The 67,649-nt window shown below is 42.2% G+C and overlaps 1 protein-coding gene across 4 annotated transcripts; it reads right to left on the bottom strand.

Annotated features, from left to right (window-relative positions):
* Positions 1-16,891: 16,891 nt before the first annotated feature.
* Positions 16,892-56,880, bottom strand: SLC30A10 (solute carrier family 30 member 10). 4 transcript variants are annotated; one of them, XM_070767956.1, is made up of 4 exons: positions 56,430-56,880; positions 33,513-33,590; positions 25,067-25,306; positions 16,892-22,700 (listed from the first exon to the last, which is right to left on the bottom strand). In XM_070767956.1, exons 1-4 carry the CDS (start codon positions 56,878-56,880, stop codon positions 22,201-22,203), a joined length of 1,269 nt encoding a protein of 422 aa, XP_070624057.1. In that variant the 3' UTR covers positions 16,892-22,200. The 4 variants fall into 4 exon arrangements, with proteins under 4 accessions (XP_070624057.1, XP_070624056.1, XP_070624059.1 ...); XM_070767955.1 differs by lacking the exon at positions 56,430-56,880 and adding an exon at positions 34,169-35,994; XM_070767958.1 differs by lacking the exon at positions 56,430-56,880 and adding an exon at positions 34,169-34,308 and having other exon boundaries at positions 33,513-33,628.
* Between the last annotated feature and the right edge of the window lie 10,769 nt (positions 56,881-67,649).

Raw genomic sequence — 67,649 nt, forward strand, 5'->3', positions numbered from 1 at the left:
TCTGGAGTCCAGAAGTCTAAAATCAGTATCACTGGGCCAAAAGTGAGGTGTCAGAAGCCAGCCCCTGCTGGAGGCTCCAGGGGAGAATCTGAGCCTTGCCTCTTTCCAGCTTCCGGAGCCGGCCAGCATCCCTTGGCTGCAGGTGCCTCCCTCCAGTCTGTGCCTCTGTAGTCACAGTACCTCCTCCTCTTCTACATGTAAAATCTCTTTCTGCCTGTGCCTCCTTCTTTTAAAAAACCTTTTATTTTGCATTGGGGTATAACTGACTAACAATGTTGTAATAGTTTCAGGTGCACAGCCGAGCGACTCAATCATACATATACATGTACCCATTCTCCCCTAAACCCCACTCCCATCCAACCTGCCATGTAACATTCAGCAGAGTTCCTTATGCTGTACAGTAGGCCCTTGTTGGTTATCCATTTTAAATTCAGAAGTGTGTACATGTCCATCTCAAACTCCCTAACTTTTCCCTAACTTCTCTCCCTAACTTTCTCCCCATCTTTTCCCCCTTGCAACCCTAAGTTCTTTCTCTAAGTCTATGAGTCTGGGATTCATTAAGTATATGTTTACTGAGAAAACAATTACAAATACTGAATCACTAGGGGAAAAAACTTAGTTATACTGTAAACTGACCAAATGGAGGAAAGAAGACTGTCTGGTCAAAGATTCCACCAAAGTTACTTTCACCTTTACTCTTTCTTTGGCTTCCTCAAAATTATATTAGTTTGAACTTTGTATCTTATTCAAAGAAGTTTCAAAATATATTGAAGCTGAAGCCCGATTACTAGATTATACAGTTAAATTGAGAGTCATGACTAATGCAATTCTCTGAAGATTTCACAACTAGTGGAGTCCTGGGTAATAGAACTTCTTACTATCATAATTTGCTACAAATTAATTTAACATATCCATATAAGCAGACCCAGCAGAAATCGGTCTTAGCTTAAGACCTAGTTCAATAATTTCTTCTTTTTTTTAACAATGCACCAAATGTTTCTCTCAGCAGTTCATATGCAAGGAAATAATTTCTTTTTAAAAGTGTTTTCTAAGTTTACTACTGACTGTCTATAACTCAGCCATGTTCTCTGACTCAGTTCATAAGGTCCTAAGTTTTGTTTGGCTTTTTAAAAATCACAGATCCTTTGAGGACCTGACTGATAAAAGCTACAGATTCTCTCTGCAGAAAGTTTATACATGAACATATGTACAAAACTTGGCAAGGACCCCAAGAAAGCTCGCCTGTGGACCTCTTAAGAAGCCCGTGCACCAAAATTCATGAAATTTCATTTTCAGTTATTATAATAACTGAAATTATTATGGCTATTTTCAAAATGCTTAGCAAATCAATCTTTTTCCTTAAAATGCAACTATCCTTGTGTTAGTCACAGAGGTTTAATCATTTGTGAAGAATATAATGGCCCTATCTTTACCAAATGCCGTTGTAATCACTTGGGTAAATAGTCTGGAGCCATTTGTATTATTCTTTACAGGATACTGGGTTCAAAGTTGTAAAATCTGGAAATATTTTACCACAAGAATGCTGCTGTAGGCATTTCCCATTCTGAACCTCAGTTGTATCTTGCAGGTCAAGATCTTCGTTTTATGATGATACGTGTAGTGAACAAATCGATTCTGAGGCTACCCACATGTAGACTCAGACCTGGAATGGACCTAGAGAGGTCACCTTCATCTCCCACTCTTTTCTCTTCTGATGGAGATACAACCCCTCATGCATCAGCCCAGCTCCAATCAAGAACATACTCTCTTCCTGGCCATAGTTACCCTGCACTCTCTGCCTTTTCCACTGGGGAACCTGGCATCAGTGAAATTCACCAGACTGACCCTGTGTTGGCCACTGGTGGGGAACAGACAAAAGGGCCCTTTTCTTAAACCACTTGGGGATCATAAATGTCAAGTTGCCAATTATGAATGATAAGCAAAGTGGAAGACATGGAAGATATCAATGTATCTTTTCAAACACTTACCATGCATTAATAGCTATTAGTTTATTGAATTTCTCATGTTCACTGATCTTGATGTTTTATGGATTAAAAAAAAACTGAGATTTATGAAGAGGGAAGGGAATTAATATGTGTTAAAACCTATGGGGACCTAGCATATAGTAAGCACATGGAGTTCTGCTCAATGTTATGTGGCAGCCTGGATGGGAGGGGAGTTTGGGGGAGAATGGATACATGTGTATGTACGGCTGAGCCCCTTCACTGTTCACCTGAAACTATCAAAATATTGTTAATCAGCTATACCCCAATACAAAACAAAGTTTTTTCTTAAAAAAATTATGATACAGAGATTATTTTATATTTTTTCCAATGCTTTAATAGAGGTTAAGTGATGTGTCTAGAAAAACACACAATTGATCAATAATAATCCAGCACCTGTGGGTTCTCTGAGGCCAAAGCCCACGTGCTTTTCATTACATGGAAGCTTTTGAGTTTCAGTCATTCAAAACCACGCTCATGACTTCTGCTAAAATCGTGTGCCGTGTACTCTTTTACTTTCTTAGAGGCAGCCTGGTTTCATGATTAGAACACAGTCTTGAAATCAGCCTTCCTAAGTTCTGATCCTGGTGCTGCCTCTTACTTGTTTTACAACTTTGGACAATTGACTTGACCCCTGCCTCTTTCCTCATGGTTATAATAGCACCTACTTCAAAAGACTGTTTTGAAGATTAAATGACTTAATATATGTTAAAGCATTATACTACGTGGTCAAAGTCAACTCATATTACTTCAGAATTGTCTTTAAATCACGCATTTGCTACTTAACAAAATGTATTTAAAAGGAGAGTTTTTATAACATGATTGTGAACCTACAAGTTTTATGTGATAGTTATAATTCAAGAAACACTCCAACCAATACACAATATTAAAATAAAAGGTGTTTGTTCATGGATCGCCTAAAATAATTTCCTAGATCCTGTTTTGGGAATACGGTTCCACACCAGGTTGTTTGCTAACCATGAAGACCATACAAGAAGTTGAGTTTTTAAAGCTTGAAGTCAATTGCAGAGAAAGGTTTAAGCTTCCTAGATGTAGGGGAAATAAGATTAAAAAATAAAACCAAAATATAGAAGTGGAATGTAATAGAGCAGATGCCAAAACCATCTAGCAAAAGAAAGAAAAAACAGTTTTTGCATGACTTCTATTTCCATGGATCAGCTATCTCCCGTGGGGAAGATATCCTGAAAGAACACAGGTGGCCTTCAGAACAGACCTTAGGCCAATCTTCTGATACTCAAGTTACAAAGAAGTCCTGTGTGAGGGAACTGTGGGGGGACAGGAGCCCAGAAAGAATTCAGTGCAAGAACATAAGGGAAAGGATGTAAGATAAAAAGCCTTTGGACAAAGAAAACAAGAGGGAGCTGAAGGGAAATAGAGTTAGCCAAGAATAGACTTGCAATAACTCGTCGTGTGCCACAGATGTACAAGCAGAGGACACCAAAGCAAAGTAGCAAGACATATTCAAGATGCTCAAGAATAAGACGAAAAATTCAAACATGAACCATGAGACCCCAAGATAGACACACTGGAGGGACCCTGGAGATCATTTACCCAACCTCATTTCACAGAGAGAGGAAAGAAGGTCCAGGGGAAAGACTTAACCAAACTCTGAAGCCCAGCCCAGGGTCCTGTCTCCAAGTTCATATCCAACATCCAAAATGTGACACCAAAATAGAACCCATTCTTTAATTAAAGGGTAAAAGAGAATTCACTTAAATGACAAAAAAACAAAAAACAAAAACCCAAGGCATGACTCTTAAAGATACATTTGCTATTCTTCAACTTTCTGTATCTCCAAATGGAATTTACAATAAACTCCCTTGAGAACAGGCTAGGCAAAGGTTGAAAGGATAGAATTAAAAGAAAATAAATACAAATTCAAAAATAAAAACATAAATATGGCAAGAAGGAAGAAAGGGAGGCAGGGAAAGGAAGGAGGGAGGAAGGGCATAGAACTACATGGTGAGAGATGAATTTTAAAGTGTATTTCTGTAGAAACCTAACAATCCACATCCCAAAATACTTTAAACATCCAGACAGAATAAATCCAGAGCCTCTGGTACCTGTTAAAAATCAGTTAAAAACATAAAAAGTGAAGAAAGTGCTTAGGGTTCCTTCAGTTCAGTTCAGTTCAGTCGCTCAGTCATGTCCAACTCTTTGTGACCCCATGAATCGCAGCATGCCAGGCCTCCCTGTCCATCACCAACTCCCGGAGTTCACTCAACCTCATATCCATCGAGTCAGTGATGCCATCCAGCCATCTCATCCTCTGTCATCCCCTTCTCCTCCTGCCCCCAATCCCTCCCAGCATCAGAGTCTTTTCCAATGAGTCAACTCTTTGCATGAGGTGGCCAAAGTATTGGAGTTTCAGCTTTAGCATCAGTCCTTCCAAAGAAATCCCAGGGCTCATCTCCTTTAGAATGGACTGGTTGGATCTCCTTATGATGCAAAAGTTCTACTATTCCCCAAAATCTGGTTTGCTGTGAAATTTTATATAAGAACTTTACTATTTAAGTCCATTTTCCCACCTATAAAAAGGATAGAATTCCAGCATACCATCTTAGATCAGAATCTTAGGATGGGATGAGGATTTATATAGAGTATTCAGCCTCAAGTATTAATGAGACTCTGAAAACCCTTGACATAGACAGGCTTTTCCCTGACTTTTACAAAATATTTTTGCTCCCTTTCGATATGAATCCTCGAGAAATAATTTTGGGCAGAAAGAGCAACCTATAGCAGCAGTCCCCAACATTTTTGGCACCAAGAATTGGTTTTTTATTGAAAAATTTTTAAATATTTTTTATAGAAGTTGAAATTAAAAAAAATTAAGAAGGAATGCCCTAATAAATATTTTGTGTGTTAGTTGCTCAGTTGTGTCCGACTCTTTGCAACCACATGGACTGCAGCCCACTAGGCCCCTCTGCCTGGAAATCTCCAGGCAAGAATACTGGAGTGGGTAGCTTTTCCCTTCTCCAGGGGATCTTCCTGATCCAGAGATCGAATACAGGTTTCCTTCATTGCAAGCAGATTCTTTACTGTCTGAGCCACCAAGGAAGCCCAATAATTTTATATCCATAAAAATAAACCTATGAAGAAAATATCAAACATAGACAGTAGTCATCCTATTATAGTTGTAAATAAGTAATAAAGATGTATTATTTCATGATATCATTTGCTTGCTAGAAAATATTCATGAGCTCCATTTTGGAAACAATCTTTTAGATTCATTTTGAGGTTTTGTTTTTCGTGTTTCTTAAACAGATAAACCTCATACTGCTAGACAATTTTTCCTGAGCCAAATATTCAGTGCCTTTCCAATGTTAAGTTCTGTAATTGTTAACTCTTGGCTTTCAGGGCCCATCCATTTTCCCCAGGCTTTCGGAAAGTGCAAGACTTCAAAGCAACATTTCAGTGCAAACATAGGAAGCTTTGGTTCACCTGTGGGGCCTGGGTTTTTTTGAGTAAATATTTCGCAAACCCCTCTCCCAACATCCAGCCTTCTATGACCTCAGCAATTCTGGTCGTTCCAGGACCCCTGGAATGTTCCACAACCCCTGCCCTCACTTGGTCCTGGCTGTTCTCAGATACACAAGTGCGCACACAATCTCAAGGCCAAGGTTAATTTCCTTCATTTGCTTTTATCTAAAAACGTCCTTGCAAAGAGCTCCAATTCTTGCTGTGTCAACTTTTTCTTTTCTCTCCTTCTAAGACCCAGCTCCCTCTTTTTCCAAATTACCCCCACAGAAGTTGGCGTGCAATTAGCTTGCCCTAAAATCCAAATTGTTGCAGATGTTGAAAAGGAATACATTATGTTAGAATTTAATGAAATAAGATTTGTAGTTAAGGACAGATTAATCTAACATACCTAGAGGTGTTTATAATGAAAAACACCACAGACAAAGAAGCAAAACCACAACTAAACTGCAAGGCATGACTTGCTTTCCAGAAGCCTGGATAAGATCACCATGAGATGTTGGTTAACGTCCTAAGGAATAAATGCTCAGTCAGTCAGTCGTGTCCAATTCTTTGCAATCCTATGGAGTATAGCCCACCAGGTTCCTCTGTCCATGGATTTTCCAGGCAACAACACTGGAGTGGGTTGCCATTTCCTACTCCTGGAAGGAATAATTAGTGCATTTAAAAACATTTAAAAGTCCAGAGTTTTTGCTTTCCCAGCAGTTCCCAATGCAAGCCCTCTTTTATGACAAGGCAATTATGAATTCTAATGAACAACTGTTAGATAAGACAGCTAACTAAAAGACACCCCCACATTCAATGTCAATAATCAGGGCTCTACAGTAGTCATTCACTCTGATCTACTGCATTTCACTCTGTTTTCCAGCAAATGTTTGTCTCCAGAATTTCCCCAGTTGCCTTTTCTCCTTCTATGCTGTGATGTCTCAAGTCCAATATGCTGAAGAGAATTCAGTAACGGATACTACAAAGGAATTATTAGTGGATACATATGATATCAGGCCATATCATGCAGACTTGATCTTTGAGGAGACAGGTTTGGGTATACTGGCTGGGAGATGTCTTTAGAGGAAGAACTGCCCTCCATCATATTTAAGCCAAGAAGCTGCAATTACACCCAAGTTGGACAATCCATCCCTGAGCTAAATGCTGCAGTGGATTACAAAATAGGAGACGGGACAGGGCAGTGAGAAGGGCCAAGGAGAACTTGGTTTTAATCCCAGCTCCATAAAACTGAACTGAGCAAATCATTTAAACTCTCTGAGCTTTATTTTCCTCACTGCAAAAGAGAGAACTGACTTCGCAGGCATTTGTGGAGATTGCAGGCATGCTCAGTCTTTCTGACTCTTTGTGACCCCACGGACTGTAGCCTCACCAGGCTCCTCTGTCCAAGGGATTTCCCAGGCAAGAATACTGGAGTGGGATGCTATTTTCTTATTCCAGGGAATTTTCCCGACCCAGGAATCAAATCCACATCTCTTGCGTTTCCTGCACTGGCAGGTGATTCTTTACCCTTGCGCCACCATTAGACGAGATCATATACACACGTCAGGGATTCCCAGGTGGCGCTAGTGGTCAAGAGCCTGCCTGCCAATGCCAGTGCAGAAGACGTGAAGATGTGGGTTTGATCACTGGGTCCGGAAGAGTCCCTGGAGAAGGAAATGGCAGCCCACTCCAGTATTCTTGCCTGAGAAATCCTATGGACAGAGGAGCCTGGCGGGCTAGAGTTCATAGGGTCACAAAGAGTCAGACACAACTGAAGCGACTTAGCACACATACAAGTCAAGTGCCTGGCACATGGAGGGGCTGAGTCAATCTTATCATTAATTTGAAGATGCGTTCTATGTTGTCAAGGAACAACTGTTTATTCGAAGATATAAGACATATAATCAAATATCAGTCAAATGAATCAAACACCTATAAAATAAATACTATTTTTTAATAATTTTTTCTGATATTATATAAGTATCATATGTTCATCAGAAAAAAATAAGAGGAGGCAAAAAGAAGAAACACTTTTAATGGCATAAAGTCCAAACACATAATACTGATAAAACAGTATTTAGAATTAATGTTTTAAATCTATAAATGTATATATTTATAGAAAATTAATATATTTATATAAAATTTATAAATTTTAAATCTATAAAGATTTAGATGATTTTCTAAAGGAAGTAAAATTCATCATTAGGGAGAGTGTATATTTAAGTTGATGTAGTCATACAGTGGAAAACTATATACCTAATTAATAAAAATAGACTGGAACTTTATGTCTTAAATGGGAAAATAGCAGAATATATTGTTAGTTTTAAAAAGCAAATTGATGATAAATGGGATAAAGAGCATGGAATTAACAAATGCACACTACCATATGTAAAATAAACAATAATAATTAACTGTGGAGCACAGGAAACTATATTCAATATCTTGTAATAAATGATAATGTAAAAGAATAACAAAAGAATATAGATATATACCTATATATGCATGTGTGTGTATAACCAAGTCACTTTGTGGTACACCTAAAACTAACACACTATTGTAAATCATTATACTTCAACTTTTTAAATGAATAACAAGCAGGTTAAAAAAAAAATAGTTTGAAATAGTTATTTTATTAGGCATGCTTTCCTCTGAAGTTTGGGATTATTTCAAACACTTTATACATATTTTCACTATTTTGTTTTATGGCAATTTAGTAATTTAAACAATAGCTCTAAGAAAGGCAAAAAGACCATATAAAGGGAGCTGAGGAAGAAGAAGAAACACAGATATCAAGAACCCCCAAATAACATGGAAACAACCTAAATGTCTATCAACAGAGGAATGGATAAAGGAGGTGTGGTTCATAAACACAATGGAGTATTACTCAGCCATGAGAAACAATGAAACAAGGCCATTTGCAGCAACATTGATGAACCTAGAGATTGTCCTATTGAGTGAAGTGGTTAGAAAAAGACCAGTATCATGTAATATCACTCACATGTGGAATCTAAAAAAACAATACAAATGAACTTACGAAACAGAAACAGAGTCATAGATGTAGAAAACAATATACAGTTACCAGGGGATAAGAGGGGAGGAGTAAATTGGGAGACTGGGATTGACACATACACTGTCAATGTGTGACTCAGCTGGTAAAGAGCCCGCCTGCCAATGCAGGAGACGCAAGAGACATAGACTCAATCCTTGGGTCAGGGAGATTCCTTGGAGAAAAAAACGGCAACCTGCTCCAGTATTCTTGCCTGAAAAACTTCATGGACAGAGGAGCCAAGCGAGCTACAGTCCATGGGGATGCAAAGAGTCGGACACAACTGAGCACACACACACACACATACACACAAAATAGATAACTAATAAGGACCTGCTGTATTGCACAAGGAACTCTACTCAATACTCTGTAATAACCTATATGGGAAAAGAATCTAAAAGAGAGTGGATATATGTCTACGTATAACTAATTCACTTTGCATACAGCAGAAACTAATACAACACTGTAAATCAACTATTGGACAACAAATTAAATTAAAAAAAGAACCCCCAGATAACAAAGGACACTATCTTAGGATGTGAGCATTGAGGCTCAAAATATCTGTTTCAAACTTGATGGCCTGAAACACGTGGGTGAGAAAGTGCAAGTTCAGGACACTGTAAGGAGGAGATAGGAGGCCGACACCATTGACTCTTGGAAACCACAGATATCTCACCCAGCTCATTCTTTGCCTTGAAGCACTGAGCACTGAAGTAACTTGTAAACTGTATATCAGAACCTCATTTGAATGTTGGTGTCAAAGGATAAAGAAAATATCTGCTTGATGGGGTGAAAGGTGAACCACACTTCATCATTTACATCCTTTCATTCATTCACGTATTGAGGATTGACAGATAGATATCTGGGCATTTTGATAATAGTCTGGCCACTCACAAGCCATGGGACCTCCCATGTTAGGACACACACATGAGCCAGACTCTCTCTAGGCCCGATTATTTGATACCATGGGCTTGTTAACAGTGGAAGTGGTGGTGGCAGTGACATGAGAGTATTTCCTAGCAGTAAACACAAAGGAAGAAATACCCTTAAGCATCTGGCAAGTCTTCTGATCATGATTTTTAAAGAAAGAATCTTTTTTATAGTAGGTCCCTGTTGATTAACTATTTTAAATATAACAATGTGTACATGTCAATCCCAACCTTCCAATTTATCCCTTCCCCTCACCATTTGCCAGTAGTAATCAGACGTTCATTTCTAAGTCTGTGAGTCTGTTTGTTTTGCAAATAAGTTCATTTGTATCATTTTTTTAAACTCTGCATATAAGCAATATCATATGATATTTGTCTTTGGTTTACTTCACTTACTATGATAATCTCTAGGTGCATTCACATTGCCGCAAATGGCATTATTTCATTCTTTTCAATGATTGTGTAATATTCCATTGTGTGTGTGTACATATATATATATATATATACATATACAACATCTTCTTTATCCATTTTTCTGTTGATGGACATTTAGGTTGCTTCCATGTCCTGGCTATTGTAAATAGTGCTGTAATGAGCACTGGGATGCATGTATCCTTTTGAACCATGTTTTCTCTGGATGTATGCCCAAGAGTGGGATTGCTGGATCATATGGTAGCTCTATTTTTAGTTTTCTGAGAAACCTCTGTACTATTCTCCTTAGTGGCTGTACCAGTTTACATTCCCACCAACAGGGTAGGAGGATTTTTTAATAGTCCTGTGATGCAAGGAAATAAAATGATACAAAAGGAGAAAGTGCATTTGATTCACATCCTAAAATGAGGCGGTCATGGAGGCAGACATATGCATAGAGGGGCTCAATAAAAACAACTAACATTTTAAAATGTTAGCCCAGTTCTTTGCTGGGTGCAGGTGGTAAAGTATCCACCCCACAACACAAGACATCAGGGTTCGATCCCTGGGTTGGGAAGGAAGTGGCAACCCACTCGAGTATTCTTGCCTGGAGAATCCCACAGACAGAGGAGCCTGGCGGGCTACAGTCCATGGGATCACAAAGGGATCACTTTTTGCCAGGATCACGCAGGATCTCATTTAAGTTTCACAACTCCCATAGGAGTAGGTATCACACCTCACCAAAAAGTATGGAGGATACTGACGCTCCAAGAGGTGAAGTAACTTGCCCAGGGTCATACAGCGTCTCAGGGACCTGTTAACCAGGATTTAAAGGCTCACACCTGCTTCATTAAAATGCACCAACAAATATACCAAGTACTGAAAACACAAAAAAGAGACAAGCAGGTCCCCTAACCTCTGGAACTGACACAGCTCGGCCCTGGTGTTGCTAGGCTTGGCCGGGCCCTCACAGCTAAGCAGGAGTGTCCTGCTGAATATCATTTCTCAGGATAGCAGCACCAGACAAGAGGCCGCTCCGCACTCCTGTCTGGGTGCGTGCTCAGATGCCGTCGTGTCTGACTCTTTGCAACCCCATGGACTGTAGCCCACCAGGCTCCTCTGTCCATGGGATTCTCCAGGCAAGAATACTGGAGTGGATTGCCATTGCCTTCTCCTGGATCTGAAAGATCCAGGATCAAACCCTGGTCTCCTGCATTGGCAGGCAAATTCTTTGCATTCTTGTTGAAGCTCAGATAAAAACAAGAACACTCTGCTAGCCATAGAAATACCATTCTTCCCCCTGCCCAGGATTATGAGTGGCTACTGTTCTTTACCAATGAAACCTGAAGCCTGACTTCATTCCTCCCATTTTACAGACAGAATATATTGACACCCAGTGATAGAATGATCCCTTTTGCTGGCAGCAAAGCCCCAATTCCTTGAATCCTTCCCCAGATCACCTAACAACCCAGGTGCTGGAACAAATCCTTGTGAACACGCTCTTGCTAAGACGCCTCACTGTTTCCCCGTGGTGGAAGTTCTCCCCCCTGCACTGAGCATTAAAACCCATTTGTCTTACGATTTATCCCGAGGTGTGTCTATGGCTGAAAGGCAGTGACGGACCTGGAGTGGGAGTCCTCACTGCCTTTGAATGGAACCTGGACCCAGGACCCTCCCTAGTGTTCCTGCTGAAGATGCCGCCTTGTTTGGGAGGTGAGGTCCTGTGGAATCGGGCCCTGGTATTCCACTGAAGCCCTTCAGCATTGGGTCAGTTTCGCTTTCTTAGGAATAATGTGCCTTGGGATTTTTCAGTCATATAATCAAGTCTATATGGTTCTCTGGTGAAATAGTGGAATCTGGCCTCTGCCCTCGAGACATTTAAGATCTAACTGGGTGCAGACACCCAAGGTCAGTCTACACTATACATTTTGACATTTCCACTATGAACAGTGAGTTAAAATAGAACTAAATCTTGAAACCTTACTTATTAAAGTTGGTAGTTTAAAGGAGGCCTAGCATTCCTAAGAGCATTTACAGATCCGGGCCCTGTGCCAGGCACTCCACAGGGACCACCATCTCCTTTAATCCTCCCAACAATCTCATGAGGCAGGAATTATGACTTTCTCCACTTCTACAGTGCATGAGTGTGCATGTTCAGTCATGTCCGACTCTTTGCAACCGCATGGACTGTAGACCTCCAGGCTTCTCTTTCCATGGGATTTCCCAGGCAAGAATACTGGAGTGGGTTGCCATGCCCTCCTCCAGGGGATCTTCCTGAGCCAGGAATCACACCTGAGTCTCCTGCGTCTCCTGCTTTGGCAGTCAGACTCTTTACCAATGCACCACCCGGGAAGCCCCATAGAGAAGGGGGTGACTGAGGATGAGATGGTGAGATTGCATCACTGACTCAGTGGACGTGAATTTGAGCAAACTTTGGAAGATAGTGGAGGACAGAGGAGCCTGTCTTGCTGCAGTCCCTCGGGTCACAAAGAGTTGGATATGACTTAGCAACTGAACAACAACAACCGCTTTTACAGATGGTAAAAATGAGGCTCAGGGCACTTTCTAAATTCACAGACAATGTGCTTTCTGAGGTTAAGCAGCTGGTGGAACAGGGTTTTGATAGCAGGCAGACTTCAGAGCCAGAATGCTCAAACTCCAAGCTATACTTCATAGTATACATTAATTTCTATAATAAAATCTCTCTGTAAAGCCCTTTTCTATAACCTAGATTGGGTCAGGCCATGGGCCAGATCATGTTTCCACAGTTAGGGCTCTGTAGTCGCACAGAGTCGGACACGACTGAAGCAACTTAGCAGCAGCAGCAGCCGCAGCAGTGCAAGTTTTGAAGATAGAAAGCAAAACCTATAAAGCAAAGCTTCATGCATCACTCCCTCTAAAAGCATCACATTTGTTTTTTCTGAATACCTTTGACCACCAGATTGCAGTCATGCACTCATAGCCCAGCATGGGTCCCAGTTTTCTGCGGCAGATAGGAGACCTGGTTATTATCATCATGGCTGCAAGCCCCTATCACCACTGGCCACTCTGAGAATTTACTCCTCCCCCCCTTGAGAAAACACAGGCAAAAAACACCCAGCCCTGTGGTTATAAATCCCATGAAAAGTGACACTTGCACCCCTAAGCCTAAAAGAATGGGTATAATGTGCCAAATATTTTGGCTCTAAATTGGAGCTTATTTTTATGGCCTCTGTGACCACATGGCTCAAGTATGAGACAAAGGAAGGTCCATCACCTTTTTGTCACCAAAAAAAATAATAATAATAGCTGAGATTACGGCTGTACTTCCTCTACACAGGATATATTCATCCCAGAGTGTGCTCCTGAATCAGGACACGAGGAATGGAAAGGTGGCCGTCTGTCATCCACAGGGAGTCACCCTGTGGGGTAAAGTGACACACTAACATAGCAAAGGGAGAAATCGGAGAAAAGAGAGAGCAAGCAAGGAGATAGCTTGGCAAGCCTAATTCAAAATTCAAAAAGGGTGAAAATGTCTTTTTAGGTTAAACAGAGCAGGCTATTGTGTGATATTCACTCCTCAACTCATACCGACCTCCATTTACTAGTCCACAAGGAACCGCCCTCACCCCTCTCATGCTCTAACTTCCTTCGTTTATCTTGGTGCTCTTCTGGTCTGCTGACGAAGATAAAGCTTGCCAGGGGCCCAGGGGACAGAGGGGCTTCAGTGACATGCTGAGGAGCTGGTCCTCCTCCTGGAGCAGAGAGAAGGCGAGAGGGTCACGAGAAGTTCAAGGTGCCAGGAGGCTGGTCAAGCGCCTTTGCCAACAGCTCAGGTGTGAAGGGATAAAGTCACACCCAAGAAACAGGACAGGAATACAAAAGGGGGGGCTGTGGTGAGTCCTTTGAAGGAAACAGAAACTGAAGACTGGTTAGACACAGGATGAAGGGGAAGGTAGCGTCAAATGCGGCAGCAAGGTTCCAGTTGGTTCAGGGGAAGGAGCATGGGAGGTGGGGATTGTGGGCAGAATGCTCCCACTAAAACCAACGAAGGGCTGACTGTAGAACTGGGATAAACTCGTGGATAAAGAAGATGTGGTGGACTACTACTCGGTCATGAAAAAGAATGAGATAATGCCATCTGCAGCAACATGGAGGCAGCTAGAGATTATTATACTAAGTGAAGTCAGAGAGAGACAAATATCATATGATATCACTTATATGTGGAATCTCAGATATGACACAATCGAACCTATCTATGAAACAGAAGCAGATTCACAAACATAGAGGTTGCCAGGGGGAGGGGTTTGGGGACTGATGTAGTGGGAGGTTGGGGTCAGCAGATGCTAACTATCGTATATAGAATGGATAAACAACAAGGCCTTACTGTATAGCACAGGGAACTATATTTAGTATTCCATGATAAACCATAATGGAAAAGAATATTTTAAAAAAGAGTGTATATGGATGTATAACTGAATCGCTTTGCTGTACTGCAGAAATTAACTGCTGCTGCTGCTAAGTCGCTTCAGTCGTGTCTGACTGTGTAACCCCATAGACGGAAGCCCACCAGGCTCGCCCGTCCCTGGGATTCTCCAGGCAAGAACACTGGAGTGGGTTGCCATTTCCTTCTCCAATGCATGAAAGTGAAAAGTGAAAGTGAAGTTGCTCAGTCGTGTCCAACCCTCAGCGACCCCATGGACTGCAGCCTACCAGGCTCCTCTGTCCATGGGATTTTCCAGGCAAGAGTACTGGAGTGGGGTGCCACTGCCTTCTCCACAGAAATTAACACAACACTGTAAATCAACTATACTTCATTAAAGAAAACAGAACCGAGACAAACTCCCAGCGAATGTGGAGTGTCTGCAGATTCCTGGAGAACGTGCCCAGGGAGTCCTTAGCAACCACTCCCAGGGCCTAAGATCCTGGGCGGGGCAGGAGATAAGGTCGAAGGCCTTTTGAACCCTGAACACAGAGGAGTATAGAGCATGGTGGGAAAGATGTCTGCATAAAATCCCTTCTCCAAATCCTGTTCCTGCCGTTTCCCCAATCTGCCCCCCTCAGCCTCCCTGCTGTGAAAGCTCAGTGCCAGTTGCCTAGAGAATAAAGTCTCAGTTCTCCAGATGTATGGTTCTCTCCCTCTTTCTCTACCCACTGAACTACTCCAAGGCCAATTTCAGGTAGACATGTTCTGAGCAGTTGCCCTTCACTCTTCATTCTCTCTTCTTCACTTTATCCATGTTGATTGAACCACTGTTTAGTGCCATTTAGCTTTAAATGGTGTTTGACAAAATGGGATAACAGAGATGAGAGGAGGCGGGACAAGAGAAGGAAGGGTATGAACCCCGAGTTGAAAGCATAACAAAATAAAATCCACTGACATTTAACTCTGTTCTTACCCACTTGATCTCCTAGGATTCCTATAACAACCCTGTAAGGAATGTAACTGGAGAAGGCAATGGGACCCCACTCCAGTACTCTTGCCTGGAAAATCCCATGGACGGAGGAGCCTAGTACACTGCAGTCTGTGGGGTCTCGAAGAGTCAGACACGACTGAGCGACTTCACTTTCACTTTTCACTTTCATGCATTGGAGAAGGAAATGGCAACCCACTCCAGTGTTCTTGCCTGGAGAATCCCAGGGATGGGGGAGCCTGGTGGGCTGCCGTATCTGGGGTCGCACAGAGTCGGACACGACTGAAGCAACTTAGCAGCAGCAGCAGCAGCAGCAGGAAGGTGACACAGGCCTTCCTCATTAACCTCACATATAGATAAGAAAACTGAAGGGCAGTGAAGCTAAATGATTTGTCCAAAGCCTGCCACTGGGAACACCAAGTGTTGAACCTATTCATTCAGATGCTTATTCGCATATTTATGTATTTACTTCTTTACTCATTCATGTGCCAGGTACTGAGGCACTGTTCTAAGCACTGGCAAAGAGGGTGGAAAACACAGTGGTTGATTATACAAAGCCTTATTCTAGTTGGAGAGACAGAAAATAAATAAGTAATATGATGTTACTAAGTGACAGTACTATGAAAAAGCATTAAGGAGGGTAAGAGACACAGGGAGAGGTGGGGTCCTCTTTTAAATGGAGTGGTCAGAGGGACTTCCAGGGTCAGGGTCCAGTGGTTAAGAATCCACATTCCAGTGCAAGGGAGCACAGGTTGGATCCCTGGCTGGGGAACTAAGATCCCACATGCTATGCTGCCAAAACATTAATTTTTAAAAATATCTTTAATGAAGTAGTCAGAGATTCTATAGCCTGAGCCCTGGAGTACTGAGTACTCTCACCTCTGCTCCATACTGCAGACTCTTGTAGCTGAAGCAAGTCGATGGTCATGTAATGCTCTATAAGCCTCTCCTTTTGCAAATGTTGCCCAGGGCTTAGCATGTGCACATTTGAGTGCCAGAACCCCTCCAGCCCAAGATCCCCCCACCCCCCAGACATCCAGGCTATAATGCAGTTCTCTTTAAAAGCCCGCAAAGTTGGACTGCCTTTTTTGGCTTCACATATAGACTATAACCTCCTTAGAAGCAAGAAGAACTTGCACATAGTTTATAATAAGTATATGCTGATTAATCAGTTGATTGATTGATAACATAAAAGCAATTGAAAGAAGTGGGAGACTGCTCCCCTTATTCAACAGTCATATAGTTGCCAGTCAATTCACTGGAGAGATTTTCAAATCGATAAGGTCTCTCCGAGAAAGCCCAGCCTCTCACCATTCCCTAAATCACAGGAGCTCCCCTCCTACACAAACCCATCAGGTGGCCAGGGTCAAACACTAAAAAACCAGATCAGTACAGGTTACCAAACTAAGGTAGTGGGGTCAATTGGTGACATTTCTGCCAAGAGTGGAGGGTAGCAGAGGGGTGTGAAGAAGAGAACAGAGAAATGGAGACAGAGAATTAGTCCCAAATTATTGAAATCAATCCAACAAGCTACTGTGCGGGAAATGGACTTAGGTAAGTGACAAAGACAAAATGATTCAGGTACTTTGAGCTGCCTAATTTTCACAAACATAGCTCAGTCCTGTGTTTATTTTAAAACCTTTTTATTTACAGCACCATCGAACATCTTTTGCTTTTAAAGGTATGCACCTGTGCATATATCCCTGGGGGACTTCACATGCAATTAGCAATGAGTTATTGAAACTTTATATCTTAAGAGTTTTAATAATTCCCCCAAATGTGACAATTATACTTCAGCAAAATCGCCTGTGAGGACAGAAGGAAGACTTCAAGCAACAAAACTCCACAATACTGTAACATAATTTCAGACCTCTAGGAAGGAGTCATTCTCCCCTGAAAATCAACATTCTTTCCGGATTATTCCCATCGGAATTCAGAGCAGGTTCAGTGTCTTGGCTTCGTACCAAAAGGAGACCACTGATCCACCTAGCAATATGCAAGAAAGTTCCATGTAAACAAAAAAAGTCCAGAAAGAAATACCTGAAAAATTCCATTAAAAAATGACACATCTTCATTAGCTAAATTCCAGATTCCTAAGAACATTAAGATGACAGTGAAGACTAGAGGCTGATGCGAGTTTCATTTGAGCAGCCAGTTTCCAGATTCAACAACTTCATTTCTATTTTATTCCTGTGGCTAATCACATGCAAATACACTCAGAAGCACAAATAGGTGACAATTTATCAGCGACAGGGCTATACAATAGGCATGCTTGCTCAGTCTTAAATAAAAACCCAAACTAGGTCATGTTTCATCATTGCTTTTAAACCAGTCTTTTTTCACAATATTTAATTGCAAGAGTGTGAAGATACATTAAATCTGGGATAATTTAAGTCAGGAAATGTATTTTGTCCTCTTGGGGAAAAAATGGATATAATTTGGCAAAGGAGTAAATGAGTCATGAACAACAAAACAAATTTTTTTAACGCCTGAATTTGTCATTAGCCCTAAGATGAGCTGTTAGTCAGGGACCAATAACAAAAAATATCAGGTTTAAAATCAGTGGAAAATTAAGCACATTAACTCCAAGAATCAATCATGCTGATGTGCTCTTCTCATTTAGCAGTGAGTCCATCAAATTGAGGATAGTCAAAAGTTGAAGAGATCATCACAGAATAATGAGAGCATTTCATTCACTGTTACATGGTCTGAACTGTACAATCAGGTTGGTAAAGGCTTTATTTTTGCCAACTTGTATTTTTCTTTAAATATCCAAATTCCTATGTAAAGATAACTGTATTTTTACAGTTTGGTCTCATCTTTAAAAATTATTTTTTTAAAGAGTAAATTCTGCAGAGTGATTATATTAAAAGGACTGTTGGACCCTGGAAGGTCTTTCACCCACAATATCCCTCAAGAACCCTTAGGTTAAGTCAAAGACTCAGAACTAGGGGCTATTCTGCTTCCTGGGGGACCTGTGACAGTGTCTGGGAACATTGTTGGTTGTCACAACTCGGTAGGGTGGGGTGCGGGGGAAGTTACTGATATCTAGTGGGTAGAGGTCAAGGGATGCTGCAAAAAGTCCTACAAGGCACCAGACAGCCCCACGAAACACAGAGTTATCCAGTTCAGAAGGTCAAGACTGGCACAGGTTAATAGGGACTTCCCTGGGAGGTCCAGTGGTTAAGACTCTGCATTCCCAATGCAGGGAGCACAGTTGGATCCCTGGTCCGAAAACTAAGATCCAGCATTAAAAAAAAACAAAAACCTCTTACTACCTCAAAAGGCAGCTGCCTTATTATAATCCAAATCTACCTCAGTGATCTCTTTGACATTCAAAGTACCCCTTCCAACTGAACTTTTCAGTTCCTGATGTACCTCCACTAGAGACTGGCCACTCGGTGGCCAAGAAGAGAAGAAAGAAAGAAAACAAACAAAAAGTAGCTAAGTATGGAGAACATTCTAAATTCTTCCTCAATGTCTCCTTATTTTAGTGAACAAAAAATTAAAGGGATAATTTCTTTTTCTGTCAACAATGGAGCCTGATAGCCCAATGAACATTCATAGTGGCCAAATACGAGAAAAAAATCAACCTCTATTTTCAAAAACAGAGTTGAAATTTGGGAAATAAAAGCAGACATGGTATTTCCTATGACTGGTGCTGAAATAATATGGAAAGGACTCTTTCCATAGAAATAGGAGGAAATGGTTAAGTGTTGCCTCGTGTCCCCAGGTTAGTGGGCCTGATGGCTGGTTCTGATCTGACACCCAAAGGATTCCTTAGACGTTTAAAAAGTTATTTTCAGTTCCTGGGGACAAAGAGGGAACTTTTCTGGAACTAACCTAAACAAACAGCAATGCTAAACTGGGTAGCAGGACTTTTCTAATCTCAGAAAAAAACAGTGTTGTTTAAATCCACTGTTGATCAGGCACCATGGCCAATATGCAAAGGGAAAAAGAAAACTCTTGCATTGCATTGGGAGAATTTAAATTAAAAGGGAGAGTAAAACCCAAGTGAAAATACCATAGAGCAAGCATCAGATGCCTGAGGCGGCAAATGCTAACACTTAACCCAATACAAAAATATTGCACTTAATTAGCTTGTTTGGACATTATTAAACACACCAAGCCAAACTATATTCCCTAATTTGGTATGTTCATAAGTGTCCATCAAGATAATTTCCTGAGGTTAGATTTAATTATGTTGGAATTAAGAGCCTTTTCCTTTGCAGACAAATACTTTAGAGATTAATTAAAGAATATTATTTGGATGTAAATGAATATGCATTCCTTTATCCAGCTGCACAAAAACGATAAAATGATATTTTCCTCTTTTTCATGAAGGCAGAAGGATACAAAATCAAATTAGACCTTCAAATCTGGAAGTGAAAGACAGATTTCTTCTTTGACTCCAATCAATATATTTCAACCAACATTTACACAAGAGAATTTGATCCGCATATTACTGTGGTGAGTTTCACAGACAGAGAATCCTCGTTTTGTGTGAGGACATGCCATACTTTCAACATTAAAAATAAAAATGTCTTATATTTCTCTCGTTTTAGCTTTAAGTCTATATACGCTACGTGCATGTGTACATGCTGTGTCACTTCAATCGTGTCCAACTCATTGCAACCCTATCAACTGCAGCCTGCCAGGCTGCTCCATATAATACCATTAAGTATATATGCTTAATAAACTTCTGGGATAAAAACATATTTAGGCATTTTTATATGCATTTTTATATTTATGTAATTCATGACCAATTTAAACTCAGATAATGAATTTAACAGGAATAAAAAATTTCCTGTGCTACTGACCACAGTTGCTTCTTTACTTCAGCTTTAGAATTTAAAACTAAGACACAGCTTTTTAATGGTGTTTGTGCTGAAAAATGTGGGGGCCTTTTCTGGTCCCAACCCATAACTTCTTACGAGAACTGTGCAGATTCCAGACCATGCAGACTCAATGCTTACAGTCTAAGGGATGATCTTTCTCAGTCAATTTTGCAACCCTAGAATCAAAGATTCTAGTTGTCTAGTAAGGCACCTCCCATTTGCTTATACCTATTTTGAGACTGTTCTGATTAAAACATTGCTGCCTAAACAATTTGTTAAACACGTGACAGATGTTTCTCCAAAACTAATATAGGTTCATTTTGCAAGCAAATCAGATTGTAATAAATGTATCTGAAGCTTGGTAATATGGGTCAGAGAAAGTAAGATGTAACCTCCTTGAAACACATTAAAGGCAGCAATTTAAGAAATGCTTGTTTCTCCCTTGGACACATACTTCTTAATAAAATTATTAGTTGAAAACTATAATAAATATCTTTAAATATATCTAAGTAAAGGAAAGTCAATCTAGCTTATTTGGGGGAGCGAGAATGCATACTCAATGTCATATATTCTTCTATCCTGAGAAAGCTCATTTTCTCCTGGTAAATGCTACATAGATCAATGTGATCATATAAAAGAAAACACAAGGGAAATTTGGGTAAATAAGCAAATCATTAACAAGCAATAAATGATATCAGTCCCAACTGGACTGACTCTAAAAGACAGTATTTAAGTACTGTGTCATACTTAAAGAAGTAGAGATATTCCCATACTTCCAAGTGAAAAACACAAGCATCTTGTATTCTTAAACATTTGAAGCAACCTATAGTTGTAGTTTATTTTCTTGGGCTCCAAAATCACTGCAGGTGGTGGATAAAATTAAAAGATACTTGATCCTTGGAAGAAAAGCTATGACACACCTGGACAGCATATTAAAAGGCAGAGATATTACTGTGCAGACAAAGGTCCATCTAGTCAAAGCTATGGTTTTTCCAGTAGTCATGTATGGATGTGAGAGTTGGACCATGAAGAAAGCTGAGTGCCAAATAACTGATGCTTTTGAACTGTGGTGTTGGAGAAGACTCTTGAGAGTCCTTTGGACTGCAAGGAGATCAAACCAGTCAATCCTAAAAGAAATCAGTCCCGAATATTCATTGGAAGGACTGATGTGAAGCTGAAGCTCCAATACTTTGGCCACCTGATGCAAAGAACTGACTCATTGGAAAAGACCTTGATGTTGGGAAAGATTGAAGGCAGGAAGATTAGGGGATAACAGAGGATGAGACGGTTGGATGGCATCGCTGACTCAATGGACATAAGTTTGAGTAGGCTCCGGGAGTTGGTGATGGACAGGAAGGCCTGGCGTGCTGCAGTCCATGGGGTCACAAAGAGTCGGACACAACTGAGAGACTTAACTCAACTGAACTGAATAGTTGTAGTTCACAGCAGAAAGTCTTTTTCTCACCACTTCCTGAAATGAAGAAATCATCAAAATGCATTTTCTTCCTGCCTTTCCACATCCTCAGTAAACTCAACATCCTCTAATGTTCTGAGAATATTTTCTATCTTACCAGGTATTCATTTTACATTCATTAAAAAATGAGTCAGAAAAAAAAACTTCTGCCATGATAGGATTACCTAACTTTTCTCTTTTATGGTCACCCAGTGGAATGGAAAAGAATATAGCTGTTATGGTTCTTGAGTTTTTTTTGATGTACTTGGCTATGAGCTCACCTGAGAGTCAGCTAGAAGTTCTAGTCAATTTAAAACAAAAAGCTACTTTGAATCCTGCGTCCACGATCAGAGTCCCAGCTTTCAATGTCCCTGATGTGTACACTAGCGCATTTGCTTCGGAAAATAAATGTTCAAACAAAACTGTTGAAGAGCAGCATGAAACACCCAGGATAATGTAAAGGAGTTCTCAGTCACATAACAATTAACAGACCAGTTCAACTAGCATCTCAAACCACCAGCTGCTTACGGAACACAGAGCGTGCTCACTGGTCAGTGCCTATAGCCCACAAAGTTCTTCCCACAAGCCAAGCGAGTGGTTCCAAAGTGCCTCGTCGATATAGTCTTACTGATGTGGGCACCAGATTAAAAATGTGTGCTGTTGACATAACGTGAGTCCTCCTGAGGTTTGCCAAGAGCTTGTCCGTGGTCAGTCAGACAACCTTCCAAAGATACTTCAATAGCCACTTCGGTGGTCTGTCGTCTACGGAGGACATCACTCTGAGACATGTCTAGAGGGGGACAGCCATTGTGCTCCGCACAGCCATTGACATGGGCCAGTGGCAGGGCCCCAGGGGGACAGCACAGCTGCTTGGCACAGCTCTTGGCGATGCAAGGGGAGCTGCAGAGCAGCTGCAAGTCCTTCTGCTCCAGGGGCTCCTTCAGGTCTGCCTTCTCAAACTGGATGGTCACACTGTGAATTCCGGCGTTGTGGAAGATTTCTCGAATTTTTCTGTTGGCATCCTGATCTCCCCCATCCTGCTGACACTTGATGTGCAGAGTGGCAATGATCTTCCCACTTATAAGCTCCCAGATGTGGACTTCATGGAGACTGCTAATTCCAGGCACAGCAGAGAGCTTACTCACTAGAATAAGGAAGAGAAAACAATAGCCAAGGTGAGGGCTGTAATTGGAACATGGAACCACCGTGGGACAGGTAGGGTCCCTGTATGCCTTCTCACCAGAATGATGTCATTATTAAGAATAAAGAAAGGAAAACAGCTGTACCTATACGAGCACATTTTCCCATAATCTTCTTCTTCCTCTCTGAGTTCCTCTAACATACAGGGTTAGCCCATAAAAGGCAATTGAAGAAAATAAGATTCACAACAGCCCTCCCAAAATGCCCAGGTTGTTGAGTGTACAAGGCATTAAGTGCTCTGATGGATTGGCATAGGAATATAAAATAGGATGCCTTTTTTTAAAGGGGATTTGGCAATATAGAACAAAAACTTTTAGCAGCAATTCTAATACTAGGAAATTAACCAAAAGGAAACAACCAAATATTTACATATGAGAATGCTTTGGGCAATACTTTTTGTGTTAATGAAAAAAAAATGGAAACAGCAAGGAAACAGTCAATTACGTGACAGGTGATGACATAGCTGTGAAAAAGCAAACTGCATATTTAAGGCTATGAGGAAAGGTATATAAGGTATTTTTAAATGAAAAAGCCAATAGCTGGACTGTATATGTGGCATGATCTTTTCCCCTTTTTTTAATTAAACGGTGTATATACACATACAAAAATTCTTAGGCAGATAAAGTCTTGTTTCAGTGAATGACTGACACAAAAATACTGAGTGTTAATTTCTGGGTGGTAGGATTATGAGAGATTTCTGTTTCCTTATTTAGGCTCTTCTATATTTTTCATACTTTCTAGCATTTATAAACATGGTATTGAACAGTGAATCCAAGCAACCTATAGCCAGATAATCTGAATTCCAGTTTAGTCATTTACTACCTGCAGGACCTGCAGGACCTTACCCAGTCCCTCTGTGCCTCAGTTTCCCTACCTGGAAATTAAGATAATCACAGTACCTCATAGGATTATTTTAAGATTAATATGAGTTAATACAAGCAAAGCATCTGGACAATATTACCTAGCATGTAATCAGTGCCATTAAAGTGTTGCTATTGTTATTACAGTCTAATTTTAATATTAATATCTGCTTTATATATATACATATGTATGTGTATGTGTGTGAAAGTCACTCAGTCATGTCCAACTCTTTGCAACCCCATAGACTATGTGGTCCATGGAACTCTGCAGGCCAGAATACTAGAGTGGGTAGCCTTTCCCTTCTCCAGGGATATATACATATATATATAACTTTGTTAAAAGGCAATAAAAGGATATATATCACAAATTGCCATTGGGTTGGCCAAAAGTTCATTCAGGTTTTTCCAAGATGTTATGGAAGAACCCCAAAGAACTTTTTGGTCAACCCAGTATGTGTTTATTTTGCTCTCTCCATGAGGAAACAAGCCCCTGGAGAGAGCCTCCTTCACCTCTGTCCTCCCCAGCCTGCAGCACTGCACAAAGATTAGGTATGCAGAACAGTCACACTGTAAATCACGCCTCTGGAGGGAAAGCCTAGCCACGGCAATACAGTGTATTAAGACCCATCAAATCTAACTTCAGCTAGCTGTCATGAAATAAGGTCTTCCAATTTTCAGCCACATAGTGGGCCTGGGCTTTAGTTCATGTTCATGGTCTCACCAATGAAGTAATGATAGAAAAATAGCAAAGATTCATTTAAAAAAGTGTTTTCCTATAAAAAACATTCTTTCCATTTAAAAACACTAGAACTAAAGCTGTAAATTCAGTTTCTCACCAATATCTGGACAGCTCCCATTTAGACATTCTAGAAGGTCCCTAAAAATGTTATTCTCAGATGCACATAAACTGCAGTGAGAGCTTGCCCTTCTGTTTGAGCAGAGCAAAGAAACAGATTTCACTACTGAATGAGTGGATTGAAACATGGTCCATTTGCCTGTGTTTTAAGACACACGGTGACTTGCATGCCCACAAAAATCAATTAACTAGAAAGCAGGATCTAGAATATGAAGGAATGACTCATATTTTCAGAATAGGGGGAATACAAATCAAGTCCTGGGCAGAGTGGCCTTATCTGAGTTAGAATAAATCCTTGACATGAAGTCAATAAATATCCCAGGAATATTAATAGGGACTGCCCAAGGAACACATTCTCAAAAACTCGCGGTAAAGTCAGAGAATGACGGGCTAAAAAGGACCTCTGGTTCTCGGAGCTGCGAGTCATCTTAGTAGCTGTAGTCGTCTACGAAACATAGAAGGATGTCTCAATTGCTTAGTGATTTAAAGTATTTCAAAATACATAAATCAAACACTGCTCTGAAATAATGCTGGCGCTTTGGCCTGAAGAACATTCAGTGGGCAGCGGTTTGAGATCTGAATGGCATGACTTACTCAGCTCTTCCATGTTGACACCTTTGGGGACCATCTGCAGCAGAATGGCAGCAGTCTCCTTGATGAGTGGGAAGGCAGATGATAAAATGATGATGACCATGACGACAGTCAGGCTGGGGTCAATGTAGCACTGCCAGTTACACGGGTCCTCACGTTTCAGGGGAAGCACATAGAATATGATGGCCGTGATCACCACCACCACTGACCCCAGGGCATCCCCCATCACATGCAAAAGTACCCCTGTGGGGAAGAAAGAAAGACCAATCAAGCCCAGATCCAGGTCTGGGAGCCGCATGACACTCAGTGACTTGGCTTCCCAGCTCCATGAATACCTGTTGCTACTTTTTTTCTGTTCTGTTAGAACAGCAGGCTGGATTAGAAAGCAAAAACAATGACCATTGCATCACAGAAAAACAAAACCCCAGACCACCATCCCATGACCCAGAGAACCCGGAATAGCCTAAGAAGATTCTGAGCTGCAAACGCCTGCAGGAAGATGGACTGGGCTAGTTCAAACTGCCACATTCCCTTCCCGAAATATATTTGCCTACTTTTGACTTAGCCTGTGGTTACTTAAACTGCATTTGGTGTAAGAGATCCTCCGGAATGTTCCCACTAAAGAACTCTTTGTCTCAATAAAATAACATTTAAATTCTACAGAAAATAGCAAAAATTGGGGTTGCCTTTACTTAAGGGAACCACTTTGAAAAGCTTTAATTATGATATAGAAAACATGTCATCCCAGCAAAGAAGATCTAAATGTCCAGTCATTTGTTGGACATAGACTAAATAAACTGTGCTTAGTCATTCAGTCCTATCTGACTCTTTGCGATCCCATGAACTATAGCCTGCCAGGCACCTCTGTCCATGGGAATTCTCCAGACAAGAATACCAGAGTAGGTTGCCATACTCTCCTCCAGAGGATCTTCCCAACCCAGGGATCGAGCCCAGGTCTCCCACATTGCAGGTGGATTCTTTACTGTCTGAGCCATCGAGGAAGCCCAGACTAAATTGGGATTTAGTGAATTAGGTGAAGATTTGTCAGAAGGATTATACAGTATAAACATAACATTTTTTGTTTTTGTGTCTTTTTTTTAACTTTCTGTACATCAGAATCTCTCTCTTCAAAGTATGGTTCGCAGCTTCAGTATCACCTAGAAGCTCGTGAGACATACAGAATCTCAGGCCCCACTTCCAATCTTTTGAGTCCAATTCTGCATTTTAATAAGATTCCCCAGGTGATTCAAATGCAGATAAAAATTTCAAAGCGCTTCTCTAGAAGAAAGCATATGAACCAAGAAAGATCTGCTCTGTCTCTCCAGGTATCCCAGATTCACTCAATAGAATTAATAATGATCTAAAATACTAACAAACTCACTCATGGCTGCGACTGAATCGTTCCACTTAGAAGAGGCTAACTCTTCCTCTTGGCAACTTCTGAGTAGCATCATGGTGTCAAATGGCATTTTGAAAACATACCAAATGTAAATTGTGGCAACTTCCCCCAACCAAAGAAGCACAAGAATAAAAGGAAGCTCCACATCTCCTCCAGGCTGAGTATCTACTAGTGGCAATAGGATCCTGATTCAATAAATACATTAAACAGTCCGATTTTTAAATTCTGTGCCCACTCTGTCCACCCCACCCCCACAGAAGTGTCTTACTTCCCAGTCCTTGTCCTCAGCCACCAAGACAATCTCAAAATGTTCCCAAGAGTTGGTCTCGAGAAGAAACTGAAGATCAAAGCTTTAACCTTCCCCAGGGCAGTACCAAACACTACCATAAAAATATGAAGACCAATTATTGCCTTTATGCACTCAACATCATTTTCACTGCCTGAGACTGTCCTTCTCTTTTTCACTCTTCATTTAGACTATAAGTAACATAAGGGTGAGGGTTGTACCCTAAATTTCCTTTGTTTATTTAGCACTGGAAGTATACCATCTAGACACTTAAAAAGTATTTTCTGGTTGATTAGTCAGAACTCCCACAATACAAAGTAACTTCTGCCTCTTAGTAAGAATAACTGTAATGACAGCTAAGATATATGCACCAGACATTGTTGTATGTTACATGTATTGATATTTATACATTGAGTGCTTTTGAGGACTCTCTGAAGTGGTTAGTCTCTCCGTTTTACAAATGAGGAAACTGAAGCACAGAGTAGCTAAGTGACTTATCCAAGATCACACAGCTAAAACATGTTTGAGTGGGGAAATAAGTCTGCATAGTCTGACTAGAGAACCATTACATATCCTGCCCCATCTAAGTCCCAAATTCCAGTTTCAGGTTCTCCTTCTGAGAAGTCCCACTACTAGCTCCTAAAAAAATGTTCAAACTTATTTTTCACATAATCCACAGTAAGGACCCTATTTTGCATCCTAGCCCAGGCATAAACGTACAGTGAAAGAAATATTTCTGGAAAAACCAAAAACCTGTCCTTATACAGGATTCATTACTATTTTTCTATTTCATTCAATTCTAGTTTATTTTCTAAATGATGATCATACTCTACTAAATTGATTTTATGACCCAAACTATCATGACCTGTTTGAAAAACTGCTTACAGCATCATGTCACTAAATTCCTGAGACTGGTCACTGCGGTGTGTTTTCTGGCCTCCCACGCAGAAATGGTCTTTATCTTCTGGGGACCACAGTCCACTGGCAGGATTCTGAGATAAGTAGGTCAGTAACTTCTAGAGGGAAGACTATTCCCTGTGATGGGAAATCTCAGGAAAGGGGTCTCAAGAGACGGTTCTCAAGCTTCAGGAAAGGGTTCTCAAGCCTCCAAAGAGGAGGCAGACTTCAAAAGGCAATGATGTCCCAGGCAGGGAAACAGCCGGAATGTGTTCCAAGCACAGAACTGGAACGAGGCTGCAGATGAAGACTTGTGAGGCAACGTGAGAGACAGACCTGACGGTCTCTCTCTCTATGACTCACGGACCTTGTGAACATCAACCTCTTACAGCAGCAAGATTCTCACTGGTGAACTGGGGATGGTAATAACGTCAGCCTCACTTCCCAAAGAGGCTAGCTCTGAAGAGGCCGTGAAACAACATCCGGAAACCCACTGAGAAGTAAGCGCACTGAACTGATGGGGAGGCAACTGGTTAAGGGAATCCTCCGTGCTGTTCCGACCAGCATGTATCTCTCGCAATAACACAGCGATGTTCACACTGCTATTATCTCCCTTACATAGATAAGGAAACTGAAACTCAAAGAGGATACTTTGCTTGCCCAAGGTCACCCAGCTAGTTAAAGGCAGAGACAGAACTCAAACCAGACCTCCCTGCTAAGCACATTCCTCACCCGCTCTACGAGTGACCTGGGCCCTGAAACCTGGGACCCTTTGTTGCAGTGCTTGCAACTGGACAAAGGCCTCCTCCAGCAACAAAATACAAAGAAACTATAAGGGACTAAAAATAGCTGGGTGTATGGGCAGTTGGGGCATATTATGAACAGTAAGGATTCCCTGGTGGCTCAGACGGTAAAGCGTCTGCCTGCAATGTGGGAGACCCGGGTCCGATCCCTGGGTCCGGAAGATCCCCTGGAGAAGGAAATGGCAACCTACTCCAGTACTCTTGCCTAGAAAATTCCATGGATGGAGGAGCCTGGTGGGCTACACTCCATGGGGTCTCAAAGAGTCAGACACGACTGAGCGACTTCACTCACTCAAGATACAAAAAGACCAAAAAGCCCAACTTCCACTTTTGAAGAGCCTGGAGCAAAAGCAGGGGACTGAGAATGCCCTCCACGCACACGTCACTACCAAAGGGGTGGGCAAACCACCTAAGTAAGCCAATTCTCCAACCCAATCCCGGCTGACCCCCACCTTTACCCCATATAGGGAAACAGCTAAACTGTTACTTGTTCTCACTCACCCGCAACCCCAAAAACGCAGGAGGGGTGGGTTCGATTCCTGGGTCCAGAAGATCCCCTGGAGGAGGAAATGGCAACCCACTCCAGTATTGTTGCCTGGAAAATTCCATGGACAGAGGGGCCTGGCAGACTATAGCTGTGGGGTCGCAAGAGTCAGACATGACTGAGCAACTAAACAACAGTAGATTATCGGAGTGCCTGCAGTTGCTGAGCACCCTTGACTTTCTTGTCTGGCCTCTAGTCAATTTTTATTGATTAAGGAGGCCAAGAACCCCAGTCGGTAACAGTGGGGAAGTCAGGGAGACTGTTAAAGGGTAAGGGTGAGGCAGTAAATGAGTGAACAGAAGGACAGAAATGTCTAGAAAGGAGCATTGGCACTAGAACAGCAAGTCCTTGAATGTCTGCAGTGTCAGGGCCTCATTCTGGATGCAATGAAGGTTTCAGAGCAGATTCTGCTGAGACCTCATCTGTGATTCAGAAAGATAGATCAGGCAGTAAGTACTGTCTGAGAGGCAAAGATTGCCACCTGGAGACACCCAGTCACCTGATTAGTCACGGTGCTCACAGGTAGCTCTGCAAAAGCGAGGACCCTTAGCCCTGGCTTGCTGTCTTAAGATAAAAACAAAACCAAAACACTGGCATATAGCCTGGAAACTTGATATAAGTTAATGTGTGTCCCAGCATGTATCAGTGGTACTGAATTTATTGAATAACTGGAAACATAGTACCTTAGCACTGGGCATTATCAAGTGCTGAGGAAGGATGGGAGATCTTTCTTAATGGGTTAAAAAAAAAAACCCACAAGAATTAAAAAGAAACACCTCCTCAAGAGAGAGGGGATATATGTATACATAACAGCTGTTTCACGTTGTACAGCAGAAGTCAACACAACATTGTAAAGCAATTATACTCCAATTAAAAAGAAAATAAAAGAAATACTTCATCCCAGGAGATTTCTTTTCAAAAGATGTCAAGATTGTTATTCACCCATTTATATTTATACTGAAATAAAAAGGGTTAATTGTCTTTCTGATACCCTGTTGCAGTTTTTCTTAATGGATCATGTTTGAGCCTAATAAATAAAATCAACCACAACAAAGGGCACTTGTTTCTCTGATGAGAATTTTAAAGAAATGTGCTTCTGCTGTGCTTTGCAGCAGAAGATGGGGTGTGTTTTTTAGAAGGCATTTTTATTCCATGGAAATAAGAAAATCAAGAAACAGCTTTTGCCATACTATTCTTAGAAATCAAAACCAGAAAGTTACCTAAATGTCCATTAACCAAGAATGGATAACTACAAGGTGGAATATTCACACAGTGGAACATTATAATGAAAATGAATGATCTAGGACAACCTTCAACAATATGGATGAATCTCCTCAATGTAATGTTGAGTAGAAGAAGCTGGGCAAAAATTGTACCAACTATAAGATTCCATTCATATAAAGTACAAACGCAAGTACAATGAATCCATGCTGTTACAAGTCAGAATAGTGGTGACCTGGGAGGGTGGCTAGTGACTAGACAGGAGCATGCGGGGCGGGTGGAGGGGGGGAGCCTTGGGGTGATGGTATCTTCTATTTCTTGATCTGGGTGTTGTACATGGAAGTGTTCAGTTCACTAAAATCCACTGATTGCATATTTATGATATATGTACTTCTGAGTATGTATATTATACTTGAGTAAAATTTTTAAGTTAAAAAAAGAGAAATGGTTTTTGTTCACAAGACTTCACATCAGCTGTTTGTTCCCCTGAGTGTCTGGGAAGGACAGTCTTGCTTTCTAAAGCAGTGACTAAAATGTCAGAAATGTAACCATTCAGTGGACTGTGGACACTGGAGAAGCCAGCCATCCTGATGGAGTCCAGAGGCAGTGCAAGATGACAGAAAGAGCCAGAAACGGAAGCCCAAGATCCCAGCCCTGCCTCCACTGTTAGCTGGGGTGACTTAAGAAGTCACCAGAATCTCTGGTCCCTTTTGCTCATCTATAAAGTGAAGGCCTTGGAGTCCAATTTCCCCAAGGCCTTTCCAGCTGTAACATGCTGTGGTCTTTCCCTGAATGAGGACACAGGATTCAAGGTAAGGCCAGCTTGCCCCTTGGCCTGAAATACAGACAGGCTCCTGTTAACACAGCCAGGCACTGAGCTCACCTGTCCCTGAAGCAGCTTAGGTTGGAACCCAGCAATTCCACTCACCACCTGAAGCACAATAGAATCCCGCTCTTCAGGTTGTTCTGAATGCTAAGTGACCTATTCATGAATGGTGCCTAAGAGCAAGTGTGCCCTCCATAAAAATGTTAGCTCCCAGATGTCTCAGACCTCCCAGACCTCCTTAAACAACAACCCCATGAAATGGGTACTACTGCTATCCTCATTTTAAAGATGAGGGGTTGGGAGGCTGAGACAGGTTCAAAAGTTGCCCGAAGTCATCTGGTTCTTAAGTGGCAGAGCCCAGACCCAAACCCAGGCAGCTTGAGCCCAACCCCAATCTTTTTGCCTCTGAATTCTTTACCTCTATGGGAGCTACCAGTGCATTTTGTCAGCCCCTGTGGACCGCAGGGCTCAGCTAGGTACGGCAAGGCACTTCACCACTGATGTTTTTCTACCCAGGAGTTCCAATAGCTGTGGAGCGAAAATGAGCAGGATCATCCAGTTTTCCCTTACATATGTTTCCCAAACGAGGTCACAATATCACTGGGACCTACTCTTCATTCTTTGCTCCTTTCCACCTACCTGTTCTCTTTCTCAGTAACATAAGATGAGGATGAATAACCAACAAGCTCACATATGTGGCATCTTAAAAAAGTTAAAAAACAAGCTCACAGATACAGAGAACAGATTGGTGGTTGACAGAGGTGGTGGCAGGGAGCGGCGGGTGCAAAATGGGTAGATGGAGTCAAAAGGTACAAGCTTATTATAAGATAAATAAGCCCTAGAGATGCAATGTACATCACGGTGATTATAATTCATAATACTGTAACCCATATTTGACAGTTGCTAAGAGAGTATATCTTAAAATTCCTCATCAAGAGAAAATAAAAACTTACTATGTATGACAATGGACATTAAGCATGCACTGCTATTAATCTGTTAATATTTATACAGTGGTGATCACTTCACAATATTATACAAAGATCGAATCATTATATTATATACCTGAAACTAATGTTATATGCCAACTATATCTCAATTAAAAAAGAATAAAAACAGAATGTGCTTTGAAATGGTAAAATGCTATGATGGTGAACTCCATTTTTAAAATTCACTAAATTATATATATATATATATATATAAACTGAACCTTAAAAAAAAGGATAAATTAAAGGATTATGAGTTTTCATCATAGATTCTCTTTTCAAAAAGTGTCACCACCACACTTTTTAGAAATTCCCCTATTGCAGTTAACTTTTTTTAAACAAATTCATTTAGAAATGTTTAGGAGCTCATGTGTTGCTGTTGTTCTTTTTTGCTTTTCTCTCTGGATTCATTCTGGATATCACTTTATAAAACAGATGTGAGATTCTCAGAACTGAAGATATCTTCTGTATTACTTGTTTTTCTTTGTAATATTTACCTCTAAGCCCCACTTCCACCTTCCTCAAATCAATTAAAGATAAAGGGCTGCATAATCTTTGTTCTGGCTTTCCTGGTAACTCACTATAAAGAAACTGCCTGTAATGCAGGAGACTCAGGTTTGATCCCTGGGTTGGGAAGATCTCCTGGAGAAGGGGATGGCAACCCACTCCAGTGTTCTTGCCTGGAGAATCCCATGGACAGAGGAGCCCGGTGGGCTACAATCCATGAGTTGCCAAGAGTCGAACACAATTGATTGACTAACACTTTCTCTTTCACTCTTTGCTGAAATTCTCCATCAGTTTGGGGATTGACCCTTCCTGAATCTCTCTGAAGAAAAACCTGTACTCAAGAAGTTGGAGAGGGGAGATATAGTATACCATGTTAGTGTCCAGTGAGAAAACTTTTGAAATCTCAGTGCTGACCTTCACCCTGAGTCTGACCTTGAGCTCACAGTAGGAGAGATGCTAGTGATGTGCCTTCCTTCTGTCTCCCCGAACCCCCACTTTGGACATGGAGGTGGAGATTCAAGTGAACCAACAGACAGACCCATCACAGGAGCATATTTCTGGCCAAAATAAGTGAAGCAATGAGGGTCACTGAGCAAGTTCACTTGGGGCATGACCTCGGATAGATCCCACCTACTCTCTTCCAAGCTTTATCAAAATGATACTCAATTCAAACAGGCTGCGCTTTATGTTCACAATATCCATGGGTGGGCAAAATGGAGCAGTAGCAAGCCAGAGATCTGGGGGGCCCTGGAGCAGGCAGCATGAGCATGAGCCTAAGTAGAACAAGGATAAATCATTAGCAACTCTGTCTCCTGAGAATCGAGAATCGATGCCACCATTAGGCAAGAGACTAAGGTCATAGTCTCTACATGTAACCGGCCAACTTTCTAACACACCTATGAAAAGGCAAACAAATGAAGAGTTCAGCGCAGTCCATATGTAACACTTAAAAGGATTTCAACTTAACCCCAAGTCAATCCTACCTCTGATATTCAGGGCTTCGGACTTTTTCTCCTTTTTCATCGTCTCTTCTGGCTCATTCTGGGTGTTCAGGGAATCACCTGCATTCAAAGAAGAAACCTCGTGTTGTGTATAAGTTCTACAAGCAAAAAGAACCAATGGACTCAAAACACAGTTTTGTTATTTTCAAATCCTACTACCTTCCCAGATTCCCGCCTCTCCAAACACGCAGTCCAATTTTGGCCTTGAAATGAGCCTTGTGATTTACAAAAAAGGGGGGGCGGACATGGGAACCCACCCTCATCCCCCCCAAACCTTTAACTCGCAAGAAGACTGAAGGATGCGCAAAGGGGGAGAGGGCAAACAAGGTGCAGATAGCTACAATGGAGGGGGAGGGGTGCTATCTGTTGCCCAATAATAATAACTGATCTCCAAGGAAATCAATACTCTTATACAAGGAGACTCCTATACAAGAGGGAGGGGGAAAGAGGGGCCCAAGGATCCAGGAGGAAAAAGAGAAATTGTAGGAATATGTTCAGTTAGCGGCAGAGACCTAAAGCCGGCCTGCAGTGGAAATCGATTACTTTTAAGCAGGCAGGTATAAAAGAGGGCGAGGAGGAAGGGACCGCGCGGGAGGAGGGAAGGGCAACGCGGGCCAGAGGATGCAACCGAAAGGCACCTGCTACGTTTGAGAACACGGTGGCCCCCTTCTCATCCTTCCTGTCCACCGAGGACGCGCGGAGGGTCACGGCCGAGTCGCGGCCGGGGGCGGGCAGGGCGCCGGCGTGCCAGCCACATTCGGCGCCTTGGGGATCCCCGAAAGCGCCGCGGCTGCCGACCCCGGCCGCGGGCTGCGGATGCTGCTGCTGCTGCAGTCGGCGGCGGCGGCCACAGCAGGCGAACCAGGCGGCGCAGTCCTGGAAGATGAGCAGCCCCACCACGTTGACCGCCAGCCCCAGGGCGCCCACGATGAGCACCAGTTCGGGGTCATCAATGCGCTCGGGCCGGGCCAAGCGCAGCACGGCCTCCACGAAGATGGTGAAGCAAAGCGCGGTGAGGAAGACTGCGTTGCTGAGCGCGCCCACCACCTCGGCGCGGGCGTAGCCGTAGGTGGCGCCCAGCCCCCCGCGGGGGCGCCGGGCGATGTAGCCGGCGCTCAGCCCCACGCACAGCGAGATCAGGTCCGAGAGCATGTTGAAGGAGTCAGACAGAAGCGCGATGGAGTTGCCCAGGTAGCCCGACACCAGCTCCGCCACGAAGAAGGCGACGGTGAGCACGAGCATGAAGAGCAGGCGGCACGTCTTGCCGGAGTAGCGGCCCATCCCGGCCCGGCCGGACGCCCCGCGCCGCCTCCGCCGCCACAGGTGGGGCGCGACGTCCTGCACTCCGCGGTGCCCCGGTCCCCGCCTCCCGGGCCGCCCTGCCGGCCGGCGCCCGGGGCTTCTTATAAGGCGGAGGCGGAGGCCGGCGGTCCCAGTCCTCGCACGTCCAGAGTCTAAAGGAGGGGCCGGGCGGGACCTTCCGCCGCCTCCCCGGCCGCTGCCCCTCCCTCGCTGCTCGGCCTCACTTGGCACGTGGCCACCGGCCAGTGTCTGTGCTCCTAAGAACGGAAGTGGGCAGAGAGGGGGGCTGCCCAAAAGAGGGGGCGTGCCTGCACGGCACTCGTCACAGACACCCCCTAAGCAGCGGTGGGGTCCACCCGACTACCCGCTTCTGAAGTCCCTCGGGTCACCCGGGCCGTGACTGTTGACTCAGGGATAAGGACCTTGACTGCTGTGGGGTGTGTTCGCAGTGGTGGACGTGAGCACCTTCGCGTACGTGCCCAGACACCAATTCATTCCCCACTAACCCGGGAGCACTGACCTGTCCCCCACTGCCCTTCCCGTGCTTCCTGCCTTGCATTTCTGAAGTCTGAGCTGACTCGGGGCTCCCACTCCACTACCACGGTAGTAGAGCTATTTTATTCCACTCTTCTTGTTCACAGCCTTCTTAAAGGGCACGTTGTCGCTTCTGTCACCCCTTCATGGCCCAGCATCTTCCTTTGAGGATCTTGGCTCACAAGGCGGCCTTCCAGAGATAAGCCGCAGGCAGCCCTGGGGGAGAGGGCAGATTGGACTGTGCGTCCCGCCTCCCACCCAGCGCTCAGAAAGGCAGTTTCTTTGCAGTAGGTGCAGGTCCCTGGGCCACCAAAGAAGCTAGGGTCGGCCCCCTCTGTGTACTTGTCTCGTTCTCAGTTGAAGAGAGTATCTCTTCACCCGGTGGGTCCCTCCCAACATGACCTGATACTCAAGAGTTCAGTGACTGACCTACATGAAGACATCCCAAATAGAGATCTTCTGTTGAGAACAGGCTGTAGTCCAAGTGAAGAAGCCCAGAAGAGGGTTTCTCAGGGAGAAACCAAGGATAGGCGTCCTGGAAAAAGGGTGTTTGCTCCTAGTCAGTTCAGGGAGTGGGGTGAGGGGAACCCTTGCAGGTTTCCTTTATTGGTTTGTTTCAGTGTTATACTTTTGTCTCATTCTGAAAAAGATCTGAGGGTGAAGTCAGATGATCGCTCTTCTCCCTCCCCCATTACCCAACTCCTGAACTTTAACCATTGATAAACACACACACAAACACACACACACACACATGCGCACACACACATCTGGTTTGGGCTTGGAAATGAATAAAAATGTCTCACTCCAAAAAAGCCACAGAATCCATTCACGGAACATTCTAATCCTAATTCCCATTGTCTTAGCCATGTAAATCATGATCTTGTCTTTTAATGGTCCCTGAGGGGCCTTAAAATGCATGCAAAAACCTCCTGAATCTGAGCATTCCACCTAATATCAGGTGAGCCTTGAAATTCTAAATTCGGGGAGACTATTATGCATTCCTTTCCCACTTCCAGGAAAATATCAGTACACTGAGAACTGAGGAAATTGATCTTTCAAAGTCTTCTCTAAAAATTAATATTAAAATGATCAAGAACGTAAAAGCAGTAAGGAGATACAGGCCAATGAAAGTTTTGAAGCTGAGTGGCCTCACACAAGTTCTTTAATTGTCCAGGCCAGTTTTAACTACTGTAAAGAGGGAATAATAACAGTGTATTCTCACAGGGTTATGAGGATTGAATGGGTTAGTAGGCATAAAGTGACTATAACAGTGATATTGTAACAGATTATAATAGCAAGCAGTCAATAAATGTTAGCTGCTGATTAAAAAAATTTAAAAAAGCAGACAGGAAGAAATAGAAGGTATGGAGTGAGGAAAAAGAAACTGGGCAAGAGGAGGGAAGAGTGAAGTAATCCAGAGGGCCACACTCAGTTCAGTTTCGTTTGGTTGCTCAGTCCTCTCTGACTCTTTGCGACCCCATGGACTGCAGTACACCAGGCTTCCCTGTCCATCACCAACTCCCAGAGCTTGCTCAAACGCCTGTCCATCAAGTCGGTGATGCCATCCAACCATCTTATCCTATGTTGTCCCCTTCTCCTGCCTTCAATCTTGCCCAGCATCAGGGTCATTTCCAATGAGTCAGTTCTTCGCATCAGGTGGCCAAAGTATTGGCATTTCAGCTTCACCATCAATCCTTCCAATGAATGCTCAGGACTGATTTCTCTTAAGACTGACTGGTTTGATCTCCTTGCTGTCCAACGGACTCTCAAAAGTCTTGTCCAACAACACAATTCAAAAGCATTAATTCTTCGGTGCTCAGCTTTCTTTATAGTCCAACTGTCACATCCATACATGACTACTGGAAAAATCATAGCTTTGACTAGACGGACCTTTGTCAGCAAAGTAATGTCTCTGCTTTTTAATATGCTTTTTAATCTAGGTGTATCATAGCTTTCCTTCCAAGCAAGCAAGTTTTTCTTCTATCTTTTAATTTCATGGCTGCAGTCACCATTTGCAGTGATCTTGGAGCCCCCCAAAATAAAGCCTGTCACTGTTTCCATTGTTTCACCATATTTCCACATATTCCCCGTGAAGTGATGGAACCTGATACCATGATCTTAGTTTTTTGAATGTTGAGTTTTAAGCCAACTTTTTCACTCTCTTCTTTCACTTTCATCAAGAGGCTTTTAAGGTCTTCTTTGCTTTCTGCCATAAGGGTCATGTCATTTGCACATCTGAGGTTATTGATATTTTTCCCAACAATCTTGATTCCAGCTTGTGTTTCATCCAGCCCGCATTTCCCATGATGTATTCTCCAAGCCAAGCTTCAGCAATACATGAACCATGAACTTCCAGATGTTCAAGCTGGTTTTAGAAAAGGCAGAGGAATCAGAGATCAAATTGCCAACATCTGCTGGATCATGGAAAAAGCAAGAGAGTTCCAGAAAAATATCTATTTCTGCTTTATTGACTATGCCAAAGCCTTTGACTGTGTGGATCACAATAAACTGTGGAAAATTCTTCAAGAGATGGGAATACCAGACCACCTGACCTGCCTCTTGAGAAACCTATATGCAGGTCAGGAAGCAACAGTTAGAACTGGACATGGAAGAACAGACTGATTCCAAATAGGAAAAGGAGTATGTCAAGGCTGTATATTGTCACCCTGCTTATTTAATTTATATGCAGAATACATCATAAGAAATTCTGGGCTGGAAGAAGCACAATCTGGAATCAAGATTGCTGGGAGAAATATCAATAACCTCAGATAGGCAGATGACACCACCCTTATGGCAGAAAGTGAAGAGGAACTCAAAAGCCTCTTGATGAAAGTGAAAGAGGAGAGTGAAAAAGTTGGCTTAAAGTTCAGAATTCAGAAAACTAAGATCATAGCATCTGGTCCCATCATTTCATGGCAAATAGATGGGGAAACAGTGGAAACAGTGTCAGACTTTATTTTTCAGGGCTCCAAAATCACTGCAGATGGTGACTGCAGCCATGAAATTAAAAGACGCTTACTCCTTGGAAGGAAAGTTATGACCAACCTAGATAGCATATTCAAAAGCAGAGACATTACTTTGCCAACAAAGGTTCGTCTAGTCAAGGCTATGGTTTTTCCTGTGGTAATGTATGGATGTGAGAGGTGGACTGTGAAGAAAGCTGAGCGCCGAAGAATTGATGCTTTTGAACTGTGGTGTTGGAGAAGACTCTTGAGAGTCCCTTGGACTGCAAGGAGATCCAACCAGTCCATTCTAAAGGAGATCAGTCCTGGGTGTTCTTTGGAAGTAATGATGCTAAAGCTGAAACTCCAATACTTTGGACTCCAATGGGTCAACTCTCCTCATGCGAAGAGTTGACCCATTGGAAAAGACTCTGATGCTGGGAGGGAATGGGGTCAGGAGGAAAAGGGGACGACAGAGGATGAGATGGCTGGATGGTATCACTGACTCGATGGACATGAGTTTGTGTGAACTCCAGGAGTTGGTGATGGACAGGGAGGCCTGGTGTGCTGCAGTTCATGGGGTTGCAAAGAGTCGGACATGACTGAGTGACTGAACTGAACTGAACTCTGCATAAAAGTTAAATAAGCAGGGTGACAATATACAGCCTTGATGTACTCCTTTCCCGATTTGGAACCAGTCTGTTGTTCCATGTCCAGTTCTAACTGCTGCTTCTTGACCTGCGTACAGATTTCTCAGGAGGCAGGTCAGGTGGTCTGGTATTCTCATCTCTTTAAGAACTTTCCACAGTTTGTTGTGATCCACATAGTCAAAGGCTTTGGCACAGTCAATAAAGCAGAAATAGATGTTTCTCTGGAACTCTCTTGCCTTTTAAATGATCCAGTGGATGTTGGCAATTTGATCTCTTATTCCTCTGCCTTTCCTAAATCTAGCTTGAACATCTGGAAGTTCATAGTTCACATACTATTGAAGCCTGGCTTGGAGAATTTTGAGCATATTCTCACATGAGAATATGAGCATATGAGAATTGAGAGTATATTTGCATAGGTATTGGTAATACAGCACATGTAACAGAATTACTAACTGAGGCAGACTCTAATTTGAGAAGAGTGATGCCCAAGTAGTGCAGACTATGAGTCCCCTGAGACATGTAATCTATGAGAGCAAGCCAAGCAGTCACCACAAAAGAAAGAGGCCTTTTGGAGATAACTTGACATTGCTAACACAGACCTCGCTGACTGCGCTTCTCTGCCATTCACAACTACAAGAAAAACCTTAGAGCAGCAGGACTATCTCACTTGTGCCTGTTGCCCAGTCATTCCCCTAACCGAAGGCAGATAAGAAGAATTATGTCATTGCCCCAGAGGGCAATCGATGGAACCTGAAAGCCAGCGACCAAGTAAGCATAGGTTGGAGCTGTAGTGCCCTGCCCAGGGCCTAGTTCCTGACTTGAAGAAAGGCTAAAGGCTAAGGGTATCAACCAAAAGCATTTAGGAAAATGTTTTGACTAAATAACCATAACTACATATATATACACATATGTATTTGTATATATACACATATAGTTGTGTGTACATGTATATAGTTGTGTTGTTGTTTAGTCACTAAGTCATGTACAACTCCTTGCAACCCCATGGACTGCAGCACTCCAGGATTCCCTGTCCTTCACTAGCTCCTGGAGTTTGCTCAAACTCACTTCCATTGAGTCAGTGATGCTATTCAACCATTTCATAGTTGTCTGCATGTATACATATATAAGAGGCTTCCCAGGTGAAGCTAGTGGTAAAGAACCTGCCTGCCAATGCAGGAGATGCCAGAGATGTAGGTTCAATCCGTGGGTCAGGAAGGTCGCCTGGAAGAAGGCACCAATTCACTCCAGTATTCTTGCCTGGAGAATTCCATGGACAGAGGAGCTTGGCGGGCTACAGTCCATGGGTCACAAAGAGTCAGACATGACTGAAGTGACTTAGCATGCATGCACTCACGCATACATATACTAGTTGGTGTCTGTGTATATATACAAAAACATCTATATGTATATAGGTTATATATAATCTAAGTTAATTGCCAAAAATTCAGACTGTATCTTACAGTTATTATAAATTATGAGGTTTCAGTAGTTTTGTTCATTGAGTTCTGATTCTCTGCCCAACCCTGTGCTGAGCACTTTATAGTCATTATCTCACTTCATCTTTGGAGAAGGAAATGACAACCCACTCCGGTACTCTTGCCTGGAAAATCCCATGGATGGAGAAGCCTGTAGGCTACAGTCTATGGTAGGCTACAGTCTGTGGAGTCGCAAAGAGTCAGACACAACTGAATGACTTCACTTTCACTTCTTCACTTCATTTTCATAAGAGGCCCATAAAATAAGTACAGGCAGACTTCAGAGATACTGCAGATTTGGTTCCAGACCACCTCAATGAAGTGAATATCACATAAAGTGAATCACAGGAGCTTTGGGTTTCCCAGTGCATTTAAAAGTTATGTTTAAACTGTACTGTGGTCTGTAAAGTTTGCAATAGCATTATGTCTAAAAAAAATGTACATACTTTGATTAAAAATACTTTATTGCTTAAAAAATTATAATCATCACCTGAGCCTTTACTGAGTCATGGTCGTAACGTAAAGATCATTGATCACAGATCACCAAAACAAATACAATAGTTATGAAAAAATTTGAAACACCTTGAGACTTTCCATAATGTGACACAAAGACAAAAAGTGAGCAAATGCCCTTGGAAAAATGGCACCAACAGACTTCCTTTAATGCAGGGTCGCCACAAACCTTTGATTTGTAAAATACACAGTATCTGTCTTCCAAGCACAATTAATCGAAGCACAATAAAATAAGGAATATTTTATGCAAATACATGTCTGCATTTACTTTGTAAGTCAGGAACATAAAGCCCTAAAGATTTTAAGATTTTTGTAACATCTTATGGTAAAACACAATAATTTATTAGCCAACCCAATAAATCGCCTAAAATCACACAATCTGTAAATGATAAAACAGAAATACTATCTAGGCATCAAACTCTTCAGTGTACTTTTACACTTTGCCCCCACATTATACTAATTTGATCATTCTTAACACTTCTTTTGTTCTAAACAAATGAAAGAACTTTTTTTAAAGTTCACCATCTACTGGTACAGGACTTGATGTGCTCAGATCAGATCAGTCACTCAGTTGTGTCCGACTCTTTGCGACCCCATGAACCCCAGCACCCCAGGCCTCCCTGTCCATCACCAACTCCCGGAGTTCACTCAGACTCATGTCCATCGAGTCAGTGATACCATCCAGCCATCTCATCCTCTGTCGTCCCCTTCTCCTCTTGCCCCAATCCCTCCCAACATCAGAGTCTTTTCCAATGGGTCAACTCTTCACATGAGGTGGCCAAAGTACTGGAGTTTCAGCTTTAGCATCATTCCTTCCAAAGAAATCCCAGGGCTGATATCCCTCAGAATGGACTGGTTGGATCTCCTTGCAGTCCAAGGGACTCTCAAGAGTCTTCTCCAACACCACAGTTCAAAAGCATCAATTCTTCAGCGCTCAGCCTTCTTCACAGCCCAACTCTCACATCCATACATTACCACAGGAAAAACCATAGCCTTGACTAGACGAACCTTTGTTGGCAAAGTAATGTCTCTGCTTTTGAATATGCTATCTAGGTTGGTCATAACTTTCCTTCCAAGGAGTAAGCGTCTTTTAATTTCATGGCTGCAGTCACCATCTGCAGTGATTTTGGAGCCCTGAAAAATAAAGTCTGACACTGTTTCCACTGTTTCCCCATCTATTTCCCATGAAGTGATGGGACCGGATGCCATGATCTTCATTTTCTGAATGTTGAGCTTTAAGCCAACTTTTTCACTTGATGTGCTACAATTCATAAAGTCTGATTATGACACCCGAAATTCTTTTACATTGGTGCCGGGAGCCAGCGTGAAGAACTCCGCCCGTGGCAAAGGTCATGAGGAAGGAGGCTTGGCATACGCAAAACTGGGATTGAGCCTCAGGAGTCCCCCCTGGAAATTCTCGAGCATCTACCCCCAAAACCAGAGTCTGCCTACTTTACTGCTTTGTGCTCTCACCTACACCTCTGACTTTATGGGGGGCTGTCCCCTACCACCTCTCTCGGAGAAGGAGTTAACTTAGAGCTCCAGTTAATAAAGTTCCTGGGCATGACAAGAGTGTTTTAGTTCACAAACTCCTTTGGAAGTTCTCTAGCCTGCCTGAACAGGTTCTTCCGGCCACATGTGATTGTTCACAGCCTCCCAACCATGAGAGGCATGAGATGTTCTAAACTTTCTAAATACAGATTCCTTTGAGCAGTTAGAAGATTATTAGTATAGTATAGTGGGTTGATTAGAAATTATATTGGTGAAGGGTTTTCATTTATTGGGCCAATGTTCGCCGCTAAGTTTCCATATCCCTTACCTACTGTGTTCCTGGGAGTGTATTGATTAATATAGTTGGTGTATATATAACATATTAATATATGTTGGTGAATGTAAGTAGTAGCTTTAATGTTTGTAACCTTGGACCCTTGAGTTAATTCTTTTCTTGTTATAGCCCACCACACCTTTGCCCTATAGGAATGCAACTTTATCTAATGCTTTCGGAGGGTGGAGCCTGACTTTAGAATAATCACCTTTAGAGAAAAATAAGTTTTCTGAAGAAAGGATCATAAAATGTTAATAGGCCTCCTGGCCAGAAGATGATGTAAATCACCTAAAGTTTTGCATATGGTAAGTTTGCAGGAAGAAAGCCTGGCTTTGATAAGGATCAAGGACTGCTGACCTTGCATGACTCTACCCCTTCCCCCATTATCCTCTATGCACAACTTAAGGTATAAAAACTACTTTGGAAAATAAAGTGCGGGCCTTGCTCACTGAAGCTTGGTCTCCCCATGTCATTCTTTCTCTCACCCTCTGGCTGAACTCCCACCTGGAGTGTGGAGGCTCGCCAAGCCTACTAATTTTGCCTGGGCTTCTACGATCTGACCGGGGAGGCTTTAGTGTCTCCTCTCCTTCGGGAGAACGGGAGGACCCCTGAGGCCTACATAGGTGGCGTAAATTCCTTGTCTTGGAATTTTATTGGTTTTCCACATAAACCAAGTTATTCAGCCTCTTTTCTTCACTGAATTTCTTAGCTGAGCTATCCCTATTTAACCACTCTTTATATCTTTAATTCTATCATATCCTGATCGCCAACGCCGTCTCCCCTTCGAATTCCCTGGATCCACTGGGGCTGGACCTCAGTACCTTGGTGTTTAGCTCAGAAACTAAAAAGACTATTTTTTTTTAGAAATTTAAAAAGCAGCTGTTATTGTTTTCATTTTTCAGTTCTCCTTGACAAGAGAAGACGCTTCCTTCGGAGAAAAGAGCAGACATGTTGTCCAAGGCAGCAAATTCTTACTCAAAAGAAGAGGTGGCTCTTTTTCTGCACAGCACTGTCTTCAGACTGCAAATACATAATCAAAGGATGGCCCTTTCTCATCATCAGCCCAGCTCCAAACATGCTGAGCATATTACAAACATGACTTTTCAAAAGGAAATTGCTTCTCTAGGTAGCTGAGGAATCTTATGTACAAATCAGTTCTTCATTGATAAATTCATATAATATGTATATTTGTAACAGTTCGTAACTCAAAGGTATTTTTGTACGCAAAAGTATGTATTTCTCTTCCATGAAGATTTTTAGAATATATTAAAACTTAAAAGACACTTTAACTGAGGTGACTTTTTTTAAATAATAAAGGCATGAGACAAAAAAAGATAAAAATTAGGTAGTGGTCCACACCACTTTGGGCTGTTGATAGGGAGAAACTGTCAACATTTGCATTATAGCCCATGAGAAGGAGGCAGCTCTGATATGAATTTAGAGCTGTGCTATTAGCCTGTCCTGGAGAAGGAAATGGCAACCCACTCCAGTATTCTTGCCTGGAGAATGGACAGAGGTGTCTGGTGGGCTATAGTCCATGGGTTGTAGTTGGAAACGACTACACAATTGGACACACAAAAAGTTGGACATGACTCAGCGACTTAACACACACAAACACACACTGGCTCAAGAGTGAGCCAGGCAAGGATTTTGACCTTGGCAAATCAAAGCTGCTTATCACCTATGACTGTTATTATAGATGCAGGGATATTCTAATGGGCCTTCGCGAGCATGAGTTTTTAAGACTGTTTTTACTTATGCTTCAGTCTTATTGTGCAAAGAAAGTGGGAGAGAGAGAGTAGTTTGCTCTCAGAAACTGCAGGGAAATTGCACCAGAGGAAGAGAGAAAGATGCAAAAAAGAAAAGGAGATGCACATCTATCTAAATATACTTAGAGGGGATTAGATTAGATCAGACTGGGAACTGGGAACCAAAGATATCTTTCAGAGACAGGAAGGCAAGACACCGGATGGCTGATTGGCATCGAGGAATGCACCTCACCAGCCCCAGAGGGAACCAGAGGCGGGGAGCTATTCAAAGTCATCCTTAGAACGGACTTATGGTTGCCAAGGCTGAGGAGGGGGATAGATTGGGAGTTTGGGTTAGCAGATGCAAACTATTACATATGAGAAGGATAAACGACAAGGTCCTACTGGGTAGCAAAGGGAACTATATCTGATATCCTGTGACAAGCCATCGTGGAAAAGAATATGAAAAAGAATGTATGTATGTGTATAAATAATCACTTTGCTGTACAGTAGAAATTAACACAATATTGTAAATTAACTGTACTTCAATAAAATAAATTTTTAAAAAATTAAAAAATAGAAGTCTAGTTTTTTTTTTTAAAAAGTCATCCTCTTAAAGCTGCTGTACCATCTGAAATAAAAGCAACTGGGGAATCCAGCAATTATCCTATATCTGTCCCATTGTCATGTGCTGGGGATGTGAAGAGCAAGCCCTTTCTTTGTTTCTTTAGTTCGCAGATCTTCAGATGGAGGAGAGGATACCTAAAAAGCCCCTGAGGAGCCTCACTTGCCCTCGCCTTGAGTAAGAGCCTAAACGTGAAGTGGATGCCCCATGGGATGAGACGGTAAGGCTCTGGGGAGCAGTGAGTAATTTTGCGTATAGAACTGAGATGAGCTGTAGGTGGAGGGCAGACTATGCAGAGCATTTTTTTCCAAAGATGGCCACAACATTATCTCCCATTCAACATGTTTTCTCATAGGCAGACCTTGACGCTCCTTCCATTCAGAAACAGGTCTGAGGGCTTGACACTCCTTCCATCTTCTCACTTGCTTGTATCCCATACAATCTGAGTTTGGGCCAGAAAAGGCAGGGAGGCATCTACCTTGTTTGATGGGACACTCATGTTTGAAACCTGAGCCACCACAGACGATGTCTTGGGGCGATGCTCTGTGAGGAATCCAAGCCACACAGCGAGAGCCTGTGTCGGTGGTCCAGTAAGCAGTCCTTTCAGCCCAAGAGCCAGACATACGGTGATGCAGTCTCCGGTCATCACCTTGCCACCCTCAGCCTTAGAATCATCCCAGCTGAGGCCCCAGACAAGCTGTTCCCACTGTGTCCTTTCCCAGTTCCTGCCCAGAGAATCCTGAGTATAGTATCATCAGATGGTTGCTGTTTTACGCCACTGTGTGTAATGGTTTGTTACATAGTTAAGTAGAATGAGGAACCACCATGTAAAGATTGGCAGAGCTATACAAAATTCCTATACAATTTGGAGCTATTTGAGAGGAGAAAGTAGGAAGATTAGCATAAAATATTTAAGGTATTATTGGGCTTCCCTGGTGGCTCAGATGGTCAAGAATCTGCCTACAGGAGACCCAGGTTCAATCCCTGGGTTGGGAAGATCCCTGAGAGAAGGGAATGGCTACCGACTCCAGTATTCCTGCCTAGAGAACCCCATGGCCAGAGGAGCCTGGCGGGCTACAGTCCATGGGGTCTATTATTAGAAGCGATTCAAAGCAAAACGGTTATCATGGATGTGGGGGTTTGTCTGCTCCTGTGGGACCCATGGGGAACAGACAGAATTAGGACACCTATGACAGGAAAAAGGAGGATGAGGCACAGTGAAGGGGATCAAGGCAAGAACACAATAGTGCGAGGCCACACCCAACTTAGACTTTGGGCTCACTTGGAAAATGCTTTTCAAGTGAGATGGCCCAACTCAGAGAGGTGAGAGTTGAAGAGATTTGTTTGGAAAACAGCTGCTTTTGGCAGGCTCCTGAACACTGACTTCATTTCTCTCACTGTGATAAGGGGGAAAAAAACTACATTGGAAAAATAAATGCCTGACCCAGAAAACAAGGACCAAATAAAAGGGGGGAAAGTCCAACAAAAACACCAGCCTTATGTGGAGTAGAGAAAGAAAAGGAGCAACTTTAAGAACTTGATTAAACCATGAAACCATGAACAGTTCAACTGAGCCTTCTGAGAGAAGAGCAGGAAGAGAGACGGGAAAACCCTGGAGGCCCCTTCAACACTTCAGAACAGAAGACAGAAGATCAGTCAAGGGCTGTGGGAAGGCAGACAGTCACTGGAGGGTCAGAAAGCAGGAACAGGGGCAACAGGGTGAGCTTGCAACATCCAGACAGCTTCAGCTAAGAAATCTACGGCCCTCAGGCAGAAGCCCACATGGGCTCGAGGGAGAAGCTTCCTGAGGAAGCAAGAGTCACAGGCCTCAGCAGCTCTGGAGACGGAGGTGGTGGCAGCAACCCCTGAGACATAGGACTGAGAGCACAGACAGAGCAGGAATAGGAGCTCGAGATGGAAACGGAATCCAGGGGGTTGCTTGCTTGCATTCTCCATTCCTTCCTTCCCCCTCTTTCTCCCTCCCTCTCTCTTTCTCTCTCTCTCTCACACAACCTGGAGCCTCAGAAGTCTTTAAAGCCTACTCTACAAGTAGGCAGGAATATTTTAAACATTGCTTCCTGGAAAAGGATGCAATGTGTTTTACAGATACAAAAATCTTGGTAGCATAATTAACCTCTTGTTGTGAGGTCTGCTGGCAGAGCCAGGTCTGCTGGCACATGCTGACCCACCTCTGAGAGAAGCAGAAACGGAGAGGACTCCATCTGTCAGTCGCCCCTCTCCTGACACTGTTGAGTCTCTGCTCTGATCCTTGTAAGTGGTAATGAGGGCCTGCCTTATATTAAGTGCTGAGTTCTGGGAACTGAAATTTACCTATATTAAGTGCTCTAGCTCTGGGTTAATACTATGTGCTTCTGTCAAGCTTTTTGAACTCTTTATTTTTTATTATTTTTTTAATTTTTTATTATTATTATTTTTTACTTTACAATATTGTATTGATTTTGCCATACATCAACATGCATCCGCTACGGGTGTACACATATTCCCAATCCTGAACCCCCTCCCACCTCCCTCCCCATACTCTCTCTCTGGGTCATCCCAGTGCACCAGCCCCAAGCTTCCTGTATCCTGCATCAAACCTGGACTGGCTATTCATTTCTTATATGATATTGTACATGTTTTAATGCCATTCTCCCAAATCATCCTCCCCCTCCTTCTCCTACAGAGTCCAAAAGACTGTTCTATATATCTGTGTCTCTTTTGCTGTCTCGCATACAGGGTTGTGTTACCATCTTTCTAAATTCCATATATATGCGTTAGTATACTGTATTGGTGTTTTTCTTTCTGGCTTACTTCACTCTGTATAATAGGCCCCAGTTTCATTCATCTTATTAGAACTGATTCAAATGTACTCTTTTTAATGGCTGAGTAATACTCCATTGTGTATATAAAAAGTGTGGCAGGACATTATTGACTTTGAGGTCAAACAATGAAGTGAAAGCCAAAATCCAGAAAGGAGAGTTGAAGCCAGAACCTGACTTAAGGATGTCTGCCCACCAAAGACAAAGGATCTCGCCTTGGATTTTAACAGCCGTGTGACAGGGTATGATGCAAGAGACAAAACTGAGATGCAGGCATGGAGAGATCAGAGATCCCCTCATAAAGCTCAATCCTTTGGTAAAAGGTTGAATCAAAACAAACAATAAAATAAACACACAAAAACTCACTGCCTCGAAGGAGACAGCATGAAAACTTGCATGTTTCACTCTTGGTTTTAGGTAGAGAGAAAAATATCCCCTGTGGAAAGTTGGAACTATACTCTGGCCTTCATGTGGGAATGTAGTCTAAATTCTCACTATAATTATCATCCTCAAGCAAAGAATTTTTTAACTGCTCACCAGTTTCTAATGGCTTCAGGGACCCAGTGAAAAGAAAAGTAAATCTTCTGCGGGAAAATGTATTTACAATCTTCCTCAAAAAATTCCCTCAAAGAAAATTCCACTGATCATGAGTTCACAATAAAACATCATGAAACTCACAAAACATGAAGAAGCAAACCATCTTGAGAGAGGCAGCAAAACTAATAAACAGCAGAATCGAGCATTCAAAAATTGCTGATATTAAGAATATAAGATGCAGAAAATAAACTGAGCATATTTAATATATGGGAATAAGGGAAGGTACGAAAAGTAAAAATAAAGATCAAGGCACTGTAAATGAAGAATACATTACTTGAGATTAAAAACTCAATAGAAGGCAGCCCTATTCCTCCCAGCCAGAGAGTTATCTTGATGCTATCGTTTCACGTCACTCTGCAGTCTCTAATGAGCAATTCTTAACATTTGTGGGGCCTCAGTGTTCATTTAACTAATACACTTACTGAACTAATATACTTACTGTTCTAATCCATTTTAGTCATTGAGGAGATGGGTTTCGAAATAACCAAACACTGGACCCAAGGATTATACCCAAAGGAAAAAGTGGTTATGGTAGGAGGTGCAGGCCTTGAGAATACCAGCATCAATACTCTCCTGATAACTCTCTATCTAGCCCATCAAGGGAAGCCCCCAGTGAAGGGCACATAAAATTGGAGAGTACTGGGGGGAGATGATTCCTCTGGTCTTACGTTTCCTTGAGGAGACTGCCATATTGGCTCTGACTGACCCCTTCATTCCCTCTCCATGGGAGAAGCCACTCCTAGGGTAAGAAGGTCTCCTTTTATTGGTGGGTTTAGTGAAAGTCACTCAGTCATGTCCAACTCTTTGTGACCCCATGAACTATACAGTCCATGGAATACTCCAGGTCAGAATACTGGAGAGGGTAGCCTTTCCCTTCTCCAGGGGATCTTCCCAACCCAGGGATCAAACCCAGGTCTCCCACATCGCAGGCAGATTCTTTACCAGCTGAGCCACCAGGGAAGCATTGGTGGGTTTAGCGGAAGGAACAGAAGCCTGGCTCAGCCCCTCCCAGGGTTTATCCTTTGAACAATATGCCCCTCGGAGTGTCCATCCTCTCTGCTCCTGGGCCCACCTCTATGCCTCCCATTGTTGAGCTGGGCCCTGAAGAAGATGATGGGTATATTTACCGCTGAGATAAGTATTAGGAAGCTATTGGGACATCAAAGGTCCACCTTCCAATTCAGCCTTTATCAAAAACAATTTTTATTGCCATCTGACTATCTTTGCTCCCTTAGCTCTCAGTTAGTTCTAGGCTCATGAGTGGACATTATTTATTGGTCCCATAAAGTCCCAACAATGTCATCAATCAACTGGTCAGGAGCTGTAGAGCTGGTTGCCAGCTCCTCTCTTTTCTCTCCTGTAAAATCTCAAGGTGGTTTCTTCAAGTTAAGAATTAGACAGAAAACAGGTGGTCTGTCCAGATAGTTCCATCTTCAACCTGATTTCTTGGCTGCTCTTCTGTCTAAGGAGTCAACCACTAGTTCTCATTGGCCTGAGTCAGGACTATCATTTTTTTTCTATTGTCTATTGGGCTGATACATTTCTTGAGTTGTCACAGCAGACAAAGAACAAGAGCCCAGATATACTTCATCAAAAATTACTTCATTCAAAATTCTCTGGAGACAACTTCTCAGATGTAGACAATAAATATCAGGACACAGACTGTGGAAGACATTCTTCTAAGACAAAGGAGTCTCCAGATACCATTGCCTCTTATAAAAAATGATGACAAGACTAGTATTTGTCATAATCATCAGAGGCAGCTATACACAATGTGATTTATATAAATCACAGTGACTATTGTCTCCACGAAAGAGCAAGAAGAAGGCAAAAGGTAATAAATATATTCTTTATATTCTGTAAGCATCCGACCAAAAGAAAAAAAAATAATAAGCTTACTTTTACTCCACTTTGTTGGGAAAGTAAACCTCTCAGTAAAGAAAATGGGACTATATAGACAGAACTGCAGGAAAATGTTTAAAAGGCAAATCATCCTGAGTTTTTTATATATACACACACACACATACACACACACACACACACACACACACACACACACATGTAGATGGGTTTCCCAGGTGGCGCTAGTGATAAAGAACCTGCCTGCCGATGCAGGAGATGTAAGAGATGCTGGTTGGATCCCTGGGTTGGGAATATTCCCTGGAGAAAGGCATGGCAACCCACTCCAGTATTCCTGCCTGGAGAATCCCACGGACAAAGGAGCCTAGTGAGCTACAGTCCATGGGGTTTCAAAGAGTCAGACACAGCTGAGCACATAGCACATGGCATGGCCAGAAATGGTGATGGATCTATATGGATCATAAGTATGGATAACAGCAATCCATTGTGGGTGTTGGCCCAGGATGAGTTTGGCTGCCAGTTTATGGATGTGGAGCAGGCAAGGACTTGTCCACCGAGGAACTAACTGCTGCTAAGTCACTTCAGTCGTGTCCAACTCTGTGTGACCCCATAGACAGCAGCCTACCAGGCTCCCATTACTGGGATTCTCAAGGCAAGAACACTGGAGTGGGTTGCCATTTCCTTCTCCAATGCTTGAAAGTGAAAAGTGAAAGTGAAGTCACTCAGTCGTGTCCAACCCTCAGCGACCCCATGGACTGCAGCCTACCAGGCTCCTCCATTCGTGGGATTTTCCAGGCAAGAGTACTGGAGTCGGGTGCCATTGCCCAATATGACCTTTATTCTTGTCTCTTTAGCCCTTGGACACTCACTATCAACCACCGCCACCAAGTGCCATGTTGAGGAATTTACACAGAATATACTTTCTTCACGATGTCCTGACGAGATAAATAATTACCCACTTTACAGAAGAAGAAACTGAGGTCTAGTAAGTTGAAGTAACTTTCTGGAGGTCATTCAGCTACTGGAATTAGGATTCTACCTATGGAGTATTGATTTATACTTTTGTTTTGGCACCAAGTCCTAACCACTGGACCACTAGGGCATTCCCTGATTCATACTTTTTGACATGCCATTTTGTGATTATTTCCAAATAACTTTTCACTGTTCGTTATTGTTTTTTTCTTTCTTTGGTCAAAAAGAGTAGGTTTATAACTAAAGCCCTAGATTTAGCCTTGTAATTCTCTGTCCACAACCATTCACTCGCTGCATGGTTGTGGTCCTGACTCTCAGTTTTTGTTTCCTTATCTGAAAAAAACAAATACCAAGTATTCCTTCTTGCTAATTATTTCACAAAACATATAATTCTCCAAATGCATGTGATACACTGCTGGGGTTATCCTCCCACACTTTGACAGTGCCTGACGACTCACAGATGTCAAGAAAGACCTTGGTTTTCATTAAGATTTACCTGAGGGGTCAGTCAGAGTAGCCTCTGCATATTGAAAGAACATGGCTGAGAATAAGGAACGGGTCTCTTTATCTTCTGGTTTTGTTGTCTTCAGTTGAATTTGATTTCACGAACGTGAAACAGCACGAAGTTTTCAGTCTTCCTTTGATTTTTCTTACTCATTCCCTGTAAATGACCCAGAACCCCGTCCCTGGGCAGCAAGAGAGGTGAGAGGCTAAGCAAGCTGACCTGAGTGTACAGAGAGAGACCTAAGGTAATCTGTGAAGCACTAGTGGAGATGCTGTGATCTGTGACAGGTGTGTGTACACTGAGTGCTCCTGCGGAAGTGAATTGTTCAAAACACTTGGAAAACAATTATGTCCGATATATACAAACAGCAAAGTAACAGCTTCTGGGAATTAAGCATCACGGTTCATAAAATCATTTAATAATTATTGTTCATTCCAATCCTGCCTCCAAAGTACAAAGAGAACCCAGGGAACCGATACCTGGAAAATCTTCTTTCTCTTTCCAGTCTGAAAAGCCACCTTCCCTTGTGCAGTTTCTGATCCCTGACTTATTCTGTGGTACTTGCTGCTGGGAGGGAGGTAGCCAGTTCCTCCCAGCCCCTCCTAAACCCTCAGAGCCCTGCCTACACAAGCTCTTAAAGGAAAACAAACCCTATTTGCTTTCAGTATCTACAGGACTGTCTGTGTGAAATGTTCCCATTAGGCTGTAGCATTCAGACTTAATGAGAAGCTTGGGAAAGCCCCCAGTCAGCAGCCTGTTCTAGGCTGTCACTGCCCCTAGCAGGTTGGTTGAGGAAATATGCCAGAAAGGTGATGAGAGAGAGTGGCAAAGAGAGGAAGAGAGAGGGAAAGAACACAGTTTGGAAATCAAAACAAAATTTAAGTAAATTCACAGGGAAGGCATTTGGTTAAAAAATGTTTAATAATAAATACATATTTCAGACCTAAATGTGCCATTCATAAATTGTGTAAATGGCAAGCCTATCCTAGACAGAGCTGCACAAAATTACTTTTGGTTTAAAATAAAAGCCAGTGAGAAGCGAGTGTTAGTCATTCAGTCATGCACAGCTCTTTGCAACCCCATGGACTGTAGCCCGCCCGGCTCTTCTGTCCATGGAATTCTCCAGGCAAGAATACTGGACTGGGTAGACATTCCCTTCTCCAGGGGATCGTCCCAACCCAGGGATCTAACCCTTGTCTCCTGCACTGTAGGCTTTACCCTCTGAGGCACCAATGTAAGGCAAAGTATTGTTCAAACACAAGTCAAGGAAAAGAGAGTTCTGTCTGTTAAATTTTAAAGAAAACTCAAACATGAAAAATAATTGGAAAAAAAAGTGCACACATAAAAGATAAGGTGAAAGTCAAGGAAAATCTAATAAAGTAAACAAGCTGTAGGAAAAACTGCAAGCAAAGCAAATTTCATTCGTAAGTCTAGAGAAAGAAGGTAGGGGTGCCCTGTATTTCCTAGGATCTGAACTGACTTGTTTTCACTCCTCTTCCGTTTCTTCAAACACATTTATAACTCTCTTCCTCCTAATAATCTCACAAATATAGCCATCCAAATTTGAACCTTAAACCTGTTTGTTTTTTTTCTTTTGTGCTTGCAATTTTTCCTTTTTCCTTTTCCTTTTTCTTTAGCTACAAATATCTGTTCCACCATCATTTTTTCCTGTTGGGGATGGACTCCCACTGACTAGATACTGGTATAAGGCTTCCACAATCCCAGTCTTAGCTTAGTGTTCCAGACATTCTTTACTCCCAGGTGATTTTTAAAATTTCTAACTCCCTCTGTCCAATTCTTCAATGTATCTTACTCCATGAATCCCAGAGAGGTTTTTCAAGTCTTAACAGTATATACATTCTGTTTTGTTCACATTTAGAATAAATTAGTGGTCTTCTTTTTACCTATAATCTCAGACATAAAATATAACTGTTATCAAACAGATAAAACAACTAAAAGATCCACAGAACTGGAAGAGACTAAAGGCTTGCTAAGTAAAAAATTCTCTTTGGTCACACATTGCACCAAAAAAAAGTGATGGATTATTTGATTCTGATCACTCAACCAGTAGATACAATAGTTCTTTAGTTTATAGGACTTTAAAACCCTTCAAGTTAGAATTTAGTATATAGAAAATCTTATTCCTAAATTTGAGTTGAATCTTTTGAAATCAAGAATCATTTTTTCTTCATATTTTATACCAGGAGGTCCTGGTATAAATCAATATGTATGGATTAATCACATTTTTTCTTAGACTGAGAGACAATTGGGTTAATGTCAGTTTATGAGATTTATTTAAGCCAAATATTGACTCTAAGTTTATTTAACTAATTTGAAGGATATTAAAATATATGTTTTAGGGAAAGTGATAAATATGTAACTCAAAATATAAATGCTAAGACACTAAGTAGCTATCCTAAAATCACTAGGAGGATTTAAACACTCTAAAATTTCTAAGAAGAATTCAGCAATACCAAAAGCTACCAAAGTAAAAATTCCAATATAGAACATGGACCTTAAAGCATTAGCTATATGTGTGCATAGTACCTAAAATAATAAATATAGAATACGAATCTTAAAGCATCATTTATATGTATGTATAGTACCTATCATTATAATTATTTAAAGAAGACTACTATACAGCATCAAACATTTCAAAAGGAGATAGATACTCTAGAATTAAGACAGTAGAAATCCATATGGTCAGGGTAAAATATTTGTCTTTAAGCCTCTTCTTATCTGAATATGAACATAAACATTAGAAATCACTGCTTCCCAAACAAGAGCTGAACTAAGATCTACTTGATAATAATTCAGTTTATAAAAATAGAACAACAGTTATCTACCAGTTTTCATGTTGGTCAAGAAGTCAAACTCTTTGCCTACATTGCTTTTACTATATGCAGGTAAATATCATATGTCAAAAGTAAAGAAAAAATTAGAATTAAAAACACAAGGTAAGTTTAGCAATGCCAATACTAACCGTTGATTTGATCAGCTTCCTTGCCTTATACTTAGCAATAAATATTGTTTTCTTCTATCAAATATGTGAATTTTATGATATTGAACCTCCAGTATATGATGACTGATGTAAACAAGGTATATGATCTCAAGTTAACTATTATATTTTACAAAAGATGAGGCCCTAACTGATTCATTAAATAAAATAAAGATACAGACTCTAGTTTCTTGTCTGTTCCCTTTTATACCTAACACATACTATAGGTGTTTTCAAGATGCATCTTCTACTAATAGGAAAATTTAGGCAGAGATAGAATATAGGACTGCTCCCAGCTGGGAAAATTTACAATGGCAGGAGAGACAGGAGGAATACAATAAAAATGCAAAGTCTTACTCTGAGGCCCCCTATTGAGTTACATGACCCTCTGACTAATGAGAGAAAACTTTTCAGCATCAAATAAGAAAAATCTTGAAATTTCTTAAAATCCAGATAAGCAATCAGAATTCAATGATACTGGATGATCACATAATTCAGATTTGCATTGTGATTTCTGTAAAAGAACAATAACTAGTCTATACCAAGAGCCTATTAAATGCTAAGCACTTAGAAGCCCATTGAGTCCTTATTGACTCTAGATTACAGGTGGGCCCACAGCCAGGGGAAGTAATTTGACAGCTGCCCTGTAGGAGAACCATGATTTGGACCTGGTCTGTTCACTCTATAGGACTTCTTAAAAAGCACTGAAAATGGCTCTTCTGCAAAAAGCTTTTAACATATATTTTTAAAATTCCTTTTGTGGCACTAAAGAAACATGGTTCTATCTAACAACTAATCTTTTGGAATCCATGTTTTTCAATGTATTGTTCTCTTCTGAGATTTAATTTGATCCTTTGACAGATAATCCAATGAGTTTGGTACCCACTCCTAAGTTCCTCCTAAAGATTTACATATAAATAGCTTTCCTTTTTCTCAAACAAGACAGATGTCTACAATAAATAGATACAAATATTCCGATTCAGAAATAGAGCTAAGTTTACTAGATCATCTTTATTTTTTCTTTCTGCATTTTACATCACATTCCTTGAATATATTCTTAAGAGGCTATCCACCTAACCGATGGTTTTTGAGCCTTTGCTCCAAGTGAGCTGGTAATGGAGCCTAGTAGTTTTTGAACAATTCGGGGGAAAGAAAATTAAAATACTATTTTAAAACTCAAACACAGTCATGTCACATCTGGATAGACAAAAGGGAGTCACTAAATAAAGGAGACAGCTTTGCATGGCACATCCACTTTCTGGCAAAGGACTCCCTCTATGGCCACGGTTTATCACTCTACCTGTCTGCACATTTTTCATCCCCAGTTACTAAAAAAGACCCCTACGTGGTCAGCTGCCACCCAGCTCATAAGGAACTTTGGACTGGAAGTGACGCTTTGGAGAAAGACCTTTAGTAAAGTTTGGGGAACGAAAGACTGATGGAATGGAGTCTCACTCCACAACACCCCCAGAGGCCCCCAAGATAGCACCTGGCAGGACTCTGACCAAACTACAACATCTGAGGAGGCGTTTACCTGCTTCAGCGTCTCCCTGGGGCCCCCGCGCCGCGCAGTAACAGCAGTCCAAGAAGATGGCATAGTTGAGAATATTGAAGAATAGCCCGATGACTCCAGCACTGAGAACCAGCAGCGGCCTCTCTGTCTTCTGTGGATCAATATACCTTTTGACAGCTTCCACCAGGATGCTGAACATCAGGGCCACAGCGAAAACGGAGTTGCCAAATGCGCCCACGACATCTGCCCGGAGAAAGCCAAATGTGCTTTTCCGGTGCTGCTGTATGCTGCTGGCCCTGACGCCAAAAAGACCGATGATCATGGAGACTAAGTGGGAGAGGACCGCAAAAGCATCGGAGGTCAGCGAGAGGGAGTTGCCTATGTGGGAGATCACTAGCTCCATCACGAAAAGGAGCATGCTCACAATGCACATGAGGATTAAACGGAAACTTCTCCCTGAGTATCGCCCCATGGCGCTCTGCTGTCCCTCTCCTTTTCCTGGGAAGGCTGAGCTCTTAGGGGAGCAGATGTAGAGATCACAGCTCTTGGATAGCTCTCCCCTACAGCCTTTCAGTGCCTGTCATATTTGAAAATCACTTTTTACAGGCTGCTATAAAGCCATAAAACAGTTTAAAGGGCAATTAAGCAAGAGATGTCACGTGAGCAGGGACTTATGGAAATAGAAGACACCAACTTCCAGATATGAACTGGAGGGGCTTCTTTTGCTCATTTGTGTGTATCATTACAAAAGTCAAGAGCCTCTGTGTCTGAATTATGCACAAACTCATGTATGGCTATGGCCTTTCTAGATTCCACACTCCGTGTTTGCAATAATCATTGTGACATTTTACATAAACAATCATATCTTGTCAACCTGGTGTGTGAGTGGCTTTTAATTCTGTATACTACATGGAACAGGGAATATTCTAGGGGTCAGTAATCCAGAGATTAGAGCTACAGTAAGTGAAAGCCAAAAAACAGCTCGGGTGATTTTTTTCTTCTGCCTTGTGCACTGATCTGGAATAAACAAGCACCCCACTTCCAAACCCTTTCCATAAATAAGACAAAAAAAAAACATTCTTCATGTTTAGGAAAGATATAATACCTTTAAAGGAGCTAAAGACATAATCCCAGTTAGTTTTAGGAAGAAAGTCAAATTACAGTGTCTTGATTTAACCGATGTAAGAAGATATTTTTGCTTTTAATATTATCTTCTGTCATGTATAAGCCTTAAAGGTTTACCAGTTCCCAAATATCTAAAACAACAGTAGCTGCTATTGCTTTGAGTAGACTGCCTACAGTCAATCCTTTAAAGAAATACAGATTGAAATGACTATACCCAATCCTAACTGAATTTGAAGTCTGACTGTGATGGCTAGTTTTATGCATCAATTTGACTGGGTTTGCAGGTGCCCAGATATTTGGTCAGACACTACTGTGAGTGTTTCCATGAAGGTGTTTTTGGGTGGGACTAACAGTTGAATCAGTAGACTAAGTAAAACAGGCAACCCACTCCAGTATCCTTGCCTGGAAAATCTCATGGACAGAGGAGCCTGGTGGAGTGCAGTCCATGGGGTTGCAAAGAGTCGAGCACAACTGAGCGACTAACACATAACACACATACATCCTTAGTGGGGGCCTCATCCAATCAGTTGAAGGCCTGAACAGAACAAACTGGCTGACTCTCCTGCAAGTAAGGGAAGATTCCTCTGACTGCCTGCCTTCAAACTGGGACACTGGCTTTTTTCCAGCTTTCAGGGTCAGACTGAAAGCTTGGCTCTTCCTGGGTCTAGAGCCTGTGGGCCTTTAGACTAAAACTACACCATAGGTCTCTGCTTGCCATTTTGACATTGGGACTTTCTCAGCCTTCATAATGGCAGGAACCAATTCCTTTTAATAAGTCTCTATTTATATACATATCCTACTGGTTCTATTTATCTGAAGAACTTAAGACTAATACACTGATTTTGACTAAAATATGACTACTTAGATGTAGCCCTAATAATTTCCTTGGTATCTCACAGTTCAGTTCAGTTCAGTCGCTCAGTCGTGTCCGACTCTTTGCGACCCCATGAACTGCAGCACGCCAGGCCTCCCTGTCCATCACCAACTCCCGGAGTTCACACAAACTCATGTCCATCAAGTCGGTGACTCCATCCAGCCATCTCATCCTCTGTCGTCCCCTTCTCCTCCTGACCCCAATCCCTCCCAGCATCAGAGTCTTTTCCAATGAGTCAACTCTTCGCATGAGGTGGCCAAAGTACTGGAGTTTCAGCTTTAGCATCAGTCCTTCTAATGAACACCCAGGACTGATCTCCTTTAGAATGGACTGGTTGGATCTCCTTGCAGTCCAAGGGACTCTCAAGAGTCTTCTCCAACACCACAGCTCAAAAGCATCAATTCTTCGGCACTCAGCTTTCTTCACAGTCCAACTCTCACATCCATACATGACCACTGGAAAAACCATAGCCTTGGCTAGACGGATCTTTGTTGGCAAAGTAATGCCTCTGCTTTTGAATATGCTATCTAGGTTGGTCATAAGTTTCCTTCCTAATTAAAAGTAAGCGTCTTTTAATTTCATGGCTGCAATCACCATCTGCAGTGATTTTGCATAAATCATTGCCAATTCAGTTGCTATTCTAACAGTGAGACTTCTAGACAACCAGACTGTGATAATTACCGCAGTCAAGGTGACATTAAGGTTTTTGGCCCAAAATAATGACGCTGCAAAGTGAGATGAACGTAAAACAAAGGTGACAGCTCTAGGAACAGTGTGGGAGCAAGAGGTGGAAACGTTGTCACCTGGTGTATCTATTAGACATCCAAGGTGAAACGCTAAGTCGAGAATTGGATAAGGGAGCCTGGAGTTCAGAGGAGAAGGGGATAGGCTGGGAATACGTGAACTTGAGAGTTGACAATACATGGATTTAGAAGTCAAAAGATGCCCAGAGATAACCAAGGATGTGAGAGAAAATACAAAATGAAGATACAAGTAGATAAGAGAGAAGGACCAGAAAGATGAAAGGGAAGCCAGGAGAGTACAGTAGTATTCAAGAAAGAATGTGTTTCAAAGAGGAGAGAACTAGCTGGGTCAAATATTGAGAGGACGAGAAGCACTGAGGACTGGAAATGATGACTGGATTTAACCTTATGGAGGCCCTGGTGACCTTAGCGAGAGGGCAAACTGAAGTGAAACAGTGACAGATTTTACTTTCTTGGGCTCCAAAATCACTGCAGATGGTGACTGCAGCCATGGAATTAAAAGATGCTCCTTGAAAGAAAAACTATGACAAACCTGGACAGTGCATTAAAATGCAGAGACATCACTTTGCCAACAAAGCTCTGTCTAGTCAAAGCCATGGTTTTTCCAGTAGTCATGTACAGATATGAGAGTTGGACCATAAAGAAGGCTGAGCACCAAAGAATTGATGCTTTTGAACTGTGGTGCTGGAGAAGACTCTTGAGAGCCCCTTGGACTACAAGATCAAACCAGTCAATCCTAAAGGAAATCAACCCAGAATTAGAAGGACTGATGCTGAAGCTCAAGCTCCAATACTTTGGCCACCTGATGCAAAAAGCAGACTCATTGGAAAAGACGCTGATGCTGGGAAAGATTAAAAGGAGAGGGGCAGCACAGGCTGAGATGGTTAGACAGCATCACTGAACTCAACGGACATGAATTTGAGCCAACTCTCTGAGCGATGGAGAAGGATAGGGGAACCTGGCACGCTGCAGTCCATGGGGTCGCAAAGAGGTAGACACGACTTGCTGACTGAACAACATGAATTGGGTTCAAGAGAACAGAGAGAAGAAATTGGAGATGGCAAGTACAGATAATCCTTTCAAGGAGTTTTATTGCAAAGCAAAAGGAATATGGAGACAGGAAAGGGTATTTTTAGGCTGGGGAAGGTAACAGCACATTTTTAAGCTGATGGAAAGATCCAGTAGAGAAAGAAGATGTGATGATACACGGAGAGAGCTGCTGAAGTGTCACCATCAAGGCGGCCAGAGTTGAGGAGTTTTAGTGCACACGTGGAGGGGGTGCCCTCTGCTATGAGAAGAATGTTCATCCACCTAAACAGACATTTCTCTAAAGACATACAGATGGCCAACAGGCACATGAAAAGATGCTCAATATTGCCAATTATTACATAAATGCAAATCAAAACTACAATGAGATACCACCTCATACTAGCTTATGGTATGGCCATCATTTTAAGATCTACAAATAATAAATGCTGAAGGGGGTGTGACTATTGGTGGGAATATAAACTGGTACAACCACTATGGAACAGAGTGGAGGTTCCTCAAAAAGCTAAAAATAGAATTGCCATATGATCTAGCAATCCCATTCCTGGGCATCTATCTGGACAAAACTGTAATTCAAAAAGATACATACACCCCCATGTTCACGGCAGCATTATTTACTATAGCAAAGACACAGAACATCCTAAATGACCACTGACAGATGAATGGATATGGAAGATGTGGTACATATTATATATACCATTGAATATTAGCCATAAAAAGGATGAAATGCCATTTGCACCAACATAGATGGATGTAGAGATTATCATATTAAGTAAGTCAGAAAGAGAAAAACAGATACCATGTATCACTTATATGTAGAATATAAGAAAATGATACAAATGAACTTATTTACAAAACAGAAACAGACTCACACAGAGAACAGACTTGTGGTTGCCAAGGGGCAGAGAGAGTAGGGGAAGGAAGGATTGGGAGTTTGGGATTAGCAGATGTAAACACATATAGGATGCATAAAAACAAAGTCCTACAGGATAGCACTGTATGGGCTACCCTGGTAGCTCAGTTGGTAAAGAATCTGCCTGCAATGCAGGAGACCCCGGCTCGATTCCTGGGTTGGGAAGATCCCCTGGAGAAGGGATAGGCTACCCACTCCAATACTCTTGGGCTTCCCTGGTGGCTCACAGTAAAGAATCTGCCTGCAATGTGGGAGACCTAGGCTTGATCCCTGGGTTGGGAAGATCCCCTGGAGGAGGGCATGACAACCCACTCCAGTATCCCCGCCATGGAGAATCCCCATTGACTGAGGAGCCTGGCAGGCTACAGTCCATGGGGTCACCAAGAGTTGGACATGACTGAGTGACTAAGCACAGCACCGTATAGCACAGGGAACTATATTCCATATCCTGTGATAACATAATGGAAAAGAATATGAAGAAATATATATAAGTGTCACTTTGCTATTGACATATAGCAGAAATTAATGCAATGTGTGTTAGTTACTCAGTAGTATCCAACTCTTTGTGATCCCATGGACTGTAGCCCACTAGGCTCCTCTGTCCATAGAATTCTCCAGGAAGAATACTGAAGTGGGTTGCCATTTCATTCTCCAACATAATATTATAAATCAACTATATTTTAATAAAACAAATGATAAATTTTTTAAAAAGACGATAGTTCATCTGAAATAGCAGAGAAGGTGGAAATGTGGACACTTGAGCGGGAAAGATACGGTGGGGGTTCTTGTGAGTCTCTTCATATTGTCTCTATCTTCTTAGTGAAATAGACATCAACCTGATCAACCAAAAGTCAGAAAGGGGAAGTACTGAGAATCCGAGGGGAGAAAAGCTCTGGAATAATTGTTCAGAAGAGTGAGAAAATGAATGCTGGAAGGAAATATAGTACAGTTACGTATTTGTGTGCCTGCAAGTGCATGCTCAGGCGCATCCAGCTCTTTGCGACCCCAGGGACTATAGCTCGCCAGGCTCCTCTGTCCATGAAAATTTCCAGGCAAGAATACTGGAGTGCATTGCCATTTCCTACTCCAGGGGATCTTCCTGACCCAGGGATCGAAACTGCATCTCCCCTGTCTCCTGAATTGGCAGGCGGAATCTTTACCACTGTGCCACCTGAGAAGCCAATTACATATTTAGTACACGTAAAGTAATGTCAGTGTTAACATTGTCACCAGTCTGTGGAACCCCAAGAGCCTCACTCATTCAACAGGTGTTTCTTAATCACAAAATTTGGTTTTGGTGACCGTATTACGTGAGACTTTGTTGTTGTTGCTCAGTTGCTAAGTCATGTCCAACTCTTTGCAACCCCATGGGCTGCAGCACGCCAGGTTTCCTGGTCCTTCGTTATATCCTGGAGTTTGCTCAAACCCATGTCCATTGAGTCAGTGATGCCATCTATGCATCTCATTCTCTGTCATCCTCTCCTCCTGCCCTCCATCTCTCCCAGCATCAGTCTTTTCCAAAGAGTTGGCTCTTCGCTTCAGGTGGCCAAAGTATTAGAGCTTCAGCTTCAGCATCAGTCTTTCCAATGAATATTCAGGGTTGATTTCCTTTATGATTGACTGGTTTGATCTCCTTGCTGACCAAAGGATCTCAAAGAGTCTTCTTCAGCACCGCAACTTGAAAGCATCCATTCTTTGGTGCTCAGCCTTCTTTATGGTCCAACTCTCATATCTGTACATGACTACTGGAAAAATCATAGCTTTAACTATACAGACCTTTGTCAGCAAAGTGATGTCTCTGCATTTTAATACACTGTCTAGGTTTGTCGTGGCTTTTCTTTCAAGGAGCATCTTTCCATCTGCAGCGATTTTGGAACCCAAGAATAAAATAAAATCTGTCACTGTTTCCACTTGTTCCCCATCTATTTCCCATGAAGTGATGGGACCAGATGCCATGATCTCAGTTTTTTGAATGTTGAATTTTAGGTTGGTTTTCTCACTCTCTTTTTTCACCCTCATTAAGAGGCTGTTCAGTTCCTCTTTACTTTCTGCCAATAGAGCTGTATCATCTGAGACTTATTTAATAGAATTTTTTCATATCATTTCAGTACGATTGACGTTCCAAGCTCTTCAATTTTTCAGTCAGGTTGAATGAAGCCACCAGTTTAACATCACCCCCTGAGCCCCAGACACGTGTTTGTGCCTGTTATTCTAACCCTGATGGTTTGGCAGAACGGGATGGATCGCACTCTCCAGCTGCTGTCATCTCAATGGCAGGGTTATTACAGGGTTACTTTGGCAGGGGTCACCTCACGACGTGTCAGTGTCACCGTCACTAGGCAGTGGCCGCCCACGCTCAGTCCATCTCCTTGTCCACTTGATAGCCTGATTTTCCATCTAAAATAGAATAGTTTTGAGAAGAGGAAGCCAAGAAGAAGAAAAAACGTTTAACTCTCTACTGTCTGCTCTAACACTTTGTACATTGCAGGCACTCAATTCATTAAAGAAATAAATGGCTAGCACTTTGCAGACGCAGTGAAAGTGACAAAGGGCCAAAGATATGTTTGAAAATAACAGGGCCGGGGCAGCTGCCTCCGCAGATCCCTGATGCTCCCAGAGCCGCTGAGCACCCCAGTTATGTGTTTCGGTTGTTCAGCGGCTGAGTCGAGTCTGACTCTTTGGCAACTCCATGGACTGCAGACCTCCAGACTCCTCTGTCCACAGAATTTCCCAGGCAAGAATACTGGAGTGAGTTGCCATTTCCTTCTTCAGGGGATCTTCCCAACACAGAGATCAAACCTACATCTCCTGCATTGACAACCAGATTCTTTACCACTGAGCCACCAGACCCTTCAGTGCAGGGAGACAAAGATTTTTCCTTTTATTTACAGGGCAACAATGGAGAAACAGACATAGAGAATAGACTTATGGACATGGGGAGAGGGGAGAAGGGTGAGATGTATGGAAAGAGTAACATGGAAACTTACATTACCATATGTAAAATAGATAGCCAACGGGAATTTGCTGTATGGCTCAGGAAACTCAAATAGGGGCTCTGTTATCAAACTAGAGGGGTGGGATGGGGAGGGAGATGGGAGGGAGGTTCAAAAGGGAGGGGATATATGTATAGCTATGGCTGACTCATGTTGAGGTTTGACAGAAAACAGCAAAATTCTGTAAAGCAATTATCCTTCAATAAAAAATAAATAAACGTTTTTGCTTTCCGCACACTAAAAGACAATGACTGCAACTTAAATACAAAAGAACTCTACAGTTAAATCCACAGCTTTATACATTTATCTCACTCATGTATCAGTGAAAAATCACCATCAAAAAAATAGGAAAAGTTATATAGTTATATAACAGATGACTAATATTTATAACGAAAACCAGCTATAATTAGGGTGGTATATCCAGACTCTCAAATCATAATGCCTCTTTGCTTGCCTTATGGAATGTTCCACTGCTGCTGACCTCGCCACTAGCAGCCAAATGAGTTGCCGTTATTGTCCAATTTTCATGAAGGCTTCATGTGATTTACTGACATAATTAGGAACTATTCTAAACACACCATCATGGATGAACTAGAGTTTACTAATACGGGATCTACACCAGAAATCACAGCGAGCGGTGCCTGCAGTAAATATACCTTGACCTCTTTATCTTCTTTTTGAAAACCATGAATATCAGGCACACAAGCACTTTCCTGTCAGTCATGTATCCGGCTAGTGACTGCAGCCTGCAAGTAGAAAATAGTGATAGTTTCTAAAAGGATAGTGTTTGTAGTCAGGTTGATACCTTCTTGAAAAGCACCACTGTGCTTAAGATATTTGGAAGAGTTTTGATATTTTAGCTGAACCTCAATTTAAGAAAACAGCCAGTTTATCACACATAGATTTGGGGTTAAGGATTCCTTTCCTAACATAACTGCTTTCTGGAGAGTTCCTTTAAGTAGTGAGCATTTCTTTAAAACAGCAAAGGTCAAGCTCTTCTGTGATTGGTTTTGCGGATCTGAAGCCTCAGACAAATAGCATGGGATCTGTCTGTCTGTGTGTCAGAGATGGCCACTGCCTCCAAAACAGCCAGGAGCCACAGAACAAAATGTGGTTAGTCTTTCAACTACTTTTCAGGCTTTTGTCAGGGGCTGGCAAAAACATAAAAAACACCTTGTCCTTCAAAGCAAGGGTCTCCAACCTCCCAGATCTAATGCTTGATGACTGAGGTGGAGCTGATGTAATAACAAAAAGTGCACAATAAATAGAATGCTCTTGAATCATCCTGAAACCACCCCCCATTCCCCAGTCCATGGAAGAATTGTCTTCCACCAGGTCCCTGGTGCCAAAAAGGTCGAGGACTGCTGCTTTAAAGCATTTATTAATTTGCAGACAAAAAACAAACTCCTAGGCACCAAGGTAATTACTGTTAACTAGAGCTATATATCCCAGGAGCAACTTCCAAGTGACCTTGCATCAGTGTCGTAACTAACACTAGCTATTATTATGCGCTCAGTGTTGTTCTGAGTACTTTATGAGGTAGAGTAACTATGATACAGATATTAGACTTCTCTCCTTCAGCTGAAGGAATAGAAAGTTTACACAGCTACTAAGAGTAGAAAAGCAAGATAAAGCATCCTGAACTGCCATGCATCAATAATTCTGAGTACACAAGTATGGCTCAGACACCTATCTCATTAAGCTAGGCATCTGAAAGCATGTTCTATGCAATCTGCTTTCCTATGATAATTTCTTACCACTTCAGGAGAGTTTTGCTGTGTTCTCATGCACAGCAGATACTTTGAAAGGCTTTGCATATGTTTTTCTTTCTGCCTAGATTGTCCTTCCTCTTCTGTTTATTAAAATTCTACTCACCCTTCAAAGCACAGCTCAAATTTCAAGTCCTTTTTTGGGAACTTTTCCCTTTATATTTATCACCACCAAGTGGGATAACATATTAGATGGAGCAGGGCTCTGAAATGAGATAAACCAAGTAGACAAGAAATGGGGAATGAAAGGCATTGCAGGCAAAGGGCCAGAAGTGAGAAATAGCGTGTGGTTTATAGGGAATCCCAAATGGTTAGGTTGCAAAGGACTCTACTAGACTGATTAAAAAGGAGACTAGACAGGTAGGCTGAACGGAAAGAGACTACATTTTATTATCCTGTTAGCAATGGTGAGCTACGAGAGGATTTTAAGGGGGAAAAAAAAGTCTCAACATACTGTAGTTTAGGAAAAAGGAAAAAAACACCTGTGGGAATGTGCAATAGTCTGGCCTGGAGACAAAACTGGAGGCAGCAGAGTGATCAGTGTAAGAGGGAACAGGTGAAAAGGTGACCTTGATGCTGAAAGGAGGGACCCAAGAGACATCAGAGGTAACAGGAATAGGTTTCACAGCCAACTAAGGGTGGCTGATGAGGTGCTGGAGAAGCCAACCAGGAGGACTCTCGGGGTTCTAGTTTAAGTGACTAAGTCCATTTTCGTAATGCTCATCTTTCAGGCAGGAAATACTGTATGTAGGAGGAACAGGTCTGGGAGTAGAGTGAAATGAGGTTTTTGAGACAGGTTGACCTGAAATGTTGATCCAACACTCAAGAAAACCCAACATGCAGTTGGGATGGAGGGCTAAAGCTCAGTCTGGGAGAGAAAACCGTTGGGAGTCATCATCCTATTAATGCTACTTGAAACCACAGGATGAGATGAGGCTGATTAAAGAACAGGAGAGTAACCAGGGACTTCCCTAGCAATCCAGTGGTTAAGACTCCGCCTTCCAAAGCAGGGGATACAGGACAGATCCCTGGTAGGGGAGCGAAGATCCCACATGCCTCTCAGCCAAAAAACCAAAACACAAAACAGAAACAATATTTTAACAAGTTCAGCAGAGACTAAAAATGGTCCACAAGTTCAGTAAAGACTAAAAATGTTACATTAAAAAAAAATAATTCTTAAAAGAATAAGAGGGCCAAGTATGGACACAGCACACCGATGTCTTACCAAGCAGGCCAAGGAAAGGAAGCCAGTGGAAGACACATGACTAAGAAAAACACGGACTTCCCTGGTGGCACAGTGGATAGGAATCTGCCTGCCAATGCAGGGGACACGGATGGGTTCTATCCCTGGTTTGGGAATGTCCCATATGCTGCAGGGCAACTAAGTCAGGGCACCACAACTTCTGAGCCAGTTGCTCTACAGCCCATGAGACACTACTACTGAGCCTGTGTGATGCAACTACTGAAACCTGCACACCGTAGAGCCACGCACAACTACTAAAGCCCAGGCTGCACAACAAGAATAGCCCCTGCAACAAGCAGCCTGAGCAATGCAACAAAGAACAGCCTCCGCTCACTGCAACGAAAGCCTGAGCGCAGCAACGAAGACCCAGCACAACCAAAGAATAATAAAATACATTTTTAAAAGAAAAGAAAGAAGAGCCAAAAGCAAAAAGGCAAATTGTGAGAGTGATTTTAGTGGGGGGAAAAAAAAGAGCAACGTTTTCTAGCAGCAGAGTTAAAGCAGTGAGATGTG

Source organism: Bos indicus, chromosome 16, assembly GCF_029378745.1.
Source record: "Bos indicus isolate NIAB-ARS_2022 breed Sahiwal x Tharparkar chromosome 16, NIAB-ARS_B.indTharparkar_mat_pri_1.0, whole genome shotgun sequence".
Classification (NCBI taxonomy): Eukaryota; Metazoa; Chordata; class Mammalia; order Artiodactyla; family Bovidae; genus Bos; species Bos indicus.

Bases quoted from the DNA above. Each gene is read 5' to 3' on its own strand.
- SLC30A10 (XM_070767955.1), bottom strand. From the start codon at position 34,811: ATGGGCCGCTACTCCGGCAAGACGTGCCGCCTGCTCTTCATGCTCGTG. The intron at 25,307-33,512 runs GTAGGATTGACT...TCTTCCCCACAG, and splicing joins CGAAGCCCTGAATATCAGAG to GGGTACTTTTGCATGTGATG. The intron at 22,701-25,066 runs GTAAGTCATGCC...TCCTTATTCTAG, and splicing joins TGTCAACATGGAAGAGCTGA to TGAGTAAGCTCTCTGCTGTG.